We start from the raw sequence: 72,089 nt of genomic DNA on the forward strand, positions 1-72,089 counted from the left end.
AGGAGGCTCCGGGAGTTGGTGATGGACAGTGAAGCCTGGGGTGCTACAGTCCATGGGGTCACAAAGAGTCGGGCAAGACTGAGTGACTGAACTGACTGACTGACTGGATAGGATTGTGGGTTTGTATAATCTTTAGTGTTGTCTATATATGAGATCATGTCATCTACAAATAGGGACAATTTTCTTTCCTTTTTAATATGGACGCCTTAAAATTTTTTAAAGCAAAATACTTTTCTTTTTTGACCATGCTACATAACTTGTGGGATCTTAGTTCCCCAGACAGGGACAGAACCTAGGCCCTCAGCAGTGAAGGCTTGGACTAACCACTGGACTGCCAGGGAATTCCCTGGATGGCTTTTCTTTCTTTTTCTTGACTAGCTGCTCTGTCTAGGACTGTCTATAAGTCACACATAAATGGTAAGAGTGGGTTCCCTTGCTTTGTTCCTGATCTTAGAAGGAAAACTTTCAAATTTTCACCATTGAATACGTTAACTGTGGGCTTCTCATATCTGATCTTTATTGTGTTGAGGTGCCTTCTGTCTACACTTAATTTGCTAAGAGTTTTTATCAGGAAGGGAGGTTTAATATTGTCAAATGTTTTCTCTGCATCTGTTGAGATAATCATATGATTTTCATCCTTCATTTGCTAATGTGGTGAATCACATTGATTTATTTGATTATGTTGAATCATCCTGGCATTCCATAAATAAATTCCATTTGATCATGGCATAGATGTGTATTCTCAGTCACTCAGTCATGTCTCTTTGTGACCCCATGGACTATAGCTCCTAAGTCCAAGGGATTATCATGGCAAGGATGCTGGAGTGGGTTGCCATTTCCTCCTCCAAGGGATCTTCCCGACACAGGGAACAAACCTGCATCTCCTCAGGCTCCTACATTGGCAGGTGGATCTTTACTACTGAGTCATCTGTGAAGTCCATGTACTCTTGAATTCTGTTTGCTAGAATTTTTGTTATACATTTTTGGGTATACATTTACCAGGGATATGAAGCTGCAATTTTCTTTTCTTGAAATACCTTTTTATGGTTGGGTTATCAAGGCAATAGAGGCCTCATAAAATGGATTTGGAAATGCTGCCTCCTCTTTGAATTTTTGGAGAAGTCTGAGAAAGACTGGTGCTGATTCTTCCTTAAATATTTAGTAGAATTCACCAGTGAAGCCATCTAGTCCTGGCTTTTCTTGTTTGAAGATTTTTGACTGCTAATTCAATTTCCTAATTTGTTATTAGTCTGTTTATATTTTCTATAACTTTTACCATCTGATCCAGTAATTCTACTCCTGGATATATATTCAAAAGAAGTGAAATCAGGATCTTAAAAATGTATCTTCATTACCATGTTTGCATGCATTCTCAGTTGCTTCAGTAGTGCCTGACTTTTTACAACCCCATGGACAGTAGCCAGCCATGTTCCTCTCTTGATGGGGTTCCCCAGGCAAGAATACTGGAGTGGGTTGCCATGCCCTCCTCCAGGGGATCTTCCTGACCCAGGGATCGAACCCGTGTCCCCTCATTGCAGGCAGATTCTTTACTCTCTGACCCATGGGGGAGGCCCATTTACCATGTTTATTGCAGCATAATTTACAACAGTCAAGATCTGGAAACAACCCACACTTCCAACAACAGATGAATGGATAAAGAAAATGTGGAATATGCACGGAATGGAATGTTATTCAGCAATTTTAAAAAAGGAAATCCTACCACTTGGGATACCATGGATGGACTCAGAAGTAAATATTATGTATACTTTTGTGCATGCTAAATTGCTTTAGCCATGTCCGACTCTTTGCGACCCCATGGACTGTAGACTGTCAGGCTCCTCTGTCCTTGGGATTCTCCACTCCAGGAGTGGGTTGCTGTGCCCTCCTCCAGGGGATCTTCCTGATCCTAGGACCGAACCCACATCTGTGCTTCCTGTATTGCAGGTGGATTCTTTACCACTGAGCCACCAGGAAGTCCATCTATATCTCTACAGTTTAATCAAAAAATTCATTTTTCATTTTAAATGCTCCTTTATTTAAGTAACAACTGCTTTTTTTTTTTTTGACCTAAGCAAAAGCTAAAGTGCTACTCCATGTATTTCTTGCCTTTCAAATTCAATCGGGTGACAAACAACTGCATCATCTAGTTCTAATTGCTTAAAAGGCATGTTATATAAATCAGCTGCACAACCAGAGACACCTTCTTACTCTGACATTGCTTCATTTGGTTCAATCATCACTTTTTCTTTATAGGATCTGTTTTTTGCAATCAATTCTCAGAGATTTCTGGAATATAAAGTTCAGACCTAAAACTTCTCATGGGCTATTTCAGCAGTTGTGTGGTCCCAGAATGCAAACTTGGAAGGGCGGAGAAGTCCTGGGGCTCAGGTACGTGGCCTGGAGGAGTTTGAGGTGAGGGCCAATTTGGACTGTACTTGGGGGAGGGGAGAGGGCAATCTACAGTTGTAGCAGCATTTCCTACCTGCATGCACATGTTTCTCTTATGGCACCAACCATCTGAAAAGTAGACATCAAAGTCCAGCTTAGCTCGTGGCTCACACGAAGTTCAGAGAGAAGACTGGAGATGCAGCATTGCCATGGAAAATATTATGTCTGGAAATAAGTCAGTCATAGAATTACAAATATTGCATGATTCCACTTAAATGAAGCATTTAGTATAGTTAAACTTACAGATGCCGACAACAGAATGGTGGCTGCCAGAAGATGGGGGAGGAGAAAACTGGGGATTTTTCAGTGGTTATAAAGTTACAGTTATATATAAGATTAATAAGCTCTAGAGACTGGCTGTACAACATAGGGCACATAGCTAACATAGGTTGTTCACTTAAAGACAGTAGATCTCTTGCTACATGTTCTTACCGTTAAAAAAAGTGCAAGGGGACACAAGAAATCTTTTAGTGGTGATGAGTATTTTTTAAAATTTTATTTAAGTATAATTGATTTACAATGTTGTGTTGGTTTCTGGTGTACAGAAGGTGATTTAGTTATATATATAAATTCTGTTTAATATTCTTTTCTATTATGGTTTATTATAGGATATTGAATATAGTTTCCTGTGCTATACAGTAGGGCCTTGTTCTTTATCCATTCCATATATAATAGTCTCCATCTACTAATCCCAGACTCCCAATCCATCCATCCCCCCTCCCCTGTGCCTTGGCAACCACAAATCTGTTCTCTATGTCTGTGAGTAATTTGTTTCATAGATAAGTTGATTTCTATCATATTTGATTCCACATATAAGTGGTATCATATGCTATTTTGTCTTTCTCTTTGACTTACTTCACTTAGTATGATAATCTCTAGGTCCATCTAAGTTGCTGCAAATGGCATTATTTCTTCCTTTTTTATGGCTAAGTAGTATTCCATTGTATATATGTACCATATCTTTGTCTTTCATCTGTCAATGGACTTCTGGGTAATTTTTGTATCTTGGCTCTTGTAAATAGAGCTGCTACAAACATATGAGCATATGGATCTTTTCAAATCAGAGGTCTGTCAATGGATATGTTTATTACCTTGTTTGTGGTGATGTTATCACAGGGTTCAAAATCATTAAAATGTATACATTAAATACTTGCAACTTTTGTATATTGTCTCAGTAAAGTTTAAAAAAATAAAAAAAGAAGATGAACACAAAACTGAGAATTTCAGGTGGTGGCAAATACATGAAGAAACTGGAATTTTCACTCACTGCTAGTGGACTATAAATTGCTAAGACCAGAAATTTGGCAGTATCTACTAATACAGAATAATATTGAATATATGTACATCCTGTGGCTACTAGTGCTGAATATACATACATTTTCTGGTAATATTATACTAGGTATGTATCAAAATCAAATGGATAACTATGTGCATCAACAGGTACAAAAATATTCATAGCAGCATAATTTTTACTCACTCCAAACTTTAAACAACTCAATGTTAAGCAATATTAGACTAGACAAATAAATTTTGGAATTACATAAAAAGGAATAAACTACTACTATATTCTTTAATATTATCAATCTTACAAATTTTTATTGAGTGAAAAGAGCCACACAAGAGAATATACTATGTGTGGTCATTTATAACCATTCAAAAGCAGGCAAAACTAATTCTGGTTATAAAATTCAAAATAGTGGCAATTTTTGTGTGGGTTGTGATGACTCAGATGGAGTATAAGATTTTTATATATATGGTAAACATCTAAAAATCTTGATGCAGGAGGTGGTAACACAAGTTCATTCATTTTGTTACCAAGATATGCACTAGGGATTATTGCACTTTTGTACATATATCATCTCTTAACAATTTTTCACACACATCCATTCAGAAAATTTTTTAAATTGTATTTCATTAATTTTTGGTGAAGGCGTAGGGCAAGGGGTACTCATATATTTAGGGTACAAATGTCAGTTGTAGCAGCTACTTAAAGGAGTAAACGGAAGGAATCTACTAATAAGATATAAGATGTTGTCCATCTAGCACTTCCACATGTTAGTATCTTTCCCTAGAGAACACTTGGATATACGTGCAAAAAGGCACAAACACACGTTGAAGGTAGCAACATTTCTAATTAAAAAACCAAAAAAGAAACAAACATGTCCCAGGGAAAAGGAATCATAAATTAAATCTATCTATTGGTTCTGAGAACTACCATGTAGTATTTTAAAGGAAAGAGGTAAATTTATATATATATATATATATATATATATATATGGAAAGATCTCAAGGATATAATGTTGACTGGGGGGAAAAAACCAACATCTACAGGTATGTAAATGCAGAGAACTAGAAGTCACCATACGTGAAAGTCAACTCAGTCGTGTCCCACTCTTTGGGACACCACGGACTATACAGACCATTAAATTCTTCAGGCCAGAATACTGTAGTGCCTATCCGTTCCCTTCCCCAGGGGATCTTCCCAACCCAGGGATTGAACCCTGGTCTCCAACCCAGGTCTGCAACATTGCAGGCGGATTCTGTACCAGCTGAGCCACAAGGGAAGCCCATAAGTCACCATATAGTGACTGGTTTTTAATTACTCCCTGAAAACGATTAGCTAATGTGTGACGTTTAAATTTATGATTATATGTAATTTAACATGAATAATAGCACTTATAATGTCTTTGGAAGGATACCCAAAAAATCAGCAACACTCAAGTTATTGACTTCAATAGGCGAACCGAGTACCTGAGGACCTGGAAGCGGAATTCCCTCTATGTAACTCTTTAGTCCTTCATATATTTGAACAGTCTAACTGTAGTTACCTATAGGAAAAGTAGTTTCATTAAAATATAATCTGAAGTCAAACAATAAAGGAGGTCAATTTCGAGCGAAAACCTATACAAATATAAAAAAATGTGACTACTATTAAAACTGATTGGGAAGATCCCCTGGAAAACGAAATGGCAACCCACTCCACCATTCTTGCCTGGAAAATCCTACGGACAGAGGAGGCTGGCGGGCTACAGTCCACAGGGTCACAAGAGTCGCACACGACTTAGCAACTAAACCACCACCACCACCACCACTATTAAAACTGAAGTGTTAGGCGCTAGGAGCGCAGAGAGAGTATCCTAAATCGGGGTGGGGCTGGGGCTGGGGCCGGGGCCGAGAATTCAAAGCTGAGGTAACTCTTGAACAGGGAAATTGAATGTCCTACTTTTTCACTTCTGGAGCGCCCAAGGGCCCTGAAATCCAGTCCCATGATTATTTTCCAGAGTTGGACCCTAAATTGTCACCAAGAGACTGGGGGAAGCCAGAAGAATCTACCAGGAGAGCGAAGGGATGCATCATAAAACCCTGCGGCACCGGATTCGCGACAATTCAGTCAGCCGGAGTTTCCTATTCCCACTCTCGCCTCAGGGCCGGCCGGGCCGCCCCTCGCGCCTTCCCGCGACGCTTACTGGACAGTATACGATTGACACAGTCACTCACCAATCGCCGCTCTGCTATAGGGGTTCTCTGGCCCTTACCGGTCTTTGGTCCCCGGGGCGAGATACGACCTCTGTGCGTCGACGTCAGCGTGTTGACGTCATAGGCCGGGTACTCTAGGAGGTCCTGGGGCGACAGTACGCGGGCGGTGGGCTACGCGACTTCTGCAGGACTAGATTTCTGGTCCCGCCCCGCCGAGCCCCGCCCCTCCGCCGGCAGAGACTGCCGCGGGCGCCGCCACAGAGCCGCGGTCTCCCGGCCAGCCTGGGGCGGCCGGCCCGGAACCACCCGATGAGGTAGGCTGGGTTTCTGGTCACCCTATTTGACAGATTGGAAAACTGAGTCATCGGGATCAGATGATTTGCCCGGGGCTCACTGGAGACCCGCGAACGGAGGCCAGAACCGAGCATCCCGGCTTGTTTGTACGGCCCTCGCCGTCCTCTGGAGAGGAGGAGGGGCTTGGCGGGCTTGTTTATAATGGGTACAGAAGTGAAGTTGCAGATTGTGGAGCCCCTTTTCATCCAAGGTTTGGGTGGGCATTCAGGGGATGGATGCTAGTAGAGAGGTCTCCATTCCTTCATCCTGCGCAGCCCTCGGTGAAATCAAGCCCTCTGCTGGCCCCTTGGGCCCACCATAGTGACCAAGAATGGTGACTAGGCTGATGCGTGGGCTATAGGAACAAGGTCGGTTACTGACCTCTTTTTTTTTTTTTTTTTTTCCTTCCCATTAAGGAAAGCTGTGTTCCAAACAAAATTTAAAAATTAAAGCACAAGTCACGAATGTTCTGGCTCTGGTTTCAGTTCACTGCTTTGCTCACTCATGGGTATCTGGCCATATTTTGAAATCTCAGTAGCATGCTTATTTTTTGGTTTAGGATTAGAGAGGGATGTTTTTTTCTTTCCTTTAGTTCAAAGATGAGTTAACATTGTGGAACTTTTCTTATTCTCTTAAAGTGCCAATTGATCTTCATGTCATTTGTCTTCTATTTCACAGATGGAATTACTGAATTCATCACTTGACTTAGTAGTAGTTTGGATAAGCTTAGCTAGGTAACAAAATAACAGGTCAAACCTCTCCATACTAATACTGGAATTAGTTTATCTCAGAATTCTTTGTGGAGAAGAGTTCTGAAAGGTAATTCACATATATATATTCCATCTACCCATACATCCTCATGAAACAAAACATCTTAGGATACCTAAGATGCTTTATTTATGGGTTCTAATAAGGTGGGGCATAATTCATGCTCATAAAGTAAAAATGTGTACTGTATAATATATGTATCCATATATAATGTTTTGTATTGTCATGAAGAATTCATTCTCTTTAAATCTTTCTGTCTCAGACATTGACCTTTAAGAGTGCATTATTGCATAAAACTGCATTGAAGAAATGAAATTAAAACTGCTTCAGGGGACTTTTCCTTACTAAGGTTCACAGAAGGATGGTTGTTATCATTTGACTTTAGTCTTTGGACAAATTTATCTGATGATCACCTCATCTCTGCCTCATCTTATGCTTTGTTTTAGATGTTGAGGATTGAATGTGGAAACCTTTAAATAATAGTCTTGCTCTCAAGACCTTCCATTTTGATGGAGATACTATAAATATATAAACAAAAATGACAATTTTAGATAATGATAAATGCTAGAAAAGAAATTACCAGGGGCTGGAGCACGACTGGGGTGTGGGAGGAAATTTAGATATGGGTGGTCAGAAAGATTTCCTTGAGGAAGTTTGGAGATCTGAATGTTTAGAATGAGTCAGCCATGGGAAGATCTGCTGGAAGTTTCCAAGCAGCAGTGACAGTGCAAAGGAGCTAAAGGAAAAAGAAGCTTGATGTGTTCCAGGGATAGAGGAGAAGTTGTGTGGCTGGAGTCAGGTATACTTAGGGGAGAATGAGGTGGGAGGACAAAAGTGAGGGAAATGGCACTCAGAGGTGGGCAGGATTGCGATCATCTCAGTCCCGTGTGGGAATTCCAGACAAAGAATTGTCAAAGCTCTCTTCATTTTTCTTAGTGACATTCATATAATGCTAACCTGGCTTTCTGCTTTATATTGCTTATGAAATCATTATAGTAAATCACTATATGTTTTTTCACCAGTGGTCCTCTTTCTTAATGGAAAAATGTCATCTTCCCTCGAGCACTGTGTCCCACACTGTTTCTTTCCTGTTAATTGTTACTATGTGCAGTGCTCTGAGCCTTTACTTATCTTCTGCTTCCTGCTTTGATCCTTCTTACTCCCAACTGCGAGTCCTCTCCAGTATTTATGTGCCAGGCATTCAATCCCTGCTCTTCTCCAGGCTGAGTTCTAGGAAACTGCTTTGTCAAGTGGATTCCTCTTCCCCATTAGAACTTATCTTACTGGCCAGAGACTTAATGTCTGCCTTTATTTAGTGCCTACAGTATACCAGATGCATTATATACTTTCTGAGTCTTCTTTCCTGTTGCAAAGGTAAATGTTATCCTTTCTTGATAGAAGAGGACACTTCTGCATAAGGCTACCACCTGGTACTGAGGGAGCCCAGGTTTGAACACTCCAGTTAGTCTGCCATTGAAGCTTGATCCGTGATATGAAGCTTGGTACCTCCCTGAATGTATTACAACAACTCTCTATTCTGAAATTAATATTTTATGAAATAGCACTCTAGAGATCATGATTCAATCCTCTTAGTTTAAAGGTGAGACTGGGGAAGCCTATTCAGTGCTTTTCGAGACAGAACTCGCATCAGATTCTCATCCTACTAATTTTCAGCCTAATGTTTTTTCTGCTGTACTTAAACTCCATGGACATTCCATCACAAGGGGTTTTGGTATATAGAGAAATATAATATTTCAACATCATGAACTTACTGTCCATAAACTCATACAAGGCATCTTTTAAAAAGATGAGACAGTGCTTCTGCTTGGGGTAAAATAGCCCCTTGATAGTGATGGTGGTGATTTAGTCGCTAAGTCATGTCCGACTCTTGAGACCCCATGGACTGTAGCCCACCAGGCTCCTCTGTCTATGGAATTTTCCAGGCAAGAACACTGGAGTGGGTTGCCATTTCCTTCTCCAGCAGATCTTCCGGACCCAGGAATTGAACCCTGGTCTCTTGCATTGCAGGCAGATTCTTTACCAACTGAGCTATGAGGGAAGCCCCAAAATAGCCCCTTACTGTATTTTAATTCACCTTTTCAGCAGTGAGCAGGTGTAAACTTTCTTTGTGAACCTTGGTTTTCTTAGTAGAAAGTTGCTTCAAAATGACTTTAAAATTTACAGTTCAACTTCACAAATCTTTGTAGGGAGTTTACAATGTGTTGTTTTCCCAGCTTTAACTGTTTACTTACAATTATGGGAACATCACTGAGCATTTTCTGGTTCATAGTTTCTGTTGGCAAGTAAGAGTTTCTTCCTATAATTGAGGAAGCTGTTGGGCCAACTCAGGGATACAACTTTTCTTTCTTAGTAATGCATTATCATTTTTAAAAATGAGTCAAAATTCATGTCTAAATTATATTGTTGAAAAGGGGGTCACTTTCTTTCTACAATTTAAAAATACCCATTCTTTATTTCTAAGGTTTGCTTATTTTATTAATTATGATTGGGATATAACTGATGAATTATAGTAAATTAACAAATAGCTGAATTTACTTTCTGATAGCTTTTTGACTCCCCTGTAAGTGACTCAGATGGTAAAGAATCTGCCTGCAATGCTGGAGACCTGGGTTCGATCCCTGAGTTGGGAAGACCCCCTGGAGGAGGGCATGGCAACCCACTCCTGTATTCTTGCCTGGAGAATCCTATGGACAGAGGAGCCTGGTGGGCTGTAGTCCATGGGGTCGCCAAGAATTGGACACGACTGAGTGACTAAGCACAGCACAGTAACTTAATGGTGATCAACTTTTCTATTAGTCAAATCAGAATAATGTTACTGGAATTAGTTTGTGCAGCTGACTTATACCTTCTGAAGGTCCAAGCTGTCATAATTTGGCCTCAGATTACAGTGCTGTCCTTCCACCATGAACCCAGTGCCCCAAACTGGACTCCTGGCCATTCCAGCTTTAGTGCCATTGCTTGTGCCCTGCCTGCAGCCTGAAATGCGTTCTGCATAAACAAATGCAGCCAAAGTTCTGCCTGTGCCACTCTGTCCGTCTGTGCTCCTTTCTCAATGAGCTGTTTCCTTTGTCGCTTTAATGGAAGCCTTCTCTTTGACAGCACTTCTGGTAGTCTTGCTCAGTGATGCAGTTTACCAATCTGGATATCTTTGGTAGTGTACTATATTGTATGTGGGTGTTCAAATATATGTTAACTTGAGCTTAAAAGAGATTTAACAATTCGTTTTAGACTTGAAAAGTTGTGTTTTTGTGTGTGTGTGTAAATGATAGAGCCCTTTGGTTTAGTTTAGCGACTTCACTTTCACTTTTCACTTTCATGCGTTGGAGAAGGAAATGGCAACCCACTCCAGTGTTCTTGCCTGGAAAATCCCAGGGACGGGGGAGCCTGGTGGGCTGCCGTCTATGGGGTCTCACAGAGGGACACAACTGAAGTGACTTAGCAGCAGCAGCAGCAGCAGCCTTTTTAGATTTATAGAACTTTTATTACCTTACCTTTGCTAGAAGCATCTTTAATGCTTTTCTTGGCTTTGATTCAGCAGAACTTCTTTCCTGTTACAGTTAAGTGTCCTACTGCTACAGTTACCAAGGGGTCCCTTGAGAGCAACTCAGATGTTTGGGCTGTAAGTATTGAAGGCACATTGTTGCAAATAAGAATCCATGTTTTCTGTGTTTATGGTTTTGGGAAAAAGATAACAGCAGTTCTACTTTTTAATAGTGACTGAGAAAACTGAAGCCCAGAGGACGAGTCAGAGATTCCTACAGTGCTGGGCTACGGAGCTTGATCAGCACTCTTGGTTCACGGCAGCAGGGGCTGGCACTCGTTCTGATGTCCTACCACAGAATTCCTGGTAGCCTCTTAAGTGTATTTCAGCACAGCTGAGGCCTTTCTGGATTGCTTGACTTGCTTGGCTAGTGAGCTGCCCTACATCTGGAAGACACCTCTTGTTGTGACTCCAAGTCAAAGCAGGAACTCTGTCCAAGGATCCCCAACTGAGCTGTTTAAGTCCACGGGATCTTCCTGGGCAAGCATTGGCTGGTATCTGGTTTGGTAGGATCTTTAGTTTAAAGCCTCTTTCTTGGGGCTTTCCTGGTGATCCAGTGGTCAAGACTTGGAGCTTTGATGGTAGGAGACATGGGTTTAATCCCTGGCTGGGAAACTAAGATCCCACATGCTGCTCAGGGCAGCCAAAAAAGGTAAAATAAAAATTAATTAATAAAATGAAAAGGCAAAACCTTTCTCTTCTACTTCCCCTCTCATCACAGTTTTCTAAAAAATATCTTGGGGTTAATGGGCATCCTCTGTATTAAACTAGGAGCTGGAGGAAATTCAGTCTGGTGCCTTCTAAGTTGCAGTAATCACCAGTTTCTATGTCCCATGTTTTCCAGGACAGTTTACTTTTCTGACACTGTGTGTTGTTGCTCACTAGAGGATGTTCTTGTTTGCTTTTTGTTTTAGGAAAATATATTCTCATGGTTCTTTAATTGATTAATGACCTGCTGAATGAATGACGTAGAACCAGGGAATTTCAAGTACATTTCCCTATTTGTTAAATTCCTCCAAGGTAGCAGAAGGATGTCTTGAGAAATTAAGAGTTTTCTCCAGCTGAGGTGGGAGCCCCAGCTAGAGCTTGCTTCTGTTATTACTGATAATAACTGAGAGGGCTTCCTATGTGTCAGGTGGTATTTTAAATGCTTTATGTCAGGATTTGGTATCCTGAGCACTGTTGATATTTTAGGTTGGATAATGTTTTTGTGTTGGGGGCTGTCCTATGAGTTGTAAGGGGTTTAGCAGCATACGTAGGCTCTACCCCGCTGCATACCAGTCCCACCTCCCCCCAGTGGTGACAACCAAAAATGTCTCCAGTCTTTGCTATATGTTCTGGAGTGAGTGAGCAGAGTCCTTCCCTCCACAGGCACCTAAAGAACCACTGCTTTACTAAACTAATTTATTCCTCTCAACAACCCTCTACGATGGGTCATATTATTGTCTTCATTTTGTGGAGGGAGAACCTGAGGCATGGAGTGGGTTAAGTGACTTGTCCAGGATTACACAAGTAGTAAGCAGTCATAGTGGATGTGAAACTCGCCAGTGATCTTTGTGAACTCTGGCCCTGTGCAGCCAGCAGACTGGCTGCAGACTGTTAGGGACCCAAAGACTATACAAGTTCAGCTCAGTTCAGTCGCTCAGTCGTGTCCGACTCTTTGCGACCCCATGGACTGTGGCACGCCAGGCCTCCCTGTCCATCACCAACTCTCAGAGTTTACTCAAACTCATGTCCATTGAGTCGGTGATGCCATCCAACCATCTCATCCTCTGTTGTCCCCTTCTCCTCCCGCCTTCAATCTTTCCCAGCATCAGGATCTTTTCAAATGAGTCAGTTCTTCGCATCAGGTGGCCAAAGTATTGGAGGTAAATCAGGGGACAAAACAAAAGCCAGTAGGCCCAAACAGGGCTGTAAGTGAGGTGGCTGAGTTAACTGGGGAGCGTTGCCAGAATTGCCTCTTTTTCAAGAGAAGCTAGAGATCTAGATTTTAGTTGTGTGAAAAATGCTTATCTTTTAATATTGGCAGTTAATCTAGTGACGAAACATCATGCAAGCCAGGAACAGACAAGCAGTATCACTTATGTATGGACAAGGTTTGGTCCCAGGCCGTCAGTTTGTGTTCTTTTTTTGTGGAGACTTAGCAGCATTGTGATATCATAGAGAATTGTATACTCATTTGATTAAAAGCACAGATATAGAATCTACGTGGAGGGCAAAAGTTTTCACTTCTTGGAAGTCTCTGGAAATAAAGATTGGTGGGGTGGTGCTTCTAGACTAGAGATAGTTGTCTTTTTCTTTTAAGCCAAAAGAGTGTGAGAATTAGGCTGGCCAATCCATCACACTTGGAAATTTTAATGCTCTGCTGCTCAGCACAGACTCAGTTTGAAAGTTCTGTACTTCGTCCTGCAGCAGTGTCAGCAGTAACTATTTTTTTTTTTTTTAATGACTTCTGCTGTACTGGTGCTAAAGGCAATATCCTATAGGACAACCAGGCAACATAAATTCTGGAATTCAATATCCTGGAGAAGTGAACCACAGCCATACCTCAGTCTTTTGACAGCCAGTAACCGATGGAGTCCAGTTTAACCCTGTAGGAAAGCCCAGGCTGTCTGCCTGTTTGAGTAACAGTGGACCTCTCCGGCCTTTGTAGCCTTTTCCGTGAGCCCGTGTGCTTTCGTACCCCTGCTCTAGGTGTGAAAGCGACCTCCTGCTCTCACACTGTCTCTGCGTGGCCTTGGGATCTGCCCGGCGCCTCCTCACGTGGGCCCCTCTGAGACTGTGGGCAGCCCAGTCTCCTGGAAGTGCTCCTGCTTCTCCTCTGGTTTTAATTTAATCTGCCTCTTCCTTGCTGGAGGTCACCTTTTCATTTCTTTTGAAGCCATATGTTTTCTTTTAGGCTAGTAGGCTAGTTTTTTATCAAGCTTTTTTCTGGCCATAAGAACCTAAAGTTCTGTCCTTTAGTGTTACAACCGTCTTAGACTTTGATTTCTAATTATTTGTATAACTGCTTTACCTCCTCTATAAAATTATATTTTACTTGAGTATCAGTTCAGTTCAGTCTCTCAGTCGTGTCCGACTCTTTGCGACCTCATGAATTGCAGCACGCCACGCCTCCCTGTCCATCACCAACTCCTGGAGTTTACACAAACTCATGTCCATCGAGTCAGTGATGCCATCCAGCCATCTCATTCTCTGCCATCCCCTTCTCCTCCTACCCCCAATCCCTCCCAGCATCAGGGTCTTTTCCAGTGAGTCAACTCTTCGCATGAGGTGGCCAAAGTACTGGAGTTTCAGCCTCAGCATCAGCCCTTACAATGAACACCCAGGACTGATCTCCTTTAGGATGGACTGGTTGGATCTCCTTGCAGTCCAAGGGACTCTCAAGAGTCTTCTTCCACACCACAGTTCAAAAGCATCAATTCTTCGGCGCTCAGCTTTCTTCACAGTCCAACTCTCACATCCATACATGACCACTGGAAAAACCATAGCCTTGACTAGACGGACCTTTGTTGGCAAAGTAATGTCTCTGCTTTTTAATATTCTGTCTAGGTTGGTCGTAACTTTTCTTCCAAGGAGTAAGCGTCTTTTAATTTCATGGCTGCAATCACCATCTGCAGTGATTTTGGAGCCCCCCAAAATAAAGTCTGACACTGCTTCCACTGTTTCCCCATCTATTTCCCATGAAGTGATGGGACTTGATGCCATAATCTCAGTTTTCTGAATGTTGAGCTTTAAGCCAACTTTTTCTCTCTCCTCTTTCACTTTTATCAAGAGGCTTTTTAGTTCCTCTTCACTTTCTGCCATAAGGGTGGTGTCATCTGCATATCTGAGGTTATTGATATTTCTCCTGGCGATCTTGATTCCAGCTTGTGCTTCTTCCAGCCCAGCGTTTCTCATGATGTACTCTGCGTATAAGTTAAGTAAGCAGGGTGACAATATACAGCCTTGACGTACTCCTTTTCCAATTTGGAACCAGTCTGTTGTTCCATGTCCAGTTCTAACTGTTGCTTCCTGACCTACATATAGGTTTCTCAAGAGACAGGTCAGGTGGTCTGGTATTTCCATCTCTTTCAGAATTTTCCACAGTTTATTGTGATCCACACAGTCAAAGGCTTTGGCATAGTCAATAAGGCAGAAATAGATGTTTTTCTGGAATGCTCTTGCTTTTTCGATAATTCAGCGGATGTTGGCAATTTGATCTCTGGTTCCTCTGCCTTTTCTAAAACCAGCTTGAACATCTGGAAGTTCACGGTTCACGTATTGCTGAAGCCTGGCTTGGAGAATTTTGAGCATTGCTTTACTACTGTGGGAGATGAGTGCAGTTGTGCAGTAGTTTGAACATTCTTTGGGATTGCCTTTCTTAGGGATTGGAATGAAAACTGATCTTTTCCAGTCCTGTGGCCACTGCTGAGTTTTCCAAATTTGCTGGCATATTGAGTGCAGCACTTTAACAGCGTCATCTTTCAGGATTTGAAATAGTTCCACTGGAATTCTGTCACCTCCACTAGCTTTGTTCTTAGTGATGCTTCCTAAGGCCCTCTTGACTTCTCATTCCAGGATGTCTGGCTCTAGGTGAGTGGTCACACCATTGTGGTTATCTGAATCATGAAGATCTTTTTTGTATAGTTCTTCTGTGTATTCTTGCCACCTCTTCTTAATATTTTCTGCTTCTGTTAGATCCATACCATTTCTGTCCTTTATTGAGCCCATCTTTGCAGGAAATTTTCCCTTGGTATCTCTAATTTTCTTGAAGAGATCTCTAGTCTTTCCCAGTCTGTTGTTTTCCTCTATTTCTTTGCCTTGATCACTGAGGAAGGCTTTCTTATCTCTCCTGGCTATTCTTTGGAACTCTGCATTCAAATGGGAATATCTTTCATTTTCTCCTTTTACTTGAGGATAGGGAACAGTCTTTCCCATCTCACTTTTCCCCACAGCATCTAGCAGAGTGTTTTCCATGGGTAGATGCTTCATACATTTCAGTTTATTCACAGGGTCCTGGTAGGTTCCCACTCATATAGTGATTTCTTCCTTTTTTTCCCATATGTTTGTATGTTTATCTAGTGTGTTGTTAGAGTGACTTCACTAAATAGAATTCAAAGTAGGAACGAAGAAGTGATGACCAAATTAATTTGGGAAGGTTGGACTATTTTTATTAATTCCATTGTCAATGCTAGTAATTAGAGATGAAATATTCTTCATTTATTGATGTTGGAACTCCAGACATCTGTGTAAACTTGGCTAACTTTAGGTAGCAAGTACCCAGACTCCAAACTTTTATACAGCAATATTTGTAAACAAATTTATAATAACAAACGAATGCCTAACAAACACATGGCCAGGTATTTCCCTAGGTGCTAAGGATACAGAAGTGTCTTCTGGGACCTTTGGTATAATACTGAGGATAAGACATGTAAACAATATGTAAAATTGTATGAAAGATTAGAAGTGCTGGTAAAGACAGATAATCTCTCAGTGGGATCAGACAAGATTTCATTGAGGAAGTGGTACTTAAGCTTCCTTGAACAATGAATAGGCTTTCATTGCTGTTAATTGTTTATCAGTTGCAGGAAAAGGCACTCCAGGCTGGAGGATGAGGACAAAGACAGTGACAGTGCCAACCACCTGTGTACAAGGAAACCAACCATAAGTTAGTCCGTCTAGAGCTCTGGGTGTGAGGAAATGGAGTTTTGAGCAGAGGGAGGAAGCGGTTCCTTCAGGCTTTCATTTTAAAGAGATCTTACTTTAGTGATGTCCTCTCCCTCTGTAAACATATGCTCCCAGTCTATTCTTACCATTAGGCTGCAGTTCAAACTGTTTTATTACTGTATCAGCTAGCTGTTGTGTTGAGTCTTATAATTAGTGGTCCTTGTTTATGTGATCCTGTTTTCTGAAGCACAGGTTAGGTTGATAAAGTCATCTGAAGCTGATCTCTTAAGGCTCTGTTTTACTTTGTGATCTCCTAAAAAGTCTGATGAAGAAAGAGGAAAGGCTACTGGTGCTTTTTTAAATCTCACTATGAAGATTTGAGATTTCCTTATAAGTCACATGCACCCAAGCTTTGAACCTCAAATCTTGACTTACAGTAGAGATTAGTAATTTTGTAAAGAACTATGTTTACCCCTGTGTCAGAGTAACAAAGAAGTAACACATGTAACTTCCACCTATTGGTAGATATTCCTGGCCAGGCATATAAGCAGCACTGCCTTTTATTGACTTGGTATAGTTTGTGAGATGGGAAGTTGGCCTTGGATAACTCCAGGGACAGTTGATGCTACGTCTTTCCTAGTATTGCTATTAGCGTGTCACTTCTACCTGCCATAGAGCCACTACAGGAGCAGTGAGTGGAAGAAGACGGCTCTGAAAGCTCGAGTGACACCTGGGGGTACCCTTACCCTTCCAGAGGAGTCTTGTGTCGTTGAATAAAGAGGAAATGCAGCTTGCTTCCAAATATCCACCTTGGCTTTGCTGTCTGATCATCAGCTGGCTGCATGGAATTTAGCTTCTGTTTTCTCTGCCTTTGAGAATGCTTATGAAGAATGTGTGATGAACACATTTTTAATTCTAGTCTTTGAGATTAAGAAAGACAGTTACTAAAACAAATTTATATCTTTAGCTGCCTTCCTTTGACTCCTAGGATAGCAGTGAACTCAGTGCCTTGAGATACTGATTTTCAGATCTAGATCAGTAAGATCATGAATTCCACTCTGAGAACTGAAAGCATTTGTTTGAAAATTGCTTACAATAAGTACTTAAGTGGCATTCAAAGCAGAAAGATGTCCTTATATGCATTGAAATGTATTTCAAATTTCTTAACTGAGGGACCTTCGTCTGTCTAGATAGTAATATGACTGTTGATTCCATTATTGCCAAAGCTGGCAACACATCCCTAAGAGGAAGTTTTACATATTCATGAGAATATATGCACTAAGGAGCAACATGTTTCCTCTGAATTACTGTCTGCTGATGATTGACTGGTTGACAGTAATAATGAGGTCAAAATTGGGAAAAATAGTGGTAACTCCATAATAATCATTAGATACTTTATAACTGATCTATTGTGATTTTTTAGGAAAGGTTAAAGTAGACTTAGTTCTTCTGGGAGAAGAAAAAGTTTTGGAAAATGATAGGTAATCAGCAACCAAAAAAAAATCAGCAGTCTTTTGACTTGTGGAAATGACTAACTCATGAAGAAAAATAAGGTTATGTGTAACTTCTGTGATTGGGAAGATTAAGACAGAGGAGTTTCTGGGTCAGCTCTGGAAAAAATATTTGAATGTTAGAACTCAATCTCAAAAAGGGGAACAAGCTGTTAAGTCAGTTAGAGCACCAGAAGAGAGTTGTAAGGAGGAGAACTAGATGTTGGAGGGGGACAGTTATGGACAGAGCTGGAGGAAGGCAGTTATGGTGACTTTTTTGTTCCAGTTATTCTTGGCCATTTGATAGCAGCTTCTGAAAAAAATGAGAGAAAAATAAAATAATATTCTTGTTTGTGAGAGAGAGAGAGAGAGACTTTTGAAAAGTGATGAGATATAGCTATAACATTTCAACCATCTGACTCTGCCAGTGCTGGTGATGTAACTGACTGTTGAGTTGTTGAGCCCTGCAGGCTGGTGAGCTAACAACATACCCCACCCAATGTGACTTTGATTACTGTGTGGCATAGTGCCACTTTGTCAACCTGTGATCCTTAGTAGAACAGATATATATTGTCAAAGACCTTCCTCTGTCCAGCTGACTCATCCTCCCCTGGACCAAGCAACATCCTAGTGACATGTTTACTATCAAGAGTATATACTTGATTTCTTTCCCTTCTGTTCGATCACCCCCTTGTAGTATTTATATATCTGCCTCCTTGACTAGGGCTTTCCAGGTGGCTCAATGGGTAAAGAATCTGCCTGCAGCGCAGGAGACATAAGAGATGCAGGTTCAATCCCTGAGTCAGGAAGATTCCCCTGGAGGAGGACATGGCAACCCACTCCAATATTCTTGCCTGGAGAATCCCATGGACAGAAGAGCCTGGTGGGCTTTAGTCCATAGGGTAGCAGAGTCAGACATGACTGAAGTGACAGCACGCACACCTGCACTCTGTGACTATTTGGAAGCTTTTTCTGAGAGCAGAGAAAAATTCCATTACCTTTTGGGAGTTTTACATTTTGTAGGTTTTCAATGATTATTATTTAATAAAATGAGAACTCTTAGAGGACTTAAATTAAGATTTAAGTGAGGATTTAAGTAGAAGTTGAGATGGTTGGATGGCTTCACTGACTTGATAGACATGAGTTTGAACAAGCTTTGGAGTTGGTGATGGACAGGGAAGTCTGGCATGCTACAGTTTATGGGATCGCAAAGAGTCAGACACGACTGAGTGACTGAACTGAACTAGAGGATTTATATAGGCCCACCTCATAATTATTTTCTGTTCTACAAATAGATGCACTTTCTTTGTTTTTTATCCCTCCCCCTCTTCTTTTATGGAGAGAAGGGAGACTATTCTAATTTCTGTTATATCTCATGGTTGTTAATAACCTCCATCTACATGCTGTTGAGTCCCAAATTTCTATTTCTAACTCAGCCCTCTCCTCTGAGCTCCTGACTCATACCCTACTTCTTGCTTTTATTTTCACTTAGATATGAATAAGTATCTTACACTCATGTCCAAACTGCACTGATGTTCTCGCTCAGAGTTGCCCTTCCTCCAGCTTCACCCTTGTAGTAAATAGTGAGTCCCTCCCTCCATCTCCTCAGGCTGTAAGTCTGGCAGCTGACTTCTGGTCCTCTCCTTGTCCTGTATCCCATGCCCAATCCATCCCTTACTGATTTGGCTTTGTATTTGGAACCAACCACCATCACCACCCTTGTCTACTAAGCTATGTCTTCTCTCTCCTGAATTACAGCCACCATTGTCCTCTAAGTAGGCTCCCTGCTTCTTTGCCTCTGTCAGCCAGAGAGTCTCCTAAAGCTTAAGTTGCATCAGGCTTCTCTTCTGAAAAGCTTCTGGTGTTTTCCCACCTCATTAACTGTCTTTACTGTGGTCTGTGAGGTCCTCCAAGGCTCCCCCAGGTTGTTAACTTCTCAGCTCCTCCTGCTGCTCTCCTGTCCAGTTCTTGCAAAGCTGGAAGCTGATGACCTGGCTGAACTCCTGCCTGGCCAGCTCCGCCCCTCCTCAGGGCCTCACCCATCCTCTTCCCTCCAGTAGCCCTGCTCTTCTTCCTGATACCGATGTAGCATCTCTTCCTTATCTCCTGCTAGTCTCTGCTCCACCTTTGTTTACCTGTAATGACTTCAGTGACATCATCCTGACCAAGCAAGCCGTTTACAGTTAGGGCTCGGGTTAGTGCTTCTTTATCCTCTGGCCCTGCCCTCTAGACGGTCAGCTCTGTTAGAGGAGAGCATTCTTTCAGTTTTGTTCATTGCCACATTCCCCAGTGGTCAGAGGAGGACTTGACATATTTTTGGTATTAAAAGTATATTTGTGGAGTAAATGAAGTAGATGTGGTGTATTCTTGGCAGATGCTGAATTTTCAAAAATTATCAGGTACAACTCTTAAATCTTATAGTATACATCCAGATTCAGTTTCTTAATAAATGTTTTAGATTTGCCTCATAAATTATGAAAACAATATGTATTTTCCCAGCTATTTTTAAATCTTAATATTTCTTTCTCTGTTATATGTCAAATAAAATTTCACTGATATTTTTAATATTCATATGGAAGTAGTTGCCATAAGAACAGGTTTGTTCTTGGGAGATCAGTTAGTATCAGTGAGAGGAGTGACTTAAAAACTTCATAATATACTTGTTTTCTGCTTTATTTTTTCCAAGTCATTGATGCTAATTTCTAAATAAATTTGAGTCTTGAAACAGATGGTCAAAAAGTTAAATTCTCATTATACATACACAATTACTTTAATCTGTTGATGTTAAGAGAAATTGTTAAATGAGATGAGACTGCAAAAAATGACACAGAATTTGAATGGAGAGCCTTGAATGTGTGGAAGGGGAAAGAGAGCGGAACACACAGCAGCCAATGGTGAGCAGACTTATCAGGATGGAATAAAAGCTGTTCTTACCTCTCAGTGTAACAACTCTAGAAATATGACATCCGGAACATAAGTACAGTATTCAGAATACAACCGTGGAGTGAGTATATAGGGATATTACTATGGAGTTGGACTTCTGATTCTTGAAGAAAAGTGAGAAAAAGAAGGACGTGCAGTTGAAATGTGGGTCCCAGTGGAATAGGTCAGCTGCTTGAGTGAAACAACACGTGGTACATGATGCTGTGTGGTAGATCTGTCTCTCCCCAGTGTCTGGGAAGAATATGAGTACTAACGGATGGAACGAATGAAGGGTAAATTTGACTTTTAAAAGCTTACGATAAAGTAATGGCTTGTGTACATTTTCACTAAAGATCAGATCAGACTTTAGACCCCAAACCATTGTGTGATGTGCACTTTATTGTTTCATTTAATAAAGCCTTGCTGACGACAACAATAACAAAAAGACAAATTATTAGGTATTCGGTATTGGCTCAAAAATCCAGACAGGATGACTCCTATCTTCAGTCACGTGCACTTTAGAAGTCTGCAACCATCTCCATTTGTGTCTTGGAAATTCAGTATTTTTATTAGGGGCAGAATGATTGGGACGCCCAGAAATCTTCCGTAGGTTTTCCTTTGAGTCTGTTAGTGTGTCTCAGTTGTCCTATGTGTGCGTGCTCGGTAGCTTCAGTTGTGTCCAACTCTTAGCCACCCTGTGGTGCAAAGATGTGTTTACAAAATCTCCATGTGTTTGTTCTCTTTTATAAAACAATTTAAGAAGTTTTCTAGGATCATTCCAGTTCCTTATTCTGCTCTCAGAGGTAGCACATACTTAAAGTTAACTTAATGATTTTTCACAGTGAGAATTTACTTTTATTCACATATAAACACACACATATGCATATATATATTCAATATACATATTGTATTTAAATATATATATGTTTATATTATACATATATGTTTGTATATACTAGATGGATTGATAGAGCAACCCCATCCCAAAACATCCTTCTATCCTTGTTTTTCTGAACTATTCAGAGGTTAAGAATTTCATAACCAGAATACTAAACTGTAATCAGTTTTTCAGTTGTTTTTTGTAGCTTTATCTTTCGGGTTTTTAGTTTTTGTTTTATTCAGGATTCAGTCTAGGCTTGTGCATTATGTTTGATGGTTGTGGCTCTTTTTACTTTTTAAGTTTGAAGAGTATCCACATTGCTTTCTTACATTTGTTTTTGTTTTGTTTTTCATCATGTTGACTTTGCTCAAGATTCAGAATAACTGTCTTGTAGAATATCCCACATACTTTTTTGATTGTATCCTTATGGAATTTAGGTTAAACATTTTTTGCACAGGAACATTATAATTGATGTTATAGACTTCTGATTGGATCACTTTAAAAGGCACATAGTGTCAGCTTGCTCTAGTATTGGTAATGCTGTTCGATTAGTTGGTACAGGTGGAGACTGCCAGATCTTTCTACTATAAAGTATATTATTCCTAATGAAATTATTATATAATCTAAGATTGACACTTTGAGACTTTGAATATCTATTCTTCAACAATGTTTTAATAGTTTTAGGCATCCAGTAAAGATCCTTGTCTGAATTACTTACTCCAGCTGGGAGTTACAAACTGTTGATATTTCTTATTTTATTATTTCTTCTACATTTTAAGCTAACATTTGTTTCTTATAAAAGAGAATTACCCTCTCTCTCTTTTGCAGTATTATTGTGGACTCATGGAACTTCTTAATTTTTCCAACATAAATTCCAACATTACAGTCATTATTCATTTTTATATTCAAGTCACTGCATCTGGCCAGTGGAAACACCTCATGACAGCCTAAACATTTTTTTAAAAATGATTTTGGCTTTTTGTGTCTTCTCTTAAGAAAACTTGCCTACAAAGAGGTTTTAAAAATATTCTCCTGCAAATTTTTATAACAGCTTTATCTTTTTAGTTTTTATGTTTAGACCTATGATCCATCTTGAATTATTTTTTGCATGGTGATTGTTAGGGTTTGAAGTTCATTTTTTTTTTTTTTTTCAGTTTTGATATCTGGTTGTCTCAGCATCATACATTCTTTTTCCAGTTGGATTGCTTTGACGTCTTTGTCAAAAGTAAAATGATCATATAAGTGCAGATCTCTTTCTAGACTCTCCCTTATGTTCCATTGATCTGTCTGTGGATCTTTATGCTAGTGCCACTCTGTCTTCATTACTGAAGTGTTGCAGAAGGCCTTTAAGTAGTGTGTTTTCCAGTTTTGTTCTTTTTCAGGATTGCTTTGGATATTCTCATTTCTTTGCATTTCTATATACATTTTAAAATTAGCTTGTCAGTTTCTGCCAGAAAAGCTTGATGAGATTATGGTTGAGATTGAGTTGAATCTCTAGATCAATTTGGGGAGAGTAGAAATAGTAACCATGATTCCTTCCAGTCCGTAAACCTGGTCAGCTGCCTGTCTATTTTCATCTTCTTTGATTTCTCTCAACAGTGTTTTACAGTTTTCAGTGCTGAGACCTTGCATATATTTTAAGTTTATTGCTTAGTGTTTTGTTTTTGATGCTATTTTAACTTCACTGTAGCCCCTCCTCATTTATTCCTACTCCCAGCTGCCCAGAATGGAGGGATTGGTAAACAGATGAATCACAACATCCTGAATAAGCTAATCTTTTTTATTTGTTTGTCTAAAGTAGATCAAAATAAGCTTAGGCAGGATGATAGATAACTGTGTACACTATTCTCTAATAGGAAGAGAGAGGTATAGAAAAATGGGAGGAGCAAAAGCTTCCCTGAGAAAGTGACCTTTGAGTTAAGGCTTTTTAGAATGAGTAAGAGTCATACCCATTTGAATGCAGAGATCCAAAGAATAGCAAGGAGACATAAGAAAGCCTTCCTCAATGATCAATGCAAAGAAATAGAGGAAAACAATAGAATGGGAAAGACTACAGATCTCTTCAAGAAAATTAGAGATACCAAGGGAACATTTCCTGCAAAGATGGGCTCAATAAAGGACAGAAATGATATGGACCTATCAGAAGCAGAAGATATTAAGAAGAGGTGGCAAGAATACACAGAAGAACTATACAAAAAAGATCTTCATGATTCAGATAACCACAATGGTGTGATCACTCACCTAGAGCCAGACATCCTGGAATGAGAAGTCAAGAGGGCCTTAGGAAGCATCACTAAGAACAAAGCTAATGGAGGTGATGGAGTTCCAGTGGAACTATTTCAATACCTAAAAGATGATGCTGTGAAAGTGCTACAGTCCCTAAGCCAGCAAATTTGGAAAACTCAGCAGTGGCCACAGGACTGGAAAAGGTCAGTTTTCATTCCAATCCCAAAGAAAGGTAATGCAAAAGAATGCTCAAACTACTGCACAATTGCACTCATTTCACATTCTAGTAAAGTAATGCTCAAAATTCTCCAAGCCAGGCTTCAACAGTACGGGAACCATGGACTTCCAGATGTTCAAGCTGGTTTTAGAAAAGGCAGAGGAACCAGAGATCAAATTGCCAACATCCATTGGATCATAGAAAAAGCAAGAGGGTTCCAGAAAAAAATCTACTTGTGCTTTATTGACTATGTCAAAGCCTTTGAGTGTGTGTATCACAACAAACTGTGAAAAACTCTTGAAGAGATGGGAATACCAGACCACCTTACCTGCTTCCTGAGAAATCTGTGTGCAGGTCAAGAGGCAACAGTTAGAACTGGACATGGAACAACAGACTGGTTCCAAATAGGAAAAGGAGTATGTCAAGGCTGTATATTGTCACCCTGCTTATTTAACTTAAATGCAGAGTACATCATGAGAAATGCTGGGTTGGATGAAGCCCAAGCTGGAATCAAGATTGCTGGGAGAAATATCAATAACCTCAGATACACAGATGGTACCACCCTTATGGCAGAAAGTGAAGAAGAACTAAAAAACCTCTTGATGAAAGTGAAAGAGGAGAGTGAAAAAGCTGGCTTAAAACTCAGCCTTCAGAAAACTGAGATCATGGCATCTGGTCCCATCGGTTCATGGCAAAGAGGTGGGGAAACAGTGGAAACAGCGACAGACTTTATTTTTGGGGATCCAAAATTACTACAGATGGTGACTGCAGCCTTAAAATGAAAAGACGCTTACTCTTTGGAAGAAAAGTTACAACCAACCTAGATAGCATATTAAAAAGCAGAGACATTACTTTGCCAATAAACGTCCATCTAGTCAAGACTATGATTTTTCCAGTAGTCATGTATGGGTGTGAGAGTTGGACTATAAAGAAAGATGAGTGCAGAAGAGTTGATGCTTTTGAACTATGGTGTTGGAGAAGACTCTTGAGAGCCCCTTGGACTGCAAGGAGATCCAACCAGTCCATCCTAAAGAAATCAGTCCTGAATATTCATTGGAAGGACTGATGTTGAAGCTGAAACTCCAGTACTTTGGCCACCTCCTGGGAAGAGCTGACTCATTTGATAAGACCCTGATGCTGGGAAAGATTGAGCACATGAGGAGAAGGAGATGACAGAGGATGAGATGGTTGGATGGCATCACCGACTCAATGGACATGAGTTTGGATAAACTCCAGGAGTTGGTGATGGACAGGGAGGCCTAGCGTGCTGCAGTTCATGGGGTCACAAAGAGTCGGACACAACTGAGCAACTGAACTGAACTGAACTGAAGAGTCATAGAGATAAAGGAAAGTAGCACTCAGCATAGGGAGGAAAGTACAAGCTGAGATTGGCGAGAATGTGATTCCTGTTCAGTTCAGATGACTACTGGACTACATGACTACTGGAAAAACCATAGCTTTGACTAGATGGACCTTTGTTGGCAAAGTAATGTCTCTGCTTTTTAATATTCTGTCTAGGTTGGTCATAGCTTTTCTTGCAAGGAGCAAGCATCTTTTAATTTCATGGCTGCAGTCACCATCTGCAGGGATTTTGAAGCCCCCAAGAGTAAAGTCTCTCACTGTTTCCATTGTTTCCCCATCTATTTCTCATGAAGTGATGGGACCAGATACCATGATCTCAGTTTTCTGAAGGTTGAGTTTTAAGCCAGCTTTTCTCCTCTTTCACTTTCATCAAGAGGCTTTTTAGTTCTTCTTCACTTTCTGCCATAAGGGTAGTGCCATCTATGTATCTGAGGTTATTGATATTTCCCCTGGCAATCTTGATTCCAGCTTGTGCTTCATCCAGCCCAGTGTTTCTCATGATGTACCCTGCATATAAGTTAAATAAGCAGAGTGACAGTACACCGCCTTGACATACTCCTTTCCCTATTTGGAACCAGTCTGTTGTTCCATGTCCAGTTCTAATTGTAGCTTCTTGACCTGCGCACAGATTTCTCAAGAGGCAGGTAAGGTGGTCTGGTATCCCCATCTCTTTAAGAGTTTTAAGAGTTTGTTGTGATACACACACTCAAAGGCTTTGGCATAGTCAATAAATCAGAAGTAGATGTTTTTCTGGAACTCGCTTGCTTTTTTGATGATCTCTAGTTCCTCTGCCTTTTCTAAAACCAGCTCAAACATCCAAAAGTTCATGGTTCTCATACCATTGAAGCCTGACTTGGAGAATTTTGAGCATTACTTTACTAGAGTGTGAAATGAGTGCAATTGTGCAATAGTTTGAGCATTCTTTTGCATTACCTTTCTTTGGGATTGGAATGAAAACTGACCTTTTCCAGTCCTGTGGCCACTGCTGAGTTTTCCAAATTTGCTGGCATATTGAGTGCAGCACTTTAACAGCATCATCTTTCAGGATTTGAAATCGTTCCACTGGAATTCTATCACCTCCACTAGCTTTGTTCTTCGTGATGCTTCCTAAGGCCCTCTTGACTTTACATTCCAGGATGTCTGGCTCTAGGTGAGTGGTCACACCATTGTGGTTATCTGAATCATGAAGATCTTTTTTGTATAGTTCTTCTGTGTATTCTTGCCACCTCTTCTTAATATCTTCTGCTTCTGTCAGATCCATATCATTTCTGTCCTTTATTGAACCATCTTTGCCTGAAATGTTCCCTTGGTGTCTCTAATTTTCTTGAAGAGATCTGTAGTCTTTCCCATTCTATTGTTTCCCTCTATTTCTTTGCACTGATCACCAAGAAGGGCTTTTTTAAAATCTCTTCTTGCTATTCTTTGGAACTCTGTATACAGATGGATAAATCTTTCCTTTCTCCTTTGCCTTTAGCATCTCTTCTTTTCTCAGCTATTTGTAAGGACCCCTCACATAACCATTTTGCCTTTTTGTATTTCTTTTTCTTGGGGATGGTTGATCACTGCCTCCTATACAATGTCATGTACCTCCATCCATAGTTATTCATGCACTGTGTCTATCAGATCTAATCCCTTGAATCTATTTTTCACTTCTACTGTATAATCATAATGGATTTGATTTAGGTCATACCTGAATGGTCTAATGGTTTTCCCTACTTTCTTCAATTTAAGTCTGAATTTTGCAATAAGAAGTTCATGATCTGAGCCACAGTCAGCTCCTGGTCTTGTTTTTGCTGACTATATAGAGCTTTGGCTGCAAAGATTATAATCAATCTGATATCGGTATTGACCATCTGGTGATGTCCATATGTAGAGTCTTCTCTTGTGTTGTTGAAAGAGGGTGTTTGCTCTGACCAGTGCATCTCTTGGCAAAACTGTGGTAGCCTTTGCCCTGCTTTATTTTGTACTCCCAAGGCCAAATTTGCCTGTTATTCCAGGTATCTCTTGGCTTCCTACTTTTGCATTCCAGTCCCCTATGAAGAAAAGGACATCTTTTTTGGGTGTTAGTTCTAGAAGGCCTTATAGATCTTCATAGAACCGTTAAACTTCGGCTTCTTCAGCGTTACTGGTTGGGGCATAGACTTGGGTTACCGTGATATTGATGGTTTGCCTTGGAAATGAGCAGAGATCATTCTGTCATTTTTGAGATTGCCCCCAAGTACTGCATTTCAGACTCTTTTGTTGACTATGAGGTCTACTCCATTTCTTCTAAGAGATTCTTGCCCACAGTAATAGATATAATGGTCATCTGAATTTAATTCACCCATTCCAGTGCATTTTAGTTCACTGATTTGCAAAATATCAGTGTTTACTCTTGCCATCTCCTGTTTGACCACTTCCAATTTGCCCTGATTCATGGACCTAACATTCCAGGTTCTTATGCAGTATTGCTCTTTACAGCATCGGACTTTACTTCTGTCACCAGTCACATCCTCAACTGGGCATTGTTTTCGCTTTGGCTCCGTCTCTTCATTCTTTCTGGAGTTATTTCTCCAGTCTTCTCCGGTAGCATATTGGGCGCCTACCAACCTGGGGAGTCCATCTTTTAGTTTCATATCTTTTTGCCTTTTCTTACTGTTCATGGGGGTTCTCAAGGCAAGAATACTGATGTGGTTTGCCATTCCCTTCTCTAGTGGACCACGTTTTGTCAGAACTCTCCACCATGACCTGTCTGTCTTGGGTGGCCCTTCACAGCATGCCTCATAGTTGATTGAGTTAGACAAGGCTGTGCTCCATGTGATCAGTTTGATTAGTTTTCTGTGGTTGTGGTTTTCATTCTGTCTGCCCTCTGAAGGATAAGGATTAGAGGCTTATGGAAACTTGCTGATGAGAGAGACTGCCTGTGGGGCAAACTGAGTCTTGTTCTGATGGGTGGGGCCATGCTCAGTCAATCTTTAACCCAATTTTCTGTTGATGGGCGGGGCTGTGTCCCCTCCCTGTTATCTGACCTGAGACCACACCTTGGTGGAGGTAATGAAGATAATGGTGAGCTCCTTCAAAAGGTCTCCTGGTGCACTGCTGCACTCAGTGGCCGACCCGCCTCAGGCCGCTGCTGACTCAGGCCTCTGCCGAAGACGCCTGGACACTCACAGGCAAGTCTGGGTCATTCTCTTGTGGGGTCACTGCCCCTTTCTCCTGAGTCCTGGTGCCCAAGGTTTTGTTTGTGACCTCCAAGAGTGTTTCCCCAGTCCTGTATAAATTCTGTAATCAAATCCCACTGGCCTCCAAAGACAAATTCCCTGGGGGTTCTCAGTCCCTTTGCCAGATCCCAAGGTTGGGAAATCTGTTGCGGGTCCTAGAACTTTCTTAACAGTGTGAGAATTTCTTTGGTATAATTGTTCTTCGGTTTGTGGATTGTCTGCTTGGCGGCTCTTTAGTGGGGTTAATGGCGACCTCCTCCAAGAGGGCTTATGCCACAGGCTGTGTGACCCAGGTAATTCTTCTAGGGAACGGCTTGTGATTTGTGGTGGGCTGAAGTGGTTCTGGAGAGGTTGGAGGAAGTAAGCCATGTGTTAGGTTAGGCAAGATTAAGAAATTTTGACCTCTACCTGAAGGTCCCAGGCAGGTATTTAATAAATAATCTTGTGAATTTAATTTGCTCCTCTAAAAAATGAATAGGTATTGGGTGAGATTTACATTAGTTTATTAACAAATTTAGTTTTCTTTTGTGCCTTGACTTGCTTTGCCCATTTCTCAAGCTGAATTTTCACGACCTGTCTTTCAGTATTCTTGTTTAGCTTCTAATGTTTTTGAATAGAAACTTGATTTTTATGTATTCAGTTTTGTTTCCCATTGTAGATTTTCTCAGAAGGAATTTCTCATCCCGAAATCATGTGTTATTTACCCCAATTTCTTCTGCTGCATAAACAAAAGTAATGATTTTGCTTTGTTAACTTTTTAGTAAAATCTTCAATATATTTTGATGCATAGATTACTTTCTCCATGTACTTGAACAACTGATTAATAGCTTTCTTTTGCAACTGAATTTTGATGGTATCTTTATCATCTGTAGGTATTTTTTGGTTTACACAAGTTTTTCTTTGCAGAAAAGCTTAGGGAAGTACAGGCACACAGTGGCTTGTCTGTAATGAGTTTTCCTTGACCATCAGTATGCTTATTATTGATTTAATTGAACTAATGATTAATATTTGCTATTAGAGAGAAATATTAGAGAATATTAGAAATAGTTGAGAAATTTGCTATTAGAGTCCATGTTTCTGGCTTCTATTGATGAATAATCTTGTGACCTCTATTTCTACACGTTTGACCCTGGAAGACTGAGCACACATTGCTCTCGTTTAAAAGTTTTTCCTTGTCTCCTGACACTGATTGTCAGTTGCTTACACTGATTTTCCTTCAGCTTACAGTGATTTTCCTTCAGCTTTTCTCATTATCACATATGTTTTAAAACCTGGAGAATAAGAGACTTTGAGAGAGCCATAGTTCCATAGTTTAAAAAAAGTGGAAGATGGTGGATATCTTTGTGGAAAGGAAGGGTTCCCCCCTACACTCCAAGATTTGAAACCAGTCAAAACATACATAATTTCAAAGTTCTTCAGCCCACATAAGTTTAAGTTGTATGCATGCACGCTTTCAAAATGTAGTGAAACATTTTAATGGGTAAACAGAAATATGCGCCTTCCAGTTAGGTTTAGTTTTTTTCTTTCATATGAATTTTGACTTAGTGATGTTTCAGGAATACATTCTAATATGTGCGACCTACTTGTGGGAGCTATTGTGAACCTTAAATGGCCTAATGTGTATTAAATACTCAGAATTGTGCCTGACTCAGTCTCAGTGGAGGAAAGGATTTTATTATGTTAATATAAGGCATCCACTCTTACATAATATAATGATAGTTAATAGGTGGGATAGGTTTATACTTGTGTTCTTTTGTTCTCGTGTGTTCTTGGTCAGATTATGTTAGGATTATGCTAACTTTGTTTAATGATGGGGCAGCTTTTCTTTCTTTTTAATGTTTGTTTATCTTTTATTTCAAGTTTTGAAACTTCTGTCATACTCTTTGACTCTGGGTGATTCTGTGTCAACTTTTTCACTGTTCTTTTTTGCCGATGGTTCATTCTATCCAAGCCATCTGTGTCTTCTTGATGCCTCATATATATTTCTTTCGTATTGACTTATTTATGATTTTTAAGTGTGATGCATATAAAGTATCACTTACACTTTGAAACACAGCCTCTCCTATTGTATTCCTTTCCTAATCTCCCCTCCCCAAACTAGGTTTTGATTTCTGAGGGAGTGGGGGGAGGGGTGGTTATGTATGTAATTTAAATTTGTAGAAATATTCATTCATGTACAAAAGTAGAGGATTTAATATAATGAATTACATTGTATTCATCACTCAGATTGGAACACTTATCATCATTCTTGGTTTGAATTTATTTATTAATTGTACCATTGTTTTTCATTTTTTAATTTTTTCCCCATGGGATAGTTAGAGCTTTTATAACTTTATTATTTAAATGCCTAATTCTTTAATCTTATGCTATATTGAAAAAGTAATTAGAGCACTTTAAAGAAGTGAATTTGATAATAAGCCTAATTTCAACAGTGTTCCTACTGTATTTTCTAAATAGTCTGTTTTAATTTTTAACTATTTTTATCTCAGTAGTTATTTTAGAAAACACTACTATGTTATACATTTCTGTTTTATGCATTATTTATTCTGTATTTTGCACCTAATTGCAAGGTTTGCTAAATTATATATTTTTAATAGTCTTGCTTTATGATCAATATTTTGAACATGACATATTATATCCTTAAAATAGCATATAGTATGTAGGCTTGAAAAAATAATCTTTAAAAAACTTATAGTGTTTGAATAATCTATATCTATTTGTGTCTTTAACATACTAAATAAATAAAAAAAAGTAAACTGTAAAACTTCCCATTATGATTATAATCCATCACTAAGTAAGCTTTTGCATTTTCTTAGTTTTTAAAGATGCATTTTGTATTTCTGTTCTTTCTCATAAGAAATACATGGATACTGATTGGTAAACCTTAAACCTGATTTCAGTTATATTGTGTGTGTGAGCATGTGTGCTAAGTTGCTTCAGTCACGTCTGGCTCTTTGTGACTCTGAGGACAGCCCATCAGGCTCCTCTGTCCATGGAATTCTCCAGGCAAGAATACTGGAGTGGGTTGCCATGCTCTCCTCCAGGGGATCTTCCTGACCCAGGGATCAAACCCATGTCTCCTGCATTGGCAAGCAGATTCTTTACCACTGGCGCCATCTGGGAAGCCCTTCAAATATATTAGACTTCTATCAGATTGTAGCTATACTTGCTTAGGTTAAGAGTATATAACTTCAGAGTATCTTCAGAACTTTATGCATCTTGAGTTTTTTTAAGTTTTTGTGTACTTATTAAAAATCTCTAACTGAACTATGTACCCTCCCTAGCTTTTTATTGAGTATGAATTTGTAATCATACCTAAATGCTTACAAGTCAGATTGAGAATAAGCAAATATTGTATCACCATCACATAGTCAAGTTCAGTTATTACAGCTTTGGGTTGAGCTTGGTAACTGTCATGCACTTAATAAGTCTACTTAAGAAAAATGATTATTACATGTAAGCTTATGAAGAGCTATTGGAAGAATACTGGGGTGACGGTACAACCTTTCTATAATTCTCTTTTGAAATATTCCCACTTGCATACTATATATAGGATATGCTAAATTTTTTTGGTGGCTAACCATCACTAATATGGTCTCTGAGTGATATCTCTAGGAGCCACTCAAGAGCAATTTTGCATGATAATACCACTGAGGGTCATCAGGAGACATCTCGACATTCACCTCCCCAAAAAAGCTTTTCAGTGGTATCACATTTGTGACTTTGTTAGCTTTGAGTCCGGCCGTCTTTCTTGTTGACTGAGAAACTTGATTTTGTCAGCTTCTGTGTCTGGAGCTGTATGAGAAGGGGCACTTCCTCACACAGGTAAACTCACATCTCAGAATCTGCAGTTAACAATGTAACTTCCACGTAGGCTGTTTATCTTAGGCTAACTGGTGTGCTGTTTCTCTGTCACATCTTAATAAGAAGCACAGAATTATGACAGGTTGTAGGAAGCATGTTGGGAATTATTAAATTGTTCAGTAACAAAAGGCACTGATGCCCTGATGCCATCATAGTAATTGTAGGAATCATATGGCCAGTGTGTTGAAGATTTAAAATCTAACAGACAAGGTACCCCTCCTTGAAGGGTGCCAGGCTGGGCACAGCTGCCATTTGTTTGTGACCCTGTTTTTCTTGTATTTTGCAGACTGACCACCCGCCTTTCTGGTGGGCGTGTTCCCACCTTTGAACATGTCCAGTCACCTTGTTCTTGTTTCTTGGCCTGTGAGCCATTTTGCTTCTTTAAGGACAGAACACATCTACTCTGACTCACTACGTGTTGATTTTGTGGTTTAACTTTCAGAGGACAGTGTTATCTTAATTTCCCGTTATGGTCCTGGTGATATAGGCAAATCTATAAAATGCCCAGTAGAGTTTCATACATGCGCATAGATTTTTTTCTTTTTCTTCTTCTAAGTATTTCACTCATTTTCAGTTGGAAAATTAATAGGGATCTGCTGGAAAAATTTGACTCTTTGATTCAGGAAAGATTTTTAAATTTAAATCAAACAGTTGGTGAGTGATTTTATTTAGATGCTTTAAATTTTTTTTACTTATTAACTTAAAATAACTTTATTTTCCAGACTTCTCTATACAGTAATTTCCTGTTGCTACAGCTGCTAATTTGGAAGTCATGGGAAGATGTTTTAAATTTCAATCCAATTGTCTAGATTTTAGAACTGCTTTTCTAGACATTGTATTTAACTTGGAGTATACAAGACATAAAGTAAGCCAGGGCTGTTTTGAAATGTGAGCATAATGGTAGTGGACATTTGCCAAAGACAGGTTTGTTTGATCTTTATTTTGTTTTTTTTTGTTTTTTTTTTTTTGTTTTTTTATTAGTTGGAGGTGATCTTTATTTTGTTAAACTTCCTGTAGTTCTTCATCGTGATAGTCCTCTAGCCCAGGAAGCTGGGATATAACACAAATTCATCAGCTTCCTGACCTCGGCCACTGCCAGACTTTCTAAAGGCACTGTCATCAGAGTTCTCCCAGGTCTTTCTTTACCTTCCATGGTAGAATGGACGTATTAGAACATTAGAATCAGGAAGCGCAGGACAATTAATCATTTGTTGTTTGCTTAGAATATCTTTACTGCAAAGCAACTTTGGGATATTCTAAAAATATAAGCAGCTCATCTAAACAGACACTAAATAGAAGTTTTTATTTTTTGAAAGTTTGAATAGTTAGTTGAATTCTGACATGTAGAATCCCCAGGTCTTCTTAGGCATGCAGAACTTTCCTAATCTCACAGTGATACTTGTAAATAGGAAGGTTGTCTTAGTATGTTTTTCTGATACTCTGGATTAGCTTCCTTTCCACCGCACTGTCTTCTCTGTGCATGCTTACTTTGAAAGCATTTGTGTTTTTTTTAGCTATCATGCCTTTTTCTCATACTGGCACATTATGCTTGTAAATGTCAGGTTTCTCCCATGTTATTCCCGTTCTCCACTTCTAGCTATTTCATTTTGGAAACTGTTGGCTCTAAATAAGACTTTAAAAAAACCATCATGTACCTGGTCTCATAACACATGGTGGGCCTTGCAAGAGGAGAGCCAACTCGAGCTGCTTCCTGCCCCCTGAGAAACCAAGTCCTGGGACAGAGTGGGCACCCCTGAGGCAGCTCATGTCTTTAGGGACAAGCCCTGTGACTATCCCAAGGGCTGTTTGAACACCTTATGTCCCTCCTGTTTCCTTCCAGGAATTTGACAGAGAGGAAGGAAGTGGAAGACCCAAGTCTTCATCCTCAAATCTGTCTTGAAATATCTTTCAGATGGGTGAACCCTCATAATCCACGTAGGCCTCAGCTGTTAGTTTTTTATTTTCTCCATCTGTAAGCAAACCTTTCTAGGCAAGAATAATTTCAATAACAAGCATGAGGAAAGCTTTGAAATTGCACCTTGAGACACAACCTTCAGTTGTAGGACTCTCTGCCTGTCAAACAAGGGAGGGGGAGTAGATCAGAGTGGTGGACTCGGATGCCCCCAGGCAAGGTCGAGGCTGAGGCCAAGTGGAGAGTGTGGGCTCCATCTGAAGAGCTCAGCAGTTTCTTGGCTTTGTGCTCATGGTAAGGGAATGCAGGCCTGGCCATTCTGTGTCTTTTAACTTTTCCAGAGTAGCTAGACATCTGGAATTTTACTTGAAAGATCATTATTTAAAATGTTAGCAATTAGTTCAAAATCTTTAGAAATCCTGTACAAGACCAAGCAAAACATGTCTGTAAGCCAAATCTGCTCCCCAGGCTTCTGAATAAGTTGATGACTAAGGTCTTGCTGAGTTAAGTGTTTTTAGCGTCTGTTATTCTCACATTCTCTCTCTCTCGGAGTAGAACATACGGTGTCTTGCTGTGTCTCTCTGTGGCCAGAAGTAATACAGGGAAGAAGGCTGGGAGCCTGGGTTGAGAGACTTGATTTGACTGCCACCAGGAGGTGCCCAGAGGCCCTTTCCACTTCTCCCAGGAGACTGTGGGACTTGTGTAAAACGCTTGCCGTGGTGGCTACTGCCCCAGAGCAGCTGCTGTTTACCATCTGGGTAGTATATCAATTCTGTGTCAAAGCAGGTGGAGCTGAAGTTTTGGCCAACCAGTTTTACAGCCAGCCTGGGGCCATCTCAAAGATATAGCAGCTCAAAGATGTAAGCTCTTCTTTCTGGAAGCAAAAGGAGCTCAGATTTTTGTTTTTCTCCAGATTTGTGAAGGGTATTATTGTTTAGGAAGCTACCAGTATAGATGGGACAGCATTTTCTCCAGCTCTAGTAGTGTGGGATTAAGGGAGTAGAATAAGGCAGAGAGCCGTGTATCGGGCTAAAAGTACTGCTGAAGTGGCCCTTAGGTAAGCCAGCATGAGACAAGACCACCCGTGCCTGAGCTGTGCTGTGTCACGAGGGCCATCTATGGAAAATAAAGAGGGGAAGGAATTACAAGTTTTTCCTCATTGAAGAATCAGAGCATGCATTGGAAAAATTAATATTCATCAATTAGCGTACTTTTTGCTGATTACAACACGGTAACTCTAAATTTCAGCTAGCTCCCGTTTGAGAAGGTGATGGAAGCAGCGGTCCCCCTTTTTAGAAAATTACAAATAATGAAGGAAGTATTTTAGGCTTTGTGAACCATATAATCTCGGTTGTGACTATTTCCTTCCGCTCTCTTCATGTGAAAGTATCCATAGCAATCGATACCAACCACAGGAATGGGTGTGGTGGTATTCTAATAAAACCTCTGCATTCAGAAACAAGTAGCCTGCCGCATTTGACCTACAGGCTATAGTTTGTTGACTCCTAGTTTAGATAAACATTGACAGCTATAACAGATTGGAATATTTGTCAGCAAATACTCACTTACCTTCTCCTCTTTGGATGGAGTGTATACATCTCAGCTCCGTGCCCTTTGGGCTTTAACCAGTAGAATATGAGCAAACACGATGTGTACAGGGGTTCCACTGTGCTCACGTGGCTGAGCTTGTCTCCTGTGCTCTTGGCATTTGCCGTGAAGAGAACGTGCCCCAGGTCGTCTTGGACTAAGGGGAAAGAGACAGGACAGGAAAGACAGACTTAGACCCAACACATGGTTTGAAGCCAAGCTCTTCTGTGCGTCGCCTGAAGCAGAGTTGCCAGCTGGGCTCAGACTAGACCAGCTGAACTGAACTAGACCCATGAACTTGGGAGTAAATGTAGATTGTTTTAGGCCTCAGAATTTGGGAGTGGTTTATGAACACAGCTTGACTGTCAAAATAGCCAACACAGAGGAGGAGCCTTACCTATCCAGATAAAACAGTTAAGATATGAATCTCTTTTTTCAAAAACCAAAACAACAAAAGAGGATTCCCATCTCCCCACACAAATTCCAGAGGAAAATAAGGTGATGTTTTTCTTTATTTTATAACCCTCCACTCAGCTCCTCCTCACCTGCCCCCTCTCCCATGCTCCTTCCATCATTGGAATAAACCCTGCTTTGTAGATTCAGGCCCCCATACGTACAGCTGATCAGTACTTAACACCTCTTTAGAGAGGCGTAGCTTTCCTCAAGCCAACTCCGGAGAGGACTCAGTACAAGAACTGGGTGTTTGATACTTTCTGCACTGTATCTGGGAAAATATCCAAGCTCTTCCTCAAAAATGAGCAGTAGAGGTTTCCGAGAGCCCACTCTGCATTATTGTGTGGGCTAGATGCTAGGCAGGATTTATCCAGTCAATATCTGTTTTGTTTCTGCTGCATGCTATGTGCTGAGGTGGTCCCTAAGGACACAAGGGTGTGCAAATCAAATTCAAGGCCTTCAAGGAACACTCCAGCTAGCAGGAGAGATGGGCGAGTTAAGTGGGTAATTAAGGCACAGTGTGGTAAGCATTATCGGAAGTGGCATATCCACAAGCTTGAGGGAGCTTGGAGGAGATGTACTTGGCCTTGCCTGGGGATAGGAATGTGGGGAGCATTTCAGGAAAGTCTTCCTGAAGGAATTGACACTTGAACCGAATCTTTCTGAAGGACATGGTTAAGGTGAAGTCCTGCAGTTGTAGAGCAGAAAAGAGGCTTTAGAAATATCTTCCACTTTACTCATTAAAAGGAAGCTTTCGCTCCCTTTTAAAATTTCAGCTTTCCCAGACAGAGGTCCATCTGATAAGAGTCAAGCTGCTCAGAGCAGTCTGTGCCATGGGTAACTTTACTATTAAAGCCATTGCAAATAGCATCTAAACATTCTAGCTACTTAGCAGTTATATAAACACACATGTGAAAAATAAGGTAATGATTCTTATTTCCCAAGTCAGATGTACAGCGTTGCATGCTGTCAGTTTTTAGTTGGAAATAGCGTCAGATTTCTCGGCTATTGGTGTTTGCTGTCTTTTTTCATTGATGAGGGGAAAGGAGAATGAGTAAGACTAAGAAAATGATCTAATTACCTTGCAAATGGTTTTCTTCCTAAAAGCAGTCCTCTATTTGAATTGTGAATTCTTTAGATTTTCTGTACACTTTAGTAGATTTGAGCCATTGATATGACAATAAATTATTAAAAAAAACAAGTACAGCCCTATTAGCACTACTCAGGCCAAGACCACCCATGTGCCCTCTAGTCACTTTTTCCTTCCTTTTGCTTGGGAGTAATCACTGACCCAGTGTCTAATGACACAGATCAACTTTTGCCTTGAAGGTCTACAGTTAAGTTCCTTTAGATTACCAGAAGTAGGGTTACAGGATCAAGAAATACAAATATTTTAAAGCATCATAGTTCATATAACCAAATTGCTTTCAAAAATGTTATGTCATTAAATCACTACACTGTATGCAAATGTGGGAAGCACTTTTGTCCCTGAGTGTGGGGAAGGAGAGAAATGAAAAGCCAAGTGTAAAGACACAGGACCAAATGAAACCTTTTCACTTTAGGGAAATTCCAGCAATGTTTCGAAGTGGTATTTTGCCCAGCTGAAAAATGTTCTTCTTTCTCTGGACTTTGCCAGTCACCCCATTGTGGCAGAAAGGAGAGCATGGGAGCCTTGCGCTGGTTAAGATCTGGATGTAAGTGATACACATTACACGGCCAGAGAAAGGCACGAAATTCAGCAGAACCAGGGGCATGTAGTCCTCCCTCAGGAAGCGGTAATGTAGGGAGGGAAACCAGAAAACTTAGCAACGAAAAATACCATCCATCATAATACTCCCTATTTGCTGACTTTGCCCCATCCTTGGGGAGATCAGATCATTCAGATTGCCAGTCTTTTATTTTAGAAGCACGTGCTGGCCTTGAGGGGAGGGATCCTGTGTCTCCATACGGGACAGTGATTGTTGCAGTTATCAGTGGGGTGTTTGTATATGGTAAACTTCTTGGGGTGGGCATAGTTCTTTTCTAAGGAGAGGCACGGAAACATACTTATTCATTAACAGGTAATGGAAATGCAAATTTGGTTTATTAGATACCTGTGGTGGAAAGCAGTTCCTCTATAGGAAGTACATATTTTCATAGCTGATTTATGTGTTTTAGTTACGTGCTCTCAGTGAAGCTGTTCCGTAAATGTTTCCTGGTCCACAGGGAATGACACTGACAGAATTGTAGAAGTTTTCTGCCTGGCGAGCTGCCTTGGCTTGTTCACCCAGAGACATGCTCCAGGTTCCAGGCACATTTTTTTTGTTGTGGTTAACAACCTGTCTTTACCATTTACTGTAAATTTGTATTCTTTTTTACTGACAGTCTTTTCCATAATAGTTTTTTTTGGAGTAGTATCGGTGGATAACATCAAGAATTGCTTCTCGTTTCACTTTCTCACTGTGTCTTCATCGGGACAGAAATGTCTTCAGTTCAGACACCCTGATGCTCAGAGAGATGGACTGTTGCACGGGGATGGGGGTCACACTGCAGTATCAGGTGGGCTCTGATTTAATGTGGTGTCTCTCTTCCGTTCCCCAAAGATCTCTTCCCTCGAGGGATGGTGAAGCTGGAGAGAGGCTCCTTTAACCCTCCTACAGGATGAACCCCCTGCCAGAAGACATGGAGAATATTCTCACGGGGAGTCAGAGCTCACACGCTTCTGTGCGCGACATCCACTCCATCAACCCCACGCAGCTCATGGCCAGGATCGAGTCCTATGAAGGAAGGGAGAAGAAAGGCATATCTGATGTCAGGAGGACTTTCTGTTTGTTTGTCACCTTTGACCTCTTATTTGTAACATTACTGTGGATAATAGAGTTAAATGTAAGTGGGTTTTGTTTTTGTTTTCTGTGACATTATGTGAATTGTTTCCAGAGACAAAATTATTTCTTATTTTTCTCATCATTTCTGTCTCACTTTCATGAATTCCATCTTTCTTTCAAATGAGGCATTCTTGGTCTTCTCCAGTTGATTTGAACTTTCCTTGTTTTTTACCGTTATTGTTTAAAACAAACCTGGTTAGTTTAAAATGTATTTTGTGGTTATGCAAGTTGAATTCATGGGGTTTTATTTTGTAACAGGAGTTGGCAAACTGCAGTCTGAGAACCGAATTCAGGTGGCCTGGTTTTATAAATAAAGTTATATATTGTCTGTGGCTGACTTTCATACTGAGTGGTTGAGTTGAGTAGTTTTGACAAAGTCCATCTGGCCACAAAGGGAAAATTTTTTATGCCCTGGCCTTTTAAAAAAAGAAAAAGTGCTGGCCCTTGCTTCAAAAAATGTAGCATGCTTCTGGATTATGTTTTAATGTTACATCTACTTTCTAGTTCCTACATTTAAGATTTTTGCATGCACTTATTTTTTATGTTTTTCAAAGAGACTATTTATTCATATTTTATCCGAAAATAATCCTAGAGACATTTGGAGGTTTATCTGTTTAGTCAGCTTTCTGTGGTTATATTGCCAAATAATAGTCTAGACCAGTACTGTCCTTGTTCAGGCGCTTAGTCCTGTCTGACTCTTTGTGACCCCATGAACTGCAGCACACCAGGCTTCCCTGTCTTCCACTATCTCCTTGAGTTTGCTCAGACTCATGTGCATTGAGTCAGTGATGCCATCCAACCATCTCATCCTCTGTCGCCCCCTTCTTCTCTTGCCCTCAATCTAACCAGCATCAGGGTCTTTTCCAATGCCCTAGTGAAATACAATGCAAGCCTTATATGTACTTTTAAGTTCTCTAGTTGCTACATTTCATAAAAGTAAAAATAAACAGGTGATACTCATTTTAGTAATATATTTTATTTACCCAATATATCTGTTTTCTTGAAAACCTTGCCTTTGACTATTTATAGAAAATATGAAAGGATGCTGAGATTCCTGTTGGAAAATTATTTTTAATTTTGCCTCATAATAGAGTCAGTGTCTTAATCTAAACTGACTAGCATTCTGATTCATACCAAGAATTTCTGTTTTAGATGCTTAATGATTAGCATCTTTGGAGTCATTTAATTTCATCATAAATTCTAATAGAGGAATAAAGCTCTTTTTGAAAGCAGATATATTAGAAAATAAAAAGCATTTTTTTTAAAGAAGAGAAGATTGGTTCCAGAATTAAGGTCATGTGCAACACGAATCTACTGTTAGGTTTCTGTTCACAGATTTTCCTTCTTTTAATCCAACTCTGTGGGTGTGCTCTATTATTATTTAAAGCCAGAGAAGCCAGTGATATGACAACAGGAATTTCATGTGTTTCTTTTTAGTATGTATTGCATCAAAGAATATATTTCAATTGATATATTTAAAAGAATAATGTATTTTCAAAACAAGCAGCTGTGGAATGAGAGATGAAAAAGAAATACATCTTTTAATAGGAAAGCTTAACAGTTTTAAGGAAGCACACTTATCATTATTATAGTGATAGCACAAAATCAAGGCGTTTGTTGGTTTGCCACTGATATGACCACACTGAATGCGTTTAGGTAAGAGAAGCTGTGGCTGGGGCTGTGGTGGGTTATGGGGTTACACTTCTCCCTTCCTTCCTTCCTTACTGCTTTGAGGAAATTGGAATGGAAGTGAAGTAAGTGGGATGCGCCCTGTTTCGTTCATCATAAGGGACCTGTTTCCATCTGCATGCAATTTGTTATAAATGAAAAATCACCAGGCCTAGCAATTGAGAAATGTGTTTTTATCCTCACTTTTCCTCTGACTGCCAGTTTCCCGATTTGTAAAAAGATCATAAAAGAGTATATGATTTTGACTTTCTTAGCGAGGCTATTTTTTTTTCCTCTAAAGGCGCATTTAATTTTCTAGTTCTATTTGTTTAGAATTGTCAGTCCTGAGCTAGGTTTTTCATTGCATACTGTACCATCCCTTTTCTTTTGTTGTCTGTTTCTGTAAACCTCTGCAGTCACTCAGGTCCATTGTTATTTTTACATGCTTATACATTTACTGAGTGCCAAGACATAGGATTCTGACTGAGGTGTTGCAGGCTCCACAAAAAGCTCCGGGAGATTTAAAGTTTACCTGAGGAGATATAACAGGCATCTTATATTGCCTCCTGGTGTTAATCTTTAAAAGAGGGAAGAAACAGCATAAAGGGAACTTAGGCCTTCAAACAAACATGGGGGCCCAGATGTTCTAAGCAATCATAGTAATAACCAAAATACTTTGCCTTCACATACAATTTCCGAGTTGGCCACTTTCCTCCTGGCTCCAGGGAGCTGACTGGCGCCAACCCAGCCTGGAGCACGTGGCCTGGGCGAGCTGGAGCGGCCTAAGAGCACCGTGGTTAATTTTCCTGCTGAAAGACCTTGAGGTGGCTGATTTCTTTGGGTCCAGTTGAAGGGATGGTTCTGGTTCTATGTCAGACCTTTTGGTACATGCCTGAGTAGACTGATTTCTCAAATTGGATCGAGAGTTCACCATTGGCTTGGTTTGCCTGAAGATTCTATTTCTCTTTTCCCCTAGACTCTTAGACTGACAGGGACAGGGATCAAAATGGCAACAGAAGAGAAATCATTTTTCTTTCTCAGCTTTTGATACTTTGGTTAAGATTATAGATCAAGAAAGGCCATTATCAGTTCTTATTGCCAGTCTTACTGTATTTTCCAGCTGACTTATTTGAAAGGGCCAGGATGCTTCTGGTTTGCCCTGGAGCCATCATGACCAGCTCTGTGGCCTCAGGCAAGCCACTTAAGTTCTCTGAGCCTTGGTTTCTCAGTCAGGTAACGGAGCTGGTACCTGTCTTGCCTTCCTTGTGACTTCTTGTGAGAATCAAATGATAAGATATATACCACAGCCCCTTGGCAGTTATGAAGCTCTATATAACTATACATTATGTAATTTACTGTTAGCTAAAGTAAATTTTGGGCTTCCCTGGTGGCTCAGATGGTAAAGCGTCTGCCTGCAATGTGGGAGACCTGGGTTCGATCCCTGGGTCGGGAAGATCCCCTGGAGAAGGAAATGGCAACCCACTCCAGTACTCTTGCCTGGAAAATTCCATGAACTGAGGAGCCTGGTAGGCTACAGTCCATGGGGTCGCAAAGAATCAGACAAGACTGAGCAACATTGTTTGTTTGTTTGTAAAGTAAATTTTAGGGCTTCCCAGGTTGTGCAGTGGTAAAGAATCTGCCTGCCAGTGTAGGAGATACAAGAGACATGGGTTTGATTCTCGGGTCAGGAAGAGCCCCTGCAGTAGTAAATGACAATCCACTCCAGTACTCTTGCCTGGAAAATTCCATGAACAGAGGAGGCTGTCAGGCCAGAGTCCATAGGGTCGCAGAGTCGGGACATGACTGAGCCCACACACACTAAAAGTAAGTTGTACCCAGAAACAGGAATAAACAAGTTGCTTATTATTCTCTCATTATTGTTAAGTTTCAGGTATTTATTATCCTACTGATTCCATTATTTCACTGTCACTATGTTCTGTGGTTAAACTGTGATCACCAATGATAACAGAAATTCTCTGGGAGAGTTCAGTGCATTGGAATTATCTGAGGAGTGAGTGGAGGAGATGAACTGAATTGTGTATGGAAGGAATTGTGTGTGGGTAGAAGGAATTGGGGATAGAAGGATGATGTAGGATCAGATGGTGGGACCAGTGGGGAGACAGTTTGGTGAAGGGGGTAAACAGAAGCACTGAGGCAAGAGTGTGCTTGTGTGTGTGTGTGTGTATGGTTTGCGGGGGGTGGGGGGGTGGCAGGGGCAGACACAGAGAAAATATTAGCCTGGCTAGAAATAAGGTTCCCATAGGAAAGAAAATTGCCTAGGTAAGTTGGTTCTAGACTATTGAAAATCATAAAACAGCTACAAAGAAGTGTTGGACTTACTGCAGTTGTGAGCTGAGATAGATTCTAGAGCAGACTGGAAAACACAGTATTGAGATCTTCCAGTAGTGATTCATACTCCACATCACATCATGACTTACCTGCTGTATCTGTTTGGATGCTTGACGTGACGTGCTCCCTAGAGACACACACATCCCTGCTTTCCTTCGCTTTGTTCTTTATCAGGAAACGATACCCAGATGCTCAGGCCAAAGGTTAAGACTCATCCTTGATTGATTTGCTTGGTTTATTTTGTCTTTGTCATGCCTCCTGTCCTTAAAAGTAAGGCCTGTCAAATTCGTCTGCACAACACACTAACAATGTGACCTCTTCTTCCCGTTTCTACCATTACCACCCTTGACCAAGCCAACATTATCACTCAGCCAAACTACTGCGCCCGGTCTGGGCCTGACCAGTTTATCTGCTTCCATGCTTCTGCGTTTGTGTGTTAGTCGCTCAGTCGGGTCCAACTCTTTGTGACCCCATGGACTGTGGCTCACCAGGCTCCTCTGTCCATAGGGTTCTCCAGGCAAGAATACTGGAGTGGATAGCCATTCCCTTGTCCAGGGGATCTTCCCAACCCAGGGATCGAAGCCCAGTCTCCTTCTTTGCAAGCTAATTCTTTACCCTTTGAGCCACCAGGGAAGTCCTGGATTCCATGCTTGCCCAAATCCATTCTTCTGATAGAAGCCAGAGTGACTTTTAAAAGTAGAAAAAATAGAAACATAAATCAGATAACATTTTCTGTTTAAAACTTTTCACTGACCTATCAGAGCACTTATAATAAAATCCAAAGCCCCCAAGAAGCCAACCCCAATTTCCTTTCCTACCCTTTGTTCCTGGCCCACCCAGGTCAGCCAGACTTCTGTTCACAGAATGGAACAAGCTCTCTTCTGTCTTCGACCCTTTCTTCTGTATGAATTGGTTCATTTCCTTCATCTTGATGTAGATTTTGTCTTACTATGCTAGTATCAGTCATTTCAACTGATTTAATTCATTTAAATCAGCCACCAAGGGAAGATTTCCATGACCACCCACCACAGAGGAGTCAACGGTTATTCTGCCACACTGTCCTGCTTCTGTCCTTTGTAGCACTGATTTTCTTTTTTCTGATTTTCTTATGTGTCATCTGTCTGCACTTGCTAGAATGTTAATTCCACAAAGACATAGATATTCATTTGTTTACTGAAGTATTTCCTGTGTGTAGAATAGTCCTTGGCACTCACTAGGTGCTCAACAAATACTTGGTGAATGGATCAAGTTCATGGCAGTGGTTTGCAGATTAGGTTAAATTCCAGGCAGATTGATAGTAAGAACGTTAACTCAGAAGTTTTTGGAGGAACTCCATGGAAGGTTGTGGAAGTAGAAAAGAAACAGCTAACTTCAGAGACGTACTAAAGGAAGAAATTTAATGATTTGTTGATAAACTGATTTTATCACCCCAGTATCCAAAGATGACTCTTAAGATTTCTAAGGAAAGCATCTAGAATAACAGTACCAGTTCTGACAGAACCGTGATTGGGAAGGGGGGTCCATGTGAAAATAAAGATGAATCTGTTTGGGACATCTTGTACAAGAGACTGAGATTTTGAAGTAATTTTGAGTGTAAATTGGGGTTAGAGATACAGGTTTTACTCTATTTAAGTTCTCTTGTGTGCATGCTCAGTTGTGTCTGACTCTTTGCAACCCCATGGACTATAGCCCACCAGACTCTGTCCATGGAATATTCCAGGAAAGAATACTGGAGTGGGTTGCCATTTCCTACTCCAAGGGATCTTCCCGATCCACGTCTCTTGTGTCTCCTGCATTGGCAGTTGGATTCTTTACCACTGAGCCACTGTAGAAGCCCTTTTTCTATTTAAAGGCAACATGAAATGACAGTTTATTTTAAAGTTTATGGATACTGAAGAGAACCTCTTTCTACTGGCTTGTTACTACGGAACTGTATCAGCAGCATTAATTCCCGTTCTTGCAGCTGGGAACGTTGGTTTCTCTGTGGTAGAGAATGCCTCTTTGCCATAGTCTACTTGGAATAATCATTTTTTAGAATATTTTGGATATTAAGTTTCCCTGGTCTGGAGAGACATAGCAGTGAAACTAGATGGTTGGTTGGCTTTCAATTATTTCTCCTTGCTTCCAGGTTTTCAATTCTATTCATTAGTGAAGGCTTATAGTCAGGTCTGTAGCTCATCTGCACAAATTACACAGAAATCTAAGCCTCCTTAAGGGATTTAAGGTACAAAATAGTGTTTGTTGTATATTCCATTTTTATAATAAGTACAGTTGACCTTGAACAGTGCAGGGGAGGGGATATATTGTATAATCTATAGCCAGCCCTCCATATCCATGATTCCCCCACACCCGTGGGTTCAATCAACCATGGACTATGTAGCTCTATATTTGCTGTTGAAAACTAGTCACCTGTGAGTGGACCCATGCAGTTCAAATCCCTGTTGTTCAAGGGTCAACTGTACTTGAAAAGGTATCTAAGCCAAGAGGATTATTTCCTCGTGTCAACTTTTACTCTAATACAACCAGTTAGTAAATCGTAGTAAATCCCTGGTAGCTCAGCTGGTAAAGAAATCTCCTGCAGTGCAGGAGAACCCGGTTCGATTCCTGGGTTGTGAAGATCTGCTGGACAGAGGATACGCTACCCACTCCAGTATTCTTGGGCTTCCTTGGTGGTTCAGATGGTAAAGAATCCGCCTGCAATGCAGGAGACCTGGGTTCGATCCCTGGGTTAGGAAGATCCCCTGGAGGAGAGTATGGCAACCCACTCCAGTATTCTTGCCTGGAGAATCCCTATGGATAGAGGAGCCTGGTGGGTTACAGTCCATGGGGTCACAAAGAGATGGACACGACTGAGCAACTTTCACACACACACACACACACTAGTAAATCGTACAAAAGTATTCCTTATTGACTTCTTCCCCTTTTTTCTTTTACCCAGATCTCTGGTTAATTGCCCTCTAATTTGTCCTCAGATAACTGCACTGGTTTGTCAGGACCAACAGTGTCTGTACTCCAGATTGGAGACTTGAATTTGCTATTGTACACCCTGTTCCCTGTTATCAGCTCATTCATGGGTCCTCGCAGTTATAGAGGGTCTGCTTGCATCCTTTCTTAGCTGTCAGACATGTGGTCCTTTCTGATTTTTTTTTTTTTTAAAGAATACTACTTTTGAAAAAGTAATATTCTTTATAGTTTGATATGCAGAATTTTAAACTTGATCATTTAAAATTCATCTTGATAGAATTGGGAGAGGACAGAAAATTTATCATAATAAGTTTACTTTACATCATCTTCTATAACTTTGTCACACATGATTGTAGGTCTAGCTTGGCCTTTATTTTGTTATCTATTCAAGAGTGCAGAACTTTAAAATGCTAGGAACAAATAGGAACAACCACAGAGATTTTTTACATTTCTTCTGTCTCTTCTGTGTGATAACTGTTGTCATGGATGTTTGCTAAGCGATTAAGGGACAACTTGGCCTCCAAGACTTAAAATAGTGAAGAGTGATCAGAAAGTGAGGGGAATCCTGGATAAATGTTAATGTCTTCCATAAAAATACATGTTTGTATGACTGAAGACATTTTCTTGTAAGAGAAAAAAAAATCACATTTAACATTTTAGTGTGCCAAAATATAAGCTTCAAAAACGCATTGTTCACCATTATCTATTTGTTGAATTGAGAATTGAAGTGAGAAATGCCCTTCACCTTTTTCTGTTAGAAATATGAGGGTTCTTAACATGTTTTAAATTTTCTGGTTATTGTTCTCTGTCTTCTGAAGAAGATAGAAAAGTGTTTGTAAAACCTTACTTGTATGTTCTCCTGTTTTATTCTTGCACATAACACTCATTTTTATTTCTCCCTGTCCTTCCCAGGTGAATGGAGGTATTGAGAACACGTTAGAGAAAGAGGTGGTGCAGTATGACTACTACTCTTCTTATTTTGATATATTTGTAAGTATTCTCTGGTGTACATTTCATTTTGGACATGATGAGACTAACCAAAAGGCAAACTCTCAGTAGACCTCAGTTTTTGTGCAATTCTTTTTTCTCTTTTAAACATTATCTTTCCTTTACCTTTATCCTTGGACCATTCAGTGCTGTCTGTCTCTCGTCATTTCAAGGAAGGAAAAGATTAATGCGAAATAAGGGAGCATAGCAGAAGAAGTCATTCAGATTTTCCTTTATTCTTCAAAAGTAGCTGAGACAGAAGCCATCAGCAGATGCTAAAAAGGAAAATTTACCTGTTTATATAATAGCACAGTGAAAATGCCATTCATTTTCTCTCTTGTGGTAGATTTCTGAGTGTATTTTTAATAATGATTCTGTTTCATTTTTCCATAATAGGAGCTTTTGAGAAAACTGATATATTGACAATCTTGGGCAACATTAGTCAGTTGTAGAACTGTATAGATGCAGTTCTGTAGATGAGGTGTTCATTTTATTCAAAGGAATATTTGCAGTATCTTTCTAGGATATATTGTGACTTTGGTTGGGTTTGATAGATCTCCATGGTATCTTTTTACAGGTGATAGTGTGAATAAGTCAGGTCCTACCATTGTGTTACACAGTATAGGCAATTGAAATTCATTAAAAACTCCTCCAAATTCATTTTAACTACTTTATTCACTATCCTTAGAAGCTGTGTGCACAATGGTTAAGACCCTTACAGTCAGAAAAACCTGGGTTTTATTCACAACACAGCCACTAATTGTATATCTTTGTATATATTAGGTCTAAACTTCAGTTTGCTCCTATGTGAAATGAAATCATCATAGTTTTGAAACATAAGTAAAATAATACCCAGAAAACACTTAGCCCAATGAAAGGTATGTCTCAGAAGCTCAGCAATTTACCTCCAATCATTGTTATCATCATCATTAACTTTGGTTGAAAATATTAATGGCTATATTTTCTAGTGGCTTTTGAACTGCTCTGAAAAGTCTAGCTTGTTTTGTTTTTCTGACTCATCCGTGCTGAAGTGTGGAGCAGGAAAGAGATGGGATTCCCAGTAAATAGAGATCCGGGTTCCTTGTCATCACCCCCTTGCAATCGGAGTAAATTCCCCTTTCATCTGTACAGTATGTTAGTGTTCCAATAAGATTGTTTTGAAAAAGTGTTTGACTGCCACAGACTATTTGGAAAACCACCGATATAATTTAATCTGCTTTTCCAGAGGAAGACATTGAGTCTCATGGGTCAATGTCTTGGACCTATCCCACGTCACTGAACTTGTGGCAGAGCATGTTAGATCCTAAATCTCTTGATAATTTTTTTTCTGTAAAGCTATTGACATGTAATAACAAAATTGACTTCTCTCTTTGCTTTTATTTCCTCTGATGAATTTGTCTTAAGTAGTCTGAGCCAGGAATTATTAGGAAGCCAAGTTAATCCTCTGGACATATCTCCAAGGGTTGTCTGAACTCTGCTTAGAGAGTTAATGATATTGGACAATTAGGTGGGACCTATTAGCTCAGCTTGGAAAAACTGTCACTCTTGGCCTTGGAAATGGACACAGCCTCCAGGAAACCTTGGAGTCTGGGAGACTTTGAGATAAAGGAATAAAGATTTATGCCTTTGCCAAGTCCAGAATGCAGAGATAGGAGTAGGATAAATAAAGAAACTAAATGGTTAGCACATTACTGGTAAACCCATTTTTAATGAAAGCCACAAATTAAAACAAATATAGCTGTAAACTTCATTTACATGAAAGGGTCTTGAGTGAGGTCATATAGCCAATGACAACAATGAAGTTGTCAGCTTCTAGCCCTCCAGCAGTTTTGATTAGTGAGGAACATTTGGCAGACCCCTACCCCAAGGCATTACTCAAGAGCCACCTGACTTCTTACTACTCAGAACAAGCATATTTTTCAAGTAAAATAGGTAAAATTTTATTCTATGTTTATTCCTTAGTAAATGAGAATTACTAAGACAATTGGAATAGTGGCTAAGAGCCTGATCTTTGAAATCAGGCTATCTAGGTTCAATCCTGGCTTCCTCAGTAAGATTGTGTGGCCTCAACAGTTTCTGTATCCATTGTAATGATTGCTGACTCATGGAATTGCTGGGTTGGGGGATTATGTGGGACAGTAATACACATAAAGCATTCCACAAAAGTCCCTGAACCATGGTGAACAATCAGAGGGAAGCTCCTGGGATTGCAAAACTCTAGCAACACCCCAGTAACTCAGCGCTTTCCAGTGGACTTCACTAACAATCTGGTATCTTCTGAAAGCGAGTGGAAAGGTACTTGGAATGGAAAGTCAACTTTCAAAAACATTGTCTCCAACCTTTAAGGATATCAGAATCTAAATGGACTCAAATAGAAAGGTAAAAGAAACACCTCACTATATATTCTTTTCTTGATAATGGGAAGTTAATTTGAGTCCCTGTCTATGCGATATTCGACAAATTCTAGAGCAGAGAGCCCAAACTGGTCTATAAACCAGTACCTGTCTGTGACAGTTTTCAACTCAATCAGAATAATGAAAACACTTTGGTGGGTTCTTCATAAAACTTAATGTATACCTTTGTGCATATCCCTGAAAACTTGTCTTTTTTTTTATATAGCTTTTGGCAGTTTTTCGATTTAAAGTGTTAATACTTGCATATGCGGTGTGCAGACTGCGCCATTGGTGGGCCATAGCGGTGAGTATGCCTGCTGAGCGGTTCCCGCCTCCAGTGCTCGTGGCCGAGGCCTGCTCACAAGAGGCCTGAGCTGGAGGCATGTGTGGTTTCCACCCGAGCTGAATCCTCCTGGCTTCTCCTGAATCCCTGTCCTTCACTCCTCAGTAGGTTTCGTTCTCCAGGGCTTCTCTCCAGAGGTGATGAGTAACTAGCTTTATTGCTATGGAACCTGAGACAAATGAGGAATCCAGGGGCCTGGCAGTGATTGTGGTCCAAGCACCAGCCCACCCTCTACCTCATTTTGCAAATGAGAGATGAGTTCAGGCCCTCTGTCTCAAAGCAGTTTGGACCATTTCCTCTTGGGTTGAAACATCTTGGTGATTTTTCCCCATTTGATCTCTGCTGATTTCCCTGCCTTCCTCCCTGTGTTACCCACCTCCCTCCAGTCTTAAAGGTAAAAGTTCCCTTTTATTGCTGCCTTCGGATTTCTTGAAGGCAGTGGCATTTTTCACTCATGTCCATTTCCTGGCATCCAACCCAGAGCTTTGGCCCAAGCCCTTCTCAATAAGTATTCATTGGTTGAAAGAAGAATTATAAGCAATTCTGCCTGAATTATTTTCGCCATTTCCATGGACCTCTGAACAGTCACCATGTTGAGAGCTCTAAACAAGGCAGGTACATGGGGGAAGCTCCTCAGACTGGAAGACTTGGGCAGGACTAAACTGTGTGGGACCTTGGTCTGTGTGGGCCTGGCACGGGCTTGTCCAGATGGGCATGGAGTTGTTTGCTGTCCTCAGAGGGCATCCACCATGTGCCTTGTCTGCCTGGACCATCTCTTCTGAGCATCCATCGAACCCCAAGCTCACATTTCATGGATGGAGGCCATCAGTTTCAGTCAGACTCAGCTCCCTTTCCTGAATGTATGCTATTGCTGATCCCAAACAGCTGTGATGGTTGTCACTTGTCCATTTTCTCCAGCGATCCCAATTTGGGACATTCTGTTCAGTTTCCATGATGTGCACTGGTATCTTTCAGAAAATCTGTCTCAATGTTTGTTTCGGAAAGTGGTTGACTATGCAGTGAGTTTTAAGAAACCTTCTTCAGTCTCTAACTTGAAATTATCAAGGGGTCATTTTAAGCACATCCATTTTATTGTTTTTGATTCTTGTTTCTAAAAACATGTACAGAGAGGTGGTCAGGCAGCTGGAAGGAGTCAGCTGGTTCCTGAAAAGCACTTAGTGTCAGCCTGTAAAATTAATTAGTATCAGAATGTAAGATGCCTCCTCTCCCAATCCTGGGGTGTCTGTGTGTGTATGTATTAACATGTATATGTGTGTGTGTGTGTTGTGTTTTGCTAACAAAACTGATTCTGCAACTTTGTTAATAGTGACCATGCATGACACCTGGTGTTTCTTGACCTCTGTTTTGTCAGTCAAGGCTCCTGTTGGCATGCACTTTGGTTAGGTTTCTTATTGCTACATATCTTAGTTAGAGGATGAAGACATGAGGCCCAGGTCCTGTGGGAATAATCTCTGGGCTTCCTGAGCCCTGGGGGAGCCCTGCCTCACATTCACTGGTCCCTCCTATGCAGATAGCATCTTTACATGTTGTACCCTCCAGTGGACAAAATTGAGTTTCCCAACATACCAGCCTGTGGGTGAAGGGAAACCTCAAGCTGCCACGCAGGGCATCTGCACCATGTGGAAGCCCTCTTTGCCCCCATCCAGTTTAGGGGACAGAGGAGGAGTGACATGGGAGGAAGCCAGGTGCGCCAGGGCCTTTTCGAGCGTTACCTGATCCTGGCCCAGATGGTTCTCCTGCACGAGAGAGATGCCTTTACAGTGTCAGATATCTAATTTGAATGTTGCTGGATTATGTGTCTTTCAGTTGACGACAGCAGTGACCAGTGCCTTTTTATTAGCAAAAGTGATCCTCTCAAAGGTACGGCTTTCCACTCTTTCTGTGCCGTGACTGTCGTACTGACGCCTTGTTCTCTAGGATGAGCTCATGGTAACTGTGTCTGTCTCTCCTGGTCGCGTCTGTTCTTCCAGCTTTTCTCACAAGGGGCTTTTGGCTATGTGCTGCCCATCATTTCCTTCATCCTTGCCTGGATCGAAACATGGTTCCTGGACTTCAAAGTGTTACCTCAAGAGGCAGAAGAAGAAAACAGTAAGTTTCTCTCCGAGTTTACCTCCTGAGACCAGCCAGGTTGTGGGGAGGGGCTGCAGAGTTCTGGCTTTGCTCTTTTTAGTTTTTTAATTTTTATTTTATATTGGAGTATAGTTACTTTACACTGTTTGTTAGTTTCACATATATAACAAAGTGATTTAGTTGTTCATATACATATATTTATTCCTTTCCAAATGTTTTTCCCATACAGGATATTACAGAGTATCGAATAGAGTTCCCTATGCTATTCAGTAGGTCCTCGTTGATGATTTATCTTTTATATATTAGTGTATGTATGTAATCCCAACCTCCTAATTCATCCCTTCCTCTCCTACCTTTCCCCTTTGGTAACCCCTTTGATGGGTTGCTGATGGAGATGGAAAGGAGAGGAGGAAGTTAGCCAGCCAGAGAAATGTTCACCCGTCTCAGGCTTTCCATCCTCCTCTGAGTAGAGGGTGAGAGCTGGCAATGTGTGGTCATGAATCCTGTTAAAGTTGTTATCATCTCCTTGTGTGGCTTTGAGCATCACGGCGTGTTCACCGGGAGATCCAAGTGATTGAACTTTAGACTGAATTATTGGGCTAGAATTCTTCCCTGCGTGATGGCCTTAGTGGGAGTACCCACATTCCACCTGTCCCCTTAGACACATATAATCAAAGTTCAAAGCAGAGACTCAAGACACTTGTAAGACTTGCTGTTTTTATGTTCTCTCAGTCATCTGGCTGGATTTGCCCCACCTAAAAGGCCAAAAAAAAAAAATTTCTTATGTCATACAGAAAGTTAAACATGATTATAACCTCAAGATATAATAGAAGGAAAAATAAACTTGTAAGTGGTTTTATTTTTCAAAAGATCATGTACAAAGATGAAATCAGTGAGAAAAGAATTATCATTCAAGAATAGATTTTAAAACACATTAACCAGACTAAGATCCATCTTCTATCCTGTGCACTCTGTTCTTTTATGAAACTGTATTGTGGAAAAGGGACATGTAAAGCTAAATGAAGCTGCTTGTTAAAAAGTTGTAAATAGAGGAATTCCCTGGTAGTTCAGTGGTTAGGACTCTGGGCTTCCACTGCAGGGGGTATGGCTTCAAACCCTGGTTAAGGAACTAAGATCCCTCGTGCTGCCAGGCCTGGCCAAAAGTAAAAAAACAAAAATTGTTTAAGTTGTATGTAAACATCAAACTGAACTTTAGTGAAAGTATGTCAGCGGTTCGTGTGACTGAGGCTTGCATGCCTGTGTGATTAAACTAAAGTCACTAATAAAAGAAAAAGACATAATTAGTGAAAACACTGAAAATAGCATTTATTTTCACTGTAACCAGTATTACATGCACACCTGGCACCTGCTGTGTGGCCTGGTGCTTCCTCCAGCTTTATCTCGGTATAACCCAGCTTCAGCCAAAAGAACGCGTTGTCCACAGCCTCTCTGTTAGTGCTTTTTTGCTTTTATGCTGGCATTTCTCTAACCAGATGTAGACTAGAGGCCATTTGTACAAGCTCATGAGTTCTTTTTGTTGGTTTGTTTGGCTTTGTGCTTTGCTTTTGATGTTGTTGGTTTCTGTAGGGAAGTAGGTATTTCCAGATGGGAAGATTCTATTAACAGTTAGTTTTTGGTTGAAAGATTTTTCAAAGTACCCTTTCCTACTAAGAGGTTTTAAAATGTAATAATAATACTGTTTTATTTTGGTTAACCTGGCCACAAATCTACCAGAACAGTGGCATCTTTCTCAGCATCTGGATTTCTTCTCTTCTAGGACTCTTGATAGTTCAGGATGCCTCGGAGAGGGCCGCGCTGATACCTGGGGGTCTTTCTGATGGTCAGTTTTATTCTCCTCCTGAATCTGAAGCAGGTAGGAAATTTGATTTATCATTTATGTTTTTGTCTTATCATTCAGAAGCTTTCCCCCCTCACCTCACCCCCTGTACTTCTCAGTATGCTTAGCAAACATTTAACATACCAGACATTTAGGATGTGAATATAAATAAGACATGGTCTTGATGTGCAACCCATGATGAGATGCAGAGTTGCAAAAATAAACATGGTAGAAGGCCTTACACACTGGTATGTGGACAGGGGAGAGTCTTGGTGCTCTCTTATCTGTCACCCCCTGATTGAGCTTCCTCCAGAATCCCCCGTGTCTGAGAGCACCACCCACCCCCTTGCCCATGTCAGAAACCAGAGCCTCACTGGGGACTCTGCCCCTTTCCTGTGGCTCCCGGCCCATCGTTCACCATGCCATTTTGATCTTTGTTGCTACCTTCTTGATTTCATTTAAATTGTCATCACTTCTGTTTCTGGAACAGCCTCCTCCTCAGTTGCCTTCTCCCAACCAGCCACCATAATACCATGTTAGATGGAATGACTGCCTTGTTCTAAGGGTTCCTCATAACCTCTCTAAGGAGGTCAAAGTCTCATTTTCCCTGTTTTAGTGATCAGCAAGTTGAAGCGCAGAGAGGTGAGATAGTTCATCCAGTATTACACAAAGAGTAAGAAGGTGAAGCTTGGAGTTGAATCCCAGCTCCAGGGCTAGCATCTATGATCACAGCTAATATATGCAAATTTTATATATTTTTCAATATTAGCAAAATTGACCATGTTATTATTCCCTTGCCTAAAAGCCTTCAGTGACACAAAGGATTAAGAAAGTGATTGGATCCTCAGCCGGCAGAAAGCACCTGTATGTCCACCTTACCCATGGTCCAAACTCTCCTCTCATCATGCTCCTGTGTGCCATTCTAAGATTTCTGAAAAGGCACCAGAGCCCCCAGACCACTGTGCATCTTGCTTGTTCTGTCCTTGACACACCTCTGTGGTCCTCGTGTCCACTCAGATGTTGAGAAGCCTTCTTCCTGCCCCCGACCCCCCTCAGTCATCGGTAGGGCGTCTTTCGCCTCATGTTCTGTGAGATCCCTCCCACAGCGCGGTCATCCTGTGCTGACTGCCCTGACTTTGGCAGTGACTCGGCCTGTTCCTATTACTGGGATGTAAGCTTGAGTTAGAGACTACATTATTTCATTCTCGCATTACACATAGTAAATATTTTAAACACACACACACAATAGAGTAAAACAAACTCCAGACTGAAAGAGCCATGTGAAGATCAAAAACATCATATTGTGACATAGGGAGTCAGGGGAACTTGAAGTAACTTGATATTCTGGACTATTGGTGTTGAATTTAAAGGCAATATAAAACAAAATCATAGGGCTTCCCTTGTGGTCCAGTGATTAAGAATCTGCCTTGCAATGCAAGGGACACCGGTTTGGTCCCTGGTCCAGGAAGATCCAACACGCCACAGAGCAACTAAGCCCATGTGCCACAACTACTGAGCCTGAGCAATAAAGCCCGGGAGCTGCAACTGCTGAAGCCCGAGCACCTAGGGCCTGTGGTCTGCAGCAGGAGAAGCCACCGCGATGAGAAGCCCGTGTACACAACAGACAGTAAAGCCTGCAGGGAGCAACAAGACCCAGCCAGCTGAAAAATAAAATAAATAAGTAAATCTTAAAAAACAACAACAACAAAATCATAGAGTCAGATGAAATAAAGATATGCTTGAGCAGAAAAGCTATTTCTCAGTCAACTGACCCTAGGATGAATAGTAAACTTTTCATTACCTCGTTATAAGGATGATTTCCTTGAGATTTTTGTATGTCAGAGAAATCATTCTTTTTTTCTTTTTTTTGAAGTTTACATTATAGTTCATGATGTTGTGTACCTTTTTACTGAGACTAATAGAATTTCTCAGCGCCTATGTGTACTTTTTGTTTTAATCAGAAGTTCAGAACAGCAGGATAATAATGTGAGGAATACCTCCTCAGGCATTTTTCATCAAGCAAGCCATGGGCTTCCTCCTCTGACTTTTACCACCCCCTAGTGGCAGTTGAAAGCATTACCACGTCACAGAATTATGAAGCGAAACAAAAACAACACTGTAAGCATTCCGCTGGGTGGCTGCATTGTTTAAGCAAAGACCAGTTTAGTAGTGGGCAGAGGAGTGTTCGAGGTGACTTACTTTACTGTATATTTTCATTATCTGTGTTCAGTTTAGGAAAGAATTAAGATTAAAAACTATTCTTGGAATTAATGTGCCCAGAAAAGATTTTACTCTAAAGCTTTCTTGTTAGGTCAGTGGACAAATATTAAATGGTTTCAGCAGCAGAAGTTATAAGCTTTTTATCCTAGTACCCTGCTGACTGGCCCCTAGTCATTAAGAGGACAGCTGGGGCCTGTCTTGCCTCTTGTCTGTCTTTCTCTAGTACCAAGTTGAGTGCCTGGTACATAGGTACATAGTAAACTTAGAACTTTTGAAGGAATGAATTTTGAAGGAAGAAAGAAATTGGGTCACCAAAAATTTAAATGTTAGCATTTTTCCTTGTGAAGGAGTGGCTTGAATTTTAAGAGTCACAGAGCCTTGGAAAATTAGCAGATTTTAGTGGATGTATTTTAAAGGATATCAGGTGGTTTGTTTGCAGATTTCCTTGCTGCTTTAGCCGTATCCTGTTTGCCTGTGTATTAAGTTGAAAGAATGAGGAGGCCCAGTTCTCAGATGGTTGGGTTAAAGTTCTTACGTGCTCAGATAATTTAAATGAACCACTTGTGATGCTGGATAAAAGGTAATTTATCATGTCCTGAATCACTGAACGGTTGACTTAAAGAATAACTCAGTCGCATCCTGTTATCTGTGCTAAAGAAGTCTAGATGAAGGCACTGAAAATTTAATTTGACACCATCCATGCTGGTGTGGGCTGTCTGTGAAGTTATGTCCCCTGTGGTGTGGCTGCAGATGTGTCTTCTCAGTTGTTATTGTTAGTTCTTAAATTTTTAAGCCTGAGTTCTTAGGAGTTACCCTTGTGTCCACATAGCATAGTGCTAACCAGTGATTGGACAGGTTTTGTGATCAGTCACCTTGGTTAAGACTTGCATCCTCGGCCAGATGGCCATTTGTATGTATTGGATAGCACATTTGAATTTCAGGTCTTTTCGAGTCTTCTTCCGCTTGTGCTTTTTGCTGAATATTTTTGCATCTCCTCTGCACATGTTTACAGCCTCACAGTCGCCTGGTCTAGCATAGGTTCTCTTGGGTTTCCGCTGAGTTTGCACACAGCTTCAGGCAAGTATATGCTCGCTGCAGCCTTGACGATCACCTCAAACCAGCAGAGACTCTGGGCCTTTGCTCACACACCACTGTTGCACCATTGCATTACTCCTCACCTCAGATGAAAGGAGCTCCTTCAGCTGTGTAAATCTGCTGCCAGTCCTCACAGCCTGCCATACTTGGAAGAACCTTCATACCATGAAGCTGAGTGACGGGAGATGGGGAAACAATATTGTTCTCTCAGTTCTGCAGTTTTTCAATCACTTCTCACAAAGTTTCAGGCCTTATTAGGTTGCCTCCCTAGCACTGAATCTGCTGTTTGGTTCATTAGTTTTTATACTCACTTTTCAGAGAAGACTGGTTGAACTCGTTCTTTGACAATAGCCGGACACCTTAGTAGCTTTCACTTTGAGATTAGGGAAAGCATATGTATTATTGTGTTTTAAAAATTTGACTTTATTTAGGACTTCCCAGTAGTTCTAAAGCATGCCAGTTTATTGTGGCTTGAATGCCGTTACCCCCACAGGTGGAAAGTGAGCCCGGAAACAGGAAGACTCCATGTGACCGCCTTCCTTAGACTCCTTGCCGAGTGAGATGGCAGTTAAACCACCCCCGAGTCTCTAAGATTTACAGCAGTGTAATATGCTGGAGAGTGAAGCCTTCCTGCCACTGCATCTTTATGTATTTGTTTTGCCACAAACCTAATCTGAACGACATGATATTTGTGAGGTTTAGGTGTGGGACACAGACATTTCCTTAAGCTTCTTCGGGGGTTCATTCTTCTGTGCCAGATTTGTTCTTGGCTATAATCCGGGCAGACGTTCTCCAAAAAGTGCCCTTTTTAAAAAAAATAATAAAATTATTGGGTTATAGTTGATTTACAATGTGGTGTTAGTTTCAACTGTATAGCAAAGTGCATGAGTTATACATAATATCCACTCTTTTTAGGACTCTTTTCCCTTATAGGTCATTAGAGAGTATTGAGTAGAGTTCTGTGTGCACACAGTAGGTCCTTATAAGTTATCTATTTTGTATATAGATTGTGTCTGTGTCAGCCCCACTCTCCCCATTTATCCTGCTCCCCAGTTTCCCTCCTGGGGAAAGTGTCCTTTTGAACTGTGTTATCTGATAGGAGCAAACTGACAGTGAGGCAGGCCGCTCTTGTGGGTGAGTAGGTGACATCCTAACCTGTCCTCTCGGTCTCCTCACCACCGTCTTTGCTTCCCGTGCCTGAGTTTTCAGCAAAGAAGCAGACGTGGAGGAGCAGTGGGTAATAGTTCTTGGTCTATATGAATATTTTTAGAAGCACATACATGAAATCCATTGGACAGATTAGTGTGAATGATATTTAAAGGTTTTCTCTCTACAAGATATAATGTAAAACTATTTTACAGTTTCATTAACTTAAATCTCTTGTGGATTAAACACATGTAGCCCTCATTTAAAATTTTATGCACGTATATCATAATGTTAAAGAAATTATTTGTTACTGTAATTGAATGTGGTACTTTTTCTCCTTCCCCTTCTCTACCACCTAGGATCTGAAAATGAAGCTGAAGAAAAGCAGGACAGTGAAAAACCACTTTTAGAACTATGAGTAAGACTTTTGTTAAAGTAAGTCTTTGAAAATGAAACTGTAATAGTGAAGTAGTTAAATATGGAGCCTTCCTTCAAGTAGATTCAAAGTTAAATTCAGAAAATATGAGAGTGATTATAGTTATATTTCTCCTAATTATGTGAATTTGTCAGGCACATTTTATTGTATAAAATCTCTTAACATTTTCTAGGTATAAATTGGCGGAGGATGAAAACTACCTCAGAGACCCACATTTCTGAATAAGGATGGCTTAGTTTGTTTTGTTTATTGTAGCCAGAATGTCTCCATGTCAGACCAGGTTTAATTACAAACCCTAACTTCTGAGGGGGCAAGGGCAGCAGTCCCAGGAGGTGGTACCGTCCTTGTCTCCACTTACACCTTACACGGAGGCAGAGAGACTGAGGGTGGGTGACTGGTCCAGGGTCCCACAGCTGGCAGGGGCAGAGCCGGGACTCAGGCGCCCCATCTGTACCGGCATCCACTCCGGTCCACACCGGATGGTCGTCTCTGGAGTGTGTTGGAGCTTCTGAGATGACAGGCGTGGTCCAGTCACAGTAGTCGGGTTCCATGTGCCTCCGGTTTGGGGCACGTTGTTCAGTCCCTTCAAATCATCAAAGGAAACATTTTAACTTCACAAATATGAGCAAATAAACAGTCAATTATAAAAGCTGTATTTCTGTTTAATTACTTAGCCACAGAAGGGAAAGAATAGATCTTAAAACTTCATCTGATAAGAAAAAAATAATCTATAACTATGTATAGTGAAGGATGTTAACTTATGTAGACTTACTGTGGTGACCATTTCGAAGTATATACAAATATAGAGTCATTATGTGATATAACTTAAACGAATAAAATGTTATTTATCAATTATATCTCAATTAAAAATAATGAAATAAAATTTTAAAGCAGGAAAAAGCAGTGCACTGATTCTTAGAAGGTGGGCAGTTGGCATGGAGTCAGATAGAGTCAGAGGCTGCCAGAATCCTGGTATTGAAGGCCCTGCATCAGTGGTGTCCACTGTGCTTCGGGCCCTCTTCCTACACCAGTGTTCAGACATAAGACAAAATCATGGGCCTGTGAATAGTAGATCCTTTTCTAAAAGGCTTCAAGTCCTCGTGTTGCCCTGCCCAGGTTTTTCAAGTGTAGCATTTTGCCTTTTCACGCTGCATCTCAAACATTGTTGTGTTCTCTCTTCTTCTAAGTGTGAAAAACCTTCATTGAAAGTCACCAGAAAGAAAAAGGAACTGGAGATGGGGGTCTCCCTATTGAAGGTTGAAATGGTGACATCCACTGCTGACATTATTGAACGGCTAATAAAGAATTTATTTATTGTAATACCTCACAGACATGGTACCATACCCACATCCATTTATGTCACCTGCCTGTGGCTGGTAAGATAATGTCCTGGCCCACCCTGTGTTCAGTGAGACTGGATCTGATCTGTCAGTGAATAGTTGCAGAAAGTCTTGTGCTGTGTTCCTGATCAAAAAGGCTTCTTAATATATTGGAATAACACTTTTTTAGTATGCAAAATATCTTTATTTTGATTTGCAGAATGGAATTTTTTTGTCTCATGTTTCGAATTTCTTTTGTATTTCTTTTTTAACTCCCTACATTTCCCTTATGTTTTTTAACTCATGCACATGCACTATTTGTACAGTTTTAAAAGGTAATAAAATCCAACATATCAAAATGATTAGTTTTATTTTTCCTGTTTGCATTATGTATTTGGCCTAAAGTGTTGGAATTACAAAAGGGAAACCTGAGGGATTGTGAATACATATAAAAGGTCACCAGAGATAGAATCTTCAGAAGTATGATCTAAAATAGTCTGACTACCCTTCTTTAAACCCTTTCTGTGAAATTATTTCCCCTTGTGTTTAGTTAGCTTGAATCAAAATGAACTCAATTCTATTGTGAGCTGTTTTCGTTAAAAAGAAATATTCGACTCAGTGCTTCATGGGAAGCAGCATGTCTGTCAGTTTCCTGTCATTATTCATTATGTCATTTAAGAACAGAAGTGCAGCTGGAGCTCCCTCGGAGCCTGGGGCCTCACCAGAAGGAGCGCCTTACGTGGAGAAAGGGGGAGCTCCAGGGTCAGGCTGTGGACTAAGACCTCAAGCCGTCAATGGCGTCATCACAGTGAGAATGTCCTGTCCCAGGAGTGGACCTGCATCTACACCATGACCACAGCGGGGCCTGAGCCGGACATCAGCGTGTGACTTTAACCTAGGAAGGAGCTCTCCCCCTATGCTCAGGCTGGACTAGGAGGACGTGGCTAGTCCTCCTGGGAGGGCAGGGACCCCAGATGTTGGCTCTCAGAGAAAAGACAAGAGGAAGGAAGGATGTGACTTGAGTGTGCTGCAAGTTCTGACTGTGAGAGCTGAAGCCTTGACCTCAGCCAGAGCCCTGCTTCCCTCTGGAGCTGGACGGATGGAGTCCAGGGCCTGGACCCCTCTCTGGACCTGCTGGGTGGGGAGGGGAGCCACCTGCTCTTCATGCTCATGTTGCCGAGCAGCCCTCTGCTATTCACCCGACACACTGTTGTCTGATTTACCATCTGGAAAGCCTTGCTCAGATTGACTCTGAAGTCATTTTGTCCCTTTAGGAGGCTTGGGTGACTCAGTATATATGATACTCAGTTGCACAGCTAGGTGACCCCGGGGCCTTCTGTATCTCGTTTCTCATGAGGGAGAAAGCGCATCCCTGTTGCCCACATCTGCAGTCTTTCCAAGTCACTGGGTTCAGGGATCGGGTCTCATGTCACCTGGTCTACACTGAGAAAAGAAACCAAGACATATCAGCCTCACAGATCGGGGAAGAGCACAGGTGGTTGGTGGAAGGAGTCCTGTGTTCCAAGGTGTCCTGTCTGCCCTTTCCTTCGGGGTCTTGAGGTGCAGCATTTGGACATCCTGAGCATAAGGTTCCCAACTCACAGAGGAGCTCATTGGATGAACTCTGTCTATAAAAGTGGGGAACCTGAACCCCCAGCCCAGAGTATGTGTGATAGCAATCGCAAGACTGTGAGAAGGACTTTTTATTCCATTAACTGTGACCCTTTGAAAGTGAGCAAAGTTGGTTGTGGTTTAACTGTTCTTATTTCTTTGTGACACCCCAGCTACACTTTGCAGAGATCCAGCCAGTGAAGGCCAGTTTGACTTTGAGCTTTTTCCATGAATCAACCACACTTGACAGAGCACGTGAACAAAATTGAAACCCTCACAAGCCACACCAGCGCCCTCCTGTTGCCACTCAGGCTGTCTCCCCACCCCCACTGCCCTCCCTTCTCTGCGCCTCCCAGGCCAGGGCTGCCCAGGGTGAGAGAGGCAGGAAGTTGCTGAGAAGTTGGAAACTACCCAGCACTGCCCTTGGGGGCCCCGGCAGGGAAATCAGCTGCACAAAACATTCGGTGGTTTGCATTTTTTCCATCTTGCCTTCTGTGCTTTCCCAATGCAGAAATAGTTTCAGATGGCTAAGAGGAGGGCCAGATATTTGGGCTAACGATGCCTGATCACATTTTTCAGAACCAAGAAGACTAAATTAGATTTCTTCTTTCTTGTATCTGGTTGCTCTTCTTTTGTTTCCAGATCTGAACTTCTATTTGGTTTTCAAAAGAACTGGTTTCATGGAAGCTGAAGCAGATTGTAATCAAACAAACAAAAAACACCTTCCCAATTTTAAAGGAGACAATGTTTTTTCTAATACACAAAAAGGATTTTCGAATCACTTATTTTTTTCACCCATGCACCATGCAGTGACCTTTTTGTTTTGTCTGTACCTATAGAAACAGACACATGTATAAATGAGCATTGTTATAATACGTGTTACTATTGTTACTCAATAGAAAAAGTGATCAAAGGACATGAATAAATACTGCAGAGGAAAGGAAATCTGAATTGACTTTAAATATATAAAGAGATGCTTATCCTCACTCACAGAAAGAGAAAAGCAAATTAACACAATGAGATAAATGAGATATTAGTTTTCACCTGACAGATCAGCAAAATCCTGTCCTATGACATTGCTCTCCCCGTATTAACCTACACCGTGGTATAGGTGCAGGTTGGTGCTGTGTCCATCACAGGCCATCCTAAAGGAAATCAGTCCTGAATATTCATTGGAAGGACCGATGCTGAAGCTGAAACTCCAATACTTTGGCCACCTGATGCAACGAACTGACCCAGTGGAAAAGACCCTGATGCTGGGAAAGATTAAGGGCAAGAGGTGAAGGGGGCGACAGAGGATGAGATGGTTGGATGGCATCACCGACTCAATGGACATGAGCTTGAGCAAGCTCAGGGAGATAGTGATAGGCAGAGAAGCCTGGGGTATGCAGTTCATGGGGTCGCAAAGAGTTGGACACAACTGAATAACAGCAACCGTCATGGGCAAGTTGGCCATTGCTGTCAAAATGACCCAATACACATAGTCAAAATAACACAAAACACTGTTATAATTTCAACATCTTTTGTAACAGCGAAAGAGTGGGAAAAAGCCAATAATATATCATGGGGAAATTTTGTAAAGTATTGTATATTCACCAGTGAAATATCACACAGGTTTCTATGTGTCCATAGAGACTGACATAAAAGAACCCTATGCTGTGTAAGCTCAAAGAAACGCAGAATAATGTATATTGTTTACTACCCCTGTGTATGAAGCAGGAAATTAGAGTATGTATTCATGCATATACATTTGTGTTTTATTTATTTACTATTTGTATGTTCATTTGAATTTGCTAAATAAATAAAAGCCAGAATGATGCAGAGGAAATGGAAGTGTAACCTGTAAGAGGTAGGGAGGTACCTAACAGTGGTTGAAGCAAGATATCTTAATGCAGCTTTTAGTGTTTCGATTGATTTTGATTCATGTGATGGTATAATCTAATGATTTTACTGGGGTTTCCTAGGCATAATAGTTTTCAAATACACTTCTTAATTTTCCTCTTCTTTAAATAACTTACATTTTTTAGGAAGATGCATAATAGTCTGTCATATGACATCCTGTATTTTTTAGTTTCTAATTGGGCATTTGGATTAATGTGGGTTTCTGTAAATGGTGCTATAGTTAATCAACATCTTGGCACCTAGATCTTAGTACATACATTTTATTTCCTTAGGAAATTGATGTGTCAGTGGTCAGAACACTTTCCAGGAAAGCAAGTTCTACACTATAATGAGCCCTATGATGGTTCCTTGCTGCCTGAGATCTGAGCTGGCAACGTTGGAACTGTTTTGACCATTTGCTGCCTCAACCAGCTGCACATTCAAATTACTGAAAGAAAATTTTTTAAAGTCTGATGCCTGGCCTATGGTGAAGTCTGGATCTCAGTGATTCTTCCTTCTCTTCCTTCCTTTTCTCTGTCCTTCCTTCCTTCCATTTATTTTGAGTTGTAATTCACATACCATAGGTTCCCCAAAAGATACCAGCTGTTATAATGGATAAAGCAGCAGGACTTAGGTCAGGCAGACGTGGCCCGTGTGGACTCTGGCACTGCTCCATGTTAACCTGGAGTACATTTCTTAGCTTCTCTGGGAACCTGGGGTTCTCATCAGTGAAATGAGTCATACCCGATCTGTATTTTAGTGAGAACATGAGACATGAAGCAAGCAAACTGCCCAGCAGAACTGATGCTCACTAAGCGGTAGGTACTTCCTGTAATTCAAAGAAAACTAAGGAAAGCAAACATACGGGAAGAAGCCTAAGAGCGCATTACAGGGACCATGCGTTTACCCAGATTCGTTCTCATGACTAATAGAAATACTGAATTTCTAGCTTGTCGGCTGAGTTTTTCCAGCTTGGTGTAATATCTAGTTATCTCTTTTTCCTCAATTTCTAATTGACCATTATATAAGACTTTGAATAAAGTGGGAAATCCTGCATTACTTAATTGTGACCCGCTTGATTGACAACGAGCTTTCAAAAAATGAAGTCTTATGAGGGAACGCATTCCAAAATAGTAGAGAGAATTCATAATGTGAAAAACTTTGAGAATTGTTGCCTTGGAGTTTCCCTTTTTTATTCTTGAGAAGTGTATAAAGTGCTCCAATTCTGTAAAAACTACTGAGACGTGAGGGTTTTCATGTGGAACTGTACTCATCCTTGCCTCACTTTTCCATTGCGCACCTGCAGATGCAGACTGCTCTTGAGATATTTATTTTATCCAACGAAGTGTCATGGACTTTAGTCACAGAGGTCCTATTACTAGATGGAAGGTCACTGTATAAAAGCCTTTCCAGCATGAAAAAATGGGGGATGGGTTGACCTATGACCCTCTAATTGCACACACAGACTAGGTGCAAAGAGAGGAAACATAAACGGCAATTCGCTTCACCTGCTCTTAGCCTAATAAGGAAGGAAATTTTCCGGTTTTATTTTTTATTTTTTGATAAGTGGATTTATTATCCTTCTAGTTTTTATTGGAATATAGTTGCTTTACAATGTTGTGTTAGTTTCTGTTGTACAGCAACGTGAGTAAGCTTTACGTATACATATATCCCTTCTTTTTGAGTTTCCTTCCCATTTAGGTCACCACAGAGCACTGAGTAGAGTCCCCAGAGCCATAAAGTAAGTTCCCATTAGGCATCTATTACATAGTATCAATATATATAGTACCGTATACATAGTATCATATACATAGTACCATATACATAGTACCGTATACATAGTATCATATACATAGTATCATATAGATAGTATCACATACATAGTATCGTATACATAGTATCATATACATAGTACCGTATACATAGTACTGTATACATAGTATCACATACATAGTATTGTATACATAGTACCATATACATAGTATCACATACATAGTATCACATACATAGTATCGTATACGTAGTATTGTATACATAGTACCGTATACATAGTGTCACATACATAGTATCGTATACGTAGTACCGTATACATAGTATTGTATACATAGTACTGTATACATAGTATCACATACATAGTATCACATACATAGTATCGTATACGTAGTACCGTATACATAGTACCGTATACATAGTACTGTATACATAGTATCATATAGATAGTATCACATACATAGTATCATATACATAGTACGGTATACATAGTACCGTATACATAGTATCACATACATAGTATCATATACATAGTATCATATACATAGTACCATATACATAGTATCACATACATAGTATCACAAAAATAGTATCGTATACATAGTACCGTATACATAGTAACATATATATAGTATCCTATACATAGTATCATATACATAGTATCAATAGTACCTGTCTGTCAATTGCAATCTCCTAATTCGTCCCACCTTCCTTTCCCCCTTGGTATCCATGTTTGTTCTCTATTTCTGTATCTCTATTTCTGTTCTGCAAATACAAACCTCCAATTGAAAGTAAAAGTAAACATCTATTCTAGCGCTAACTAATGTAGAAGTTAGGAGCAGAGTTCCCATAACCAGGCTGCTTGGGTTCAAATCCTAGGTCTCTTTCCTATTAGCTGTTTAACTCTGGGGTGTGTGTGTGTGTGTGTGTGTGTGTGTGTCCATGCTAAGTGTGTGTGTGTGTGTGTGTGTGTCCATGCTAAGTCACTTCAGTATCTGACTCTTTGCAGCTCCATAGACTGTAGCCCGTCAGGCTCCTCTGTCCAGGGGATTCTCCAGACTCTGTTCTATAGATGAGGAAACTGAGGCAGAGAGGAGACAAGGAGGGTCTAACTCTGGGAACCCTCCTTGTCTCCTCTCTGCCTCAGTTTCCTCATCTATAAAACAGATCATTGCACATGTCTTGTGAGAGTTCAATAAGTTAACAGATGCTAAGACTAGAACCAGAAAGCCTTTGCTGTTATTACTTCATTGGATTATTAATCACTGAATTTGTAAATTTTCATAGAAATCTGAAATGACTTAATTTGAACACCTGATTCTAAATATGGGTAAACTTAGGCAACGTGATGTGGTCAAGGAGACATGATACAGCTGGTTAGAACAGACCAGAAGTGAAGGTTCTAACTCTTGAGGTGTGAGGTGGACCTCTGGTTCAGTGTTCCTCCCCCAATACCACACAGTAGCTGTGCTGTAGTGGAGAAGGACTGGACCAAACTGATATACGCCTTCCTCCCACCTCAGAAATGCACCTGGGCACCTAAGAGGCTTCCACAGGGATTCTGAGGACCCTGGGGTCTGCTGAGTCTAGGGCAGGAGCTGGGGTGTCAGGATGTTCAGAGCACCATCCACAGTCTTGCTCTGTCTGAGACTCAGTCCAGTTCGCTATACTCCCAAAGAGCAGGTGCTAACCTAGACACACTCGCAGAGTCAGGCAGAGTTTCCGTAGTGTTGATAACTGAGGGAGCAGCTATGGTGATTCCCGAGAATACACAGGAGAAGGCAGACGCACCCACAAGTCCTTAAGAAAATTCTCACAGACTCTTTGGAGGAGGCCTGTAGCAAAGAAGCAATGCATGTTCTGTTTTGTTGGGGTTTCTTTTTGTTTGTTTTTCCCAGTAACAAATGAGTCAATGGAAAGCCACAGGATCCTAGGAAACAAAATATGGGCTCTGAGATCTTAGAGACCTGGCTCTAAATGACTGTTACTTACAAAACAGTGACCACAAGTGGAATACTCAATCACTCCAATCGGTAAACTATCGACTTTAGCTGTACCTTCCTCGGAGGGCTCTTCAACAATTAATGGGATTCCTGGTGAATTGTTAAAACTGAGTCCCTCAAGACAAGTCCAACTTGTCTGCAGGGATATGAGATTACCGATGATTCTCGGTAGTTCGGTGTATGTGTAAAATCTACTGACTTTACAGCAGAGCTACAGACAGTGGATGCTAATATGGCTGAGGGCTTGCATGGTCCAAGCATCACTAACGTGTCTACTCATCATGTTCCCGGAGCCAGAGCTGTAACTGTTACAGACGTGGACATGATGGTACTGTGAGCTCAGATCGCTGCCTGAGGTCACCCGGGCACTAGCGCAGACCCAGGGTAAGGTCACCCGGGCACTAGCGCAGACCCAGGGTAAGGTCACCCGGGCACTAGCGCAGACCCAGGGTCAAATCCAGGCCCTCGAGTTCGGAGTCTCCGTGCTGCAGCCCCACCCAGGGCCCCGCTGGCGTTGCTGCAGTTCTCATGGGGCTAATGTGAGGAGCAGGAGGCAGTGCTTGTGAGGCACTACTGCAGATCTGAACACGCACAAGTGCAAGTCAGTCACACTGTTGCCACAGGAACATCTCAAACCAAGGAGTCTGAATCTGGGGACTCTGAAAGAGAAGGAACCCAGGCACCTTCTTTTGGCTGTGGGTCTCCTTGGAGCCAGTGCCCCAAAGAGAGCTCCATGACCACCGTCTCAGGGAAAGACCTAGAAATGTGGGGTTGGCCATTATTATAAGCAGAACTGAGCTTGATATCACTGCTGTCATGCTGTTTCTCACCTTGATTAGATTCCATGGAATTAAAGTACACAGACAAAAAGGGACTTTTGATTTCTTTTTAGAAATTTATTTATTTCAAGTAGCAAAGCCAGCATCTCCAGGGTGTGTGACAGGGAAGATCAGGGCCGTGGTCTCGGTGGAGGTGCTCGAGGAGCAAACAGGGAACTGCCCGCTGTGTGTGCTTAGCGGGGCATGAGGACTTGGGGGTGGGGAGGAGCTGATGAGATTGTGGGGACAGTGGTGGGAGAGGCTCCCCTGGACGAGCCCTGGGCCGTGCCTTTGAGTAATGGCAGAATTCCTTGTTACAGAGGAAAACTGTCTGCCCAGTGGTCTGAAAAACCCTTACACAATGATAGAAAATTAAACACAATGTCTGAAATAACCCAAACCCAGAAAGCAAGCCCGGCTGGGTCTTCAGTAGAGAGTTTCTGGGACAATAGATGGAGGAAGATTGACCCCTTTGTTGTCCCCTCGGTCACGAGCTCGTCCCATCACAGCAGATGCCTGTTCTCCTAAGCACACAGAAGGAGGTGGTGACAAAGTAGACGGCGCTCTTGAGGAGGAGGACGAGGTAGGTGTAGTAAGCAGAGTTGTACGTGAACTGCAGCGGCACGGTGTCTAGGAGAAGTCATATGATTATTGCCCATTCTTTCAAAAGGACAGGACACGCCTCCTAACACCGTGTGTGCGTAGTCACTCAGTCGTGTCCGACTCTTTGCAACCCCACGGGCTGTAGCCTGCCAGGCTCCTCTGTCCATGTGGACTCTCCAGGCAAGAATACTGGAGTGGGTTGCCGTGCCCTCCTCCAGAGGATCTTCCCCACCCAGGGATTGAACCCAGCTCTCCCGCATTGCAGGCAGATTCTTCACCATCTGAGCCACCAGGGAAGCCCAATAAGGGGTGTGGTCACAATTATTTACTTCTGATCATCTACATTGGCGTGACACCCCTGTAACACCAAACCCCAAAGTAAACATTTATCATCACAACCACCACCACCAGCACGGCTCAGAATTCAGCTCACAGTTCAAGTCAACAACCTCAGCCAAATTCACTAGAACCTTCCAAAATATTAAAAAGCAAGGTTATACTTTTAATGGAGTCCAGTAGGGAAAATCATTTGTGATAAACTGCTTTCAGCATTTTCTTCACCCTTGCCATATGTCTAAAAAATAATGAATGATATTCATTAACCACTAACCAAATGCTAAACAATTTTCTGAGAGCTTTGCATGCAAATTTTTAATCTTATTTAATTTTTACAATAACCTATGAGATCATTATTTTCAACCCCCATTTTACAAATAAACTGAGGGCAGAGAGGAGTAATTTGCCTGACGTCACACATTTAGAAAGTACCAGGAACCACATTTCAATCCCAGTAACATGATTCTAATGAGCACATTCTTAGCTGTCATGTAGTTCTGCATCTCCACATTCAGTGCCTACCCCAGACACTTGATATTTAGCATAAATATCAAGTCGAATCACTGGTTTGGAAGGATCTGATGGATTACACCTTGTGCATCAGTGAGATTATGATCAGGTTACAATCTGTGAAATTTGGTGGCATCTTCAGTGGGTGGGGCAGGGTGTAGTAAAGTGAACATTGTGCAGAATGGAAGAAAGTGGTTAGCCCAGCTCTCAGAAAGCTTAGGTGCTCAGGCCTCACTCACCTGTCTCTCTTGGATGTCTCTTATCATGGCTGTGATGTTATAGGCTAATGCGCTTACTCTCCTTCGAAGTTTTAGAAGAAATATATGATGTCAAGGAGTAATTAACAACAGTGATGATGGATCTGACTTGGCTAAACGAACCACAAGGCTGAAGTCTGTTCCTGAGGAAAATTTCTCTCTTTATAGAGTCAGAACTCCAGAATCACTAGTATATGGTGTGGAAAGGATCTCAGAAGGTGACATGCTCATAACTTACCACCCAGTGTCACATCAGGTGTTAGCTGAGTTTCAGGCCCCCTGACACATTGGGAATGAAGAAGGGATCAGCAGGACCAGAGCCAGTGCTTCTAGATTTACTAAGAACCTTCATGTAGGGAGAAGGGGCCACCAACTAGTACAGATCCTGTGCCAGCTAAATGGATACCCTATGGAGACATTCCACTTAGGTGACCTTATCTCTGTCATAACTCAAAGTGAAAGTGTTAGTTGCTCAGTCTTGTCCGACTCTTTGCAACCCCATGGATTGTAGCCCACCAGGCTCCTCTGTCCATGGAGTTCCCCAGGCAAGAATACTGGAGTGGTTTGCCATGCCCTTCTCTAAGGGATCTTCCCAACCCAGGGATCAAACCAAGGTCTCCTACATTGCAGGCGGATTCTTCACCGTCTGAACCACCAGGGAAGCACTCCCCTTCAACTACTGAGTTAGGTGTAATTGTTCCCTATTGGCAGGTGGGGATCCTGCTGTTTAGCAATGTAAGTAATGTACCCACATCAATGCAACTCGTAACCAAAGAACTCTCGTCTGTGATAGTTGGAAGCCCAGGTACTTATACCCCCAGCCAGATGTCATTATGTCAGGACCTTGGCTTTTGGATTTCTTACTCTATATCAATGTCTTAGAAGAGGGATTCAAATGTCCTGGGTTGAAATTCCAGATCTAGCTGTGAGCCTGGGTACAAGGGACTTAATTAATTTTAGCTCATTGCCCTCATCTGTAAAATGGGGGGAAATTAATATATACCCTCTTAGGAGCTTTATGAGAATCGTATTTAAAATACATGAGAGACATAGTATAAGGCCTTCTGTAAGAATATGAAACTCTCTATAAGCATTAGTTTATGTTACTAGCTACTAGCAACAACCAAAGACTCAACATATAGAAAAGCAACTTGGTATCATTTTTGCACAGTCACTGTAATCAAAAGCTACACAATTGAGTGAAACCCATTGTTGAATAATTCAGAGCCTATCACTGCATCCTGTAATTGAGAATCATCTCACACCAAAACCAGTATTTACTGTGTTAAGATGACTCTTACAGAATGTTGGATTTACTTAAAAAAAAAATGTGTAACTTAAAATATATGGACTGTGTAACAGTCTATATAATAGACTTACTTAAGATTTACTTATGGACTGTATAACAGTCTATTTTGCAATATCCAGACTCTGATTTTCTACCTTAAACCAAGTCCAAAAGTTTAATTTATCTAGAGGAAAAAAGTGCTATAACATGACATAAAGGCAAATATAGACAAAACTTACTGTTTTCATCTTTCAGACATGCTTTTGTAGAATTAGCGACTTCTAGAAGAGAAAATAGTAGTCAATTATTCATACTTAACTATTTGATACATGATATATATGTATATGCATGTTTGTGTGTATGTATATATGTACACAATACACATACATATATATAAAATCTGCCAATAGAGACAGGAGAGATACTGATCAAATGTACGAATCTTAAAGTTTCAGAAATAATTGGTCTTTCCTACCATAAACCAGGAAAGTTCAAAAGGTAATTTCATCAGGAGGAAAAGAAAATGCTATAGGATGACATGAAGGCAAACGTATACAAAAACTTACTACCTTGATCTCTTGCACAAGCTTTTGTAAAATCAGTATCGGTGACTTCTAGAAGAAATGAGAGCAAATATTAATCAATCGTCCACATCCATTATGACAGTGTGTGTATGTATGTATATATAAGAGTGTGTGTGTGTGTGTGTGTGTGTATACATATAATCTGCTGATAGACAAGTCAGTTGGTTCTTAAAACTATGAAAATTTTTAGCATCACCATTCCAGATAATTGGTCTTTTCTACTTTAAGCCATAGAAGTTCAAAAGAAGTTAATTAATCAGAAGGGAAAAAAGTACTAAAGCATAACCTAAAGGTGCATGCAAGCCTGCTAAGATTTCAGTCGTGTCCAAGTCTTTGAGACCCTATGGACTGTAGCCCTCCAGGCTC

The 72,089-nt window shown here is 40.8% G+C and overlaps 1 protein-coding gene and 1 gene segment (V, D, J or C); one reads left to right on the top strand and one right to left on the bottom strand.

The window, feature by feature from the left end:
- The first annotated feature begins 6,044 nt into the window (after positions 1 to 6,044).
- Positions 6,045 to 60,422, top strand: STARD3NL (STARD3 N-terminal like). Of its 3 annotated transcripts, XM_043463099.1 has the most exons (10): positions 6,045 to 6,239; positions 10,605 to 10,666; positions 38,933 to 39,215; positions 47,108 to 47,185; positions 49,802 to 49,879; positions 51,746 to 51,799; positions 51,910 to 52,027; positions 53,787 to 53,882; positions 58,667 to 58,742; positions 59,931 to 60,422. In XM_043463099.1, the coding sequence occupies exons 3-9, from the start codon at positions 38,991 to 38,993 to the stop codon at positions 58,723 to 58,725; spliced, it is 708 nt and encodes a 235-aa protein (XP_043319034.1). In that variant the 5' UTR covers positions 6,045 to 6,239; positions 10,605 to 10,666; positions 38,933 to 38,990; the 3' UTR covers positions 58,726 to 58,742; positions 59,931 to 60,422. The 3 variants fall into 3 exon arrangements, with proteins under 3 accessions (XP_043319034.1, XP_043319032.1, XP_043319035.1); XM_043463097.1 differs by lacking the exon at positions 10,605 to 10,666 and having other exon boundaries at positions 6,046 to 6,239; XM_043463100.1 differs by lacking the exons at positions 6,045 to 6,239; positions 10,605 to 10,666 and adding an exon at positions 32,723 to 32,743.
- A 7,777-nt stretch (positions 60,423 to 68,199) lies between these two features.
- The window catches only part of LOC122438333, a 24,873-nt gene continuing 20,983 nt past the window's right edge, over positions 68,200 to 72,089 (bottom strand). The window contains 3 exon segments of the C gene segment in view: positions 68,200 to 68,775; positions 71,379 to 71,420; positions 71,709 to 71,753. Of these exon segments, the coding sequence occupies positions 68,633 to 68,775; positions 71,379 to 71,420; positions 71,709 to 71,753 (230 nt within the window).

The sequence above is a fragment of the Cervus canadensis genome, chromosome 3 (genome assembly GCF_019320065.1).
Source record: "Cervus canadensis isolate Bull #8, Minnesota chromosome 3, ASM1932006v1, whole genome shotgun sequence".
Classification (NCBI taxonomy): domain Eukaryota; kingdom Metazoa; phylum Chordata; class Mammalia; order Artiodactyla; family Cervidae; genus Cervus; species Cervus canadensis.

Coding starts and splice junctions, on each gene's coding strand:
- STARD3NL (XM_043463099.1), top strand. CDS start 38,991: ATGAACCCCCTGCCAGAAGACATGGAGAATATTCTCACGGGGAGTCAG. Junction 51,800..51,909: donor CAAAAGTGATCCTCTCAAAG/GTACGGCTTTCC, acceptor CTGTTCTTCCAG/CTTTTCTCACAAGGGGCTTT. Junction 52,028..53,786: donor AGAGGCAGAAGAAGAAAACA/GTAAGTTTCTCT, acceptor CTTCTCTTCTAG/GACTCTTGATAGTTCAGGAT.